Raw genomic sequence first — 72,089 nt, 5'->3', positions numbered from 1 at the left:
ATTAATCCACTCAGCTTCCTGCTTTTTCCATTAGAATCGATCAAGAAATCATCTCTTTAATTAGCTTTGTCTCCTAATTTTTCTAAAGTTCAGTTTTAGTATTACCCTATTCATCACATTTTTTTTTGAAACTCAGTATTCTGGGCTAGATATATTCTATAATGAAGAAAAAAATTATTGTAAATTCCAGAGGCAGTCACCCTGGCAACCATAGATTCAATCTACCACCTTACTATTACAATTAAGAGGATGAGAGCAAGAATCATCTTACAAAAAATTTCTGTACTCTTTACCTGAAAACTACAGTATAACCTCAGGGTTTTGCAGTACTGTGTAATATAGATGAAGAAGTGCCTGGTAATTTGCAACAATTATAATTGGCTAAATGAACAGACTGCAGTTCAGGTAGGAAATGTATATGAATGCCTGGTGACTTGGAAGAAGTCCCTTGGCCACTTGGGTATTTATGCAAACGTGTTTCTTTCTAGAGTGTGTTCAACTGAGTTAAGCCTTGGAACAATCCTGGAAAAAGCTAGGAAAACACAGGTCCCTTGAAACTGCATTGATGATTCCAGTCTATTTTTAAGCACTAGTCTTCTTTCTTTCTATACTCAGACCCTTAACCCTAGAGTATTTACCTTATAAATAGTTACTCGAATCTTAATATATCCCAAGAACTGCTTCAAAAGCTTTAATATATGAATTCATTCAAGCTTAAAAACAATTAGGGGAAAACATACTAAAGAGCTTGCCTAAGGATAAATGCTGAAAAATAGGCATAAGAAGGGCTTGAAAAGCAAGGAACAGTACTTCTGAAATTTTCACCAGTCTACCTTGAACAATAAGGACAGACAGGTAAATGAATAACACCAAATTCTGTTGTAAAATCTTTGAAAAAAGACTTAGCTACCTTAGATATTTTTGAACAAACCAAATTTAAAAGCATTGTATTAATTTCTGGAATTGTGAAGTTTCATTATGCTGAAGAATATATTCACCACTCAGGATCTATGCCAACCTCTTGATAATGATGAGGATAGGCATTTCTGATCTGTCTTGGCCTCTTCCATGTTGCTCAGCCTCTAAATGGCAGTTGGGTGCCTTGCTGAACTGTATCCAGCTGGCAACCTAAAGTCTTAGTTATAATTCAGAATTTTGTCTCCCTAAATATAATTCAAATTCATTGCCAGACAGTCTCATAGAAAGCCAAACAATGAATAAAACAGGAAATACCTGCTTAGAAAGTCAGCAGAACCTATAAGCACGGGTCTTGAGTTTTTACTGGAACTACTGTTAATTGGATGTATAGCATTGAGTTAGTAATTTTCATTCCCAGGACTCAGTTACTTGATGTGTGGATAAAGAATTTGTACCCCTCAAAGTTATTGAATCTACAATACTCTGTGATCTACTAAATTTTTTCCTTTATTGATATATTTTTTTATTTACATTTCAAATGATTTCCCCTTTTCTGGGTCCCCACTCCCCATAAGTCCCATAAGCCCTAATGAGAATCATCACGTCTGTAATCGAATGGACATGACAGTACTTTAAAGATTTCATATTTAGATGAGTCAGAAAAGAAGGATAGTGTAGCCTTACTATCCTAGAATCATTGTAGGACTTGCACAACATTAAGTTCATCATTTACATTTTAGGCTTTTCTAGAAACATCAACAAACCCAAATAAACAACAGATGCTGCTGCCCCTAGAAAGCCTGGGTCAGAAAGGAGGTTCACTTTCTATATTACGATTGTAGAACCAGTTAACAGTGGTTTTGCATGCTGAAATTATTATCGTTTTGCAAGAAAATAAAAGCCTGTGTGCTTTTTCCATCTGCTTGTTTGTGGGTAAATTTTCAGAGTTGAAAAGTTAAAAGAAAACCTGAATTGTTTACTAGGGGTGTAAATATTTTCAGCCATAGTAAAAGATGTCACTGTGTGTAACTGGAGCATCTAGAGTAATTGATGCTTTGGGGGTAGTTTTCATAGTTAACCAAGCCCACAGGCACGCCACTCATGTAACGAAATAAGTCCATGTTTTGATGTCGAAGAAGCATATGAATACAAGATTATTGTTATCCCTCCAGTAGATGATTCATGTGACCACAGCCAGACAGAAGAATACTCATTCTCTCTTCCACTCTTACACACTTGGCAGAAAATGCACAGAAATGGTGACTTTGATTAAAAAACAAAGAATCTTCCTCTTATGATTAGATATGGTACTATATCCTGATAGTTCAATTTCTTCAACATCGAACAGATCAGACAACTTGAAATGCCAATTGTTTCATAGCCTGGACATGTCGCTATGTGCGGAGCACCACTGTTTCCATATTTGAACCAGAGTAATGATATGGATTGTTCTAATAATTAAAATTTATAACTTAGTGAGATTTTTTTTCAGTGTCTTACACAGTGAAATTCCATGTCAAACATCTGTATGTTTCCCTGTCCTCTTTATAAGTTCATTTTTGGCAACTGAAATTTTGATTATTAAATACATTCAGTAATTATTTATAGCCTATTGAAAATATAAAATGATTGTTCAAATATGTTTGCTAACAATTCTAGAAGTATCTCAAGACAAATAAAACTGGTTCAAGCTATCTAGATGTAAACTAACTGCTGAGGTTGTTAATGTTTTATTTCTGTTTTCTTTTTCCTTTTCTTTCCCTTCCATTTCGTATCCTTCTCCTTACTCTACTATTCTATTTTCTGTACCCTATCTTTACTTTCCCTTCCTTTCCATTTCTCCTCCCTTACAAACACATGTTTAAATTCTAGGGAAGGTAAAGAGACTGTATAGGCATAGACTGGAAAGGATTCCCATCTTGAAGGAGCTTATAGGTCAGCAATAAAGAAAGGAAACATATGAGCCAACCATGACACTGATATGTTTATAAAAAGATAAAGAGAGAGGAGGTACGTTCTATGGATGTGCGTGGTGAGGTGTGGGGAAAGGGGTGTCTTAGAGGGCCCATGACTAGGCTTCCCATCCCCAAGAGAGACCAGCCACAGGAAGGTATAATATAGAATAGAGTTTGTTCAGGGCATGGGGAGGGGAGTTAAGAGGGTAGAAGAGGCAGAGAAAGGCAGAGAGAGGGAGAAAGTAGAGAAATAAAGGCCGAGAAATACAAGTAGAGAAATAAAAGCACATGGAGAAAGAGGGAAGGGAATAGGAAAGGAGGAGAGAAGGGAAGTACACAAGAGGTTAAGAGAGAAGCAAGAGAACAAGTGATCAAGACGGGGAGGAGGGGACAAGCATCCCAGGTTATTGTGGGGAGGAACATACCTGGCTTTTGCCAGATAACTGTGGGGTGGAGTTTACACAGAATGCTAACAATCACTTTAAAGAAAATGGCAAGTATGTGAAAGTCTCTAAGAGGTTGTAAGAATAGTCTATCTTCATGTCCAGGTTAATTTAAGATCCCTGTGCCTTTCTCTTCTCAACTGAGCCTTTGCTTTAATTTCCTTTGGGTTTAGAATTTCATCACTGTGATCTAGTTTACCACTAGGATGACACAACCCATGTGTTTGTATGTGTGCCTGTGCATGTGTGAATTTTTGTGTGTGTCTATTGGATGGATACACTCTATTTTTAAAAAAGATTGAACATATAGGGTTGTATTAGATAAGAAAATGTGGGCATATATGATTTCAAAATCAATATCGAAATTGCAGCAATTTCTCAATAGAGAGATAAATTGAACATCTCATAGAGAGAAGAGATAACTGAATGAACAACGGAAGTAAACTTGTACATCTATTTTATAAGAAAATGCATTTTTAAACAAAGCCAACCACATTAGATTAAGATCATGAATAAAAGATAATAGCTTTAATTTTGAGCTATTATAATTAGGATATATTTAGAGCTTCTTTGTTTTTTATCAATTTTAATCTAATTTATTATTTGAACATAGTATTTTTTCTTTAATTGGACTTGAGACTTATGTTGGAGTCAATGATCAAACCTGATCACCACAGTTATTTCCCATAGAGTATCTAACGTGAAATTGAGAATGTGTCTGAAATCATTGACTATCAAAGGGATGGAATACAGTTAGTAAAAATAAGAACACAAAATCAGTGAGATTCCAGCATCTGGTATGTCAGAGGACAAAAGGATCCTCTAATTGCATGGTTATATGTGACAAAGTAAAAAGCAAGAAAGCTTGGATCCAGGCCAGCTTTCACATCAACTCATTGAGACGATTTTCACACTAGAGACTTGTCAATGTCCTTTGAGTAGTCTTTAATTGAAATCAACAGACATTGTCATGAGACAGAGGAAGGTAGAAAGTGAATAAGGCAAAACACTTTAGTAATAATGCCCCTTTTCCTTGCTGCTTTCTAAAGATCCAGGATTAAAATTGTCCCCAGAGTAGCTTTAAGTTCTCAATTCTCTCTCCATCTTGGGAGCACCTATTCCCCTGCAAGGCTCCCACATCTTCAGTAGTATCTTCAGTAACAAGATGACATCATCCTGTATTTACATGTATGTCTTAGAAAGAACAGGCAGATGCTTGATTTTACAGCTAAGTGGGGAAGACTAGAAAGAAGACAGCTTGTATTTTGATCTTTTCAAAATTGGCCCCAGAGCATATTTTCTTATAAAACTATTATAAATGGCTATAGTTTTATAGATTGTTTAAAATCTCATTACAGATGACTATAAAAGTCCTTTGTGATAGAAACATCTTTGGATATAATTTATTTCCTTTCTTATGAGAAAATGAATTCAATAATAATCTACCTCTTCAGACTACCTTACATCTTCCTTATTAATACTTTTAATGTTCTTCTTAATTTTTCTTTTTATACATATAATATTTTTTGAGAAAAAAAATCTTACATGATGTAGCCCTGGTTGCCAGAACTCACTTTTTAGAGCACTCTAGTCTTGAATTTACAAGGACACACCAGTCTTTTCCTTCTGAGTGAAGATTAAAGTTATGTACCACCATGTCTAATGCCAATTTTATATTACACGTCTTATAATAATTATTGTCTTCCTCATCTTTATGTAAGCCCCTGAAGGTGAGTATATATCTCATTTAATCATTTTGTCAACATCTTTCTGAGATCCTGCTACATAGGAATTATATAAAGGATCAAGTGATAAAAGAGGGTATATGAGTTTACTGTGAGTAAGAAGCTGGGCGAAGTCATGATGGTATATATTATATCAAAGACGACAGGACACGTAACCTGGTTTCATAAAGCTGCAGTCTACCTTAAATGTAATAACAGAAGGGAACATACATAAATAGCTATGTGATGAATGATATGCACCCAATCAGGAGAAGAACATGGATATAGAAGGGGGCAACTTCAATTATTTATAATAAAAATTTAGTGTGAGGGCACCCATATCAGGTATTGATGAGCTAATATTCATATTGAATTTTGTAACATAAGTTTACTATTTAGGTAGTATGTTTCAGTCATATTCATATATTTCAAAATTAGCATACAAAACATACAGTTTAACCGAGTTCTAGCCTCTCTTTATAAAGGTCAAAACTAAGTATTTAAATATACTCCTGCAATGAAATGATTGTAACAAGCCTGGCACTGAGGCACTGGTCTGTCTCTCACTATCTTTTTGCTTTAAGCAAGAGGAGCAAATTCTACTTAAAAGAGACTTGTATCAAAAAGATAAGTTTAGACTTGAATCCAGCCAGGGTGGTATTGTCAAAGTCTCTATTTTTTTACTTTTTTAAACTTTCTGTAATATAAGGCATATATATATATATATATATATATATATATATATATATATATATAATATGTGTAATCTCACACACACACAAACACACACATATCTGATAGCATTTGGCACAAAGAAGTGCTTAGCACATATGACTTCTATGATATAAGCAGTTGTTTCAGAAGGCTTACTTATCCTCATAGGATACTAAGTTGATTGTGATACAGGTAGGAACTGAAACCTGTGTCTCACTTCATTTGCTTATGTTACTTCATAGAGTATCATCTGGTTCCCTGTCTTTTCTCAGTTTCCTTTAAACACATTTTCTAATATTTTTTGACTGTATTAAATATATTCCATGTATAAAGAAAAATAAGTTTATTATTTATTTGGTAAGAGTAATTTGCAAAGATAGCAATGACAGTAGCAGTGATGGCGTGCACATGGAAACAAGGTAAGATGATATAAACTGTGTGGCTGGGGTGTAGTGGTGATGGTCAAATTTTGTTTCATTGGGAAAGGTACTTAAGCAGAGCTATTCAACACAAGCTAGATCTTCAGTGGGAGAATGTTATGAACCATTGTCAGGAGAAGGACCCAAGTTTTAAGAGAAGAAACTATGCTTGTGACTTAGAAAGGCAATAAACAGTAGCTTTTGAAGTTGTGTGGAAAGTTTACTGATCTCACATATGTACTAGGAATCCTGTCCTGTCATTGTGTCTAATGTGAATCTTACATAGCTTCCATATTTTCCATATCTCACTGCCTCCTTCAGTAATCACCATCTTCTTTAAGGCTCTGACTGTATCTATGCATGTCTTGAAGAATGGTTTTCTTTTAAATTTTCTCTTTGCCTATATATTTTTTGCTTAATTTTGTGTTAAACACGGTGTGCATCCTATGATTATTACTATTTGCGAAGCCACTTATTCTAGAAGTCATACTATCCATCACTAAGAATGTTGAAGAGCTGCTGCCTGCATCCAGAAATGCTGCCTAATGTGGTTATATATTCATGGCAACTCACCATTGAAGCAAATTCTGGAGATTTCACATAGGAGAGAGAAAACACCTACCTTTGTGTTTACTATCAATGATCTCCAAAGGTCAACTCGAATTAATCATTCTTTCTATTTCCCACTGTGAATGTCTCTCTTCTTTCCAATTTGCTCAATGAGTTGGAAGACATTGACATGTTTCTTAAGAGCAACAGTTTTAACACACATTTTAAGAGGAAACCCCCTGATGTCTGGCCCTCGCATTTCAGAAGGAATTGGGGACTAAACAACCTTTCCCTCCTAGATGCTATACATCTAGAAAATAATCCCACTAGGTTGAGTGAAGCAAACTACATGTAATCCATTATGTCAGGGCTGAGAAAGACTGGGTATCTGCCCTCCAAGAAGCCAGATATTTTCTATACTGGCTAAGTAGGTTCAGACCCGTGGGGAGGACCACCCCTGCCATTTCCCTACTAGCAAGAGAAAAGATGGACTACATTTACACCATTCTCATAGAGCAGAAGCCAATAAACTTCATATCTCCAGTGTATTATCTGACTCAAAACCATAGTGGAGAAACTGCTAGTAAACTTTTAAAATGAAAGAAAGCAAATTTTTAAAAAAATGTGTTTTACTCTAAGCTCTGTGTTGGTTTTATTAGTTGCTCATTCAGATATATTTTCTAGAATTCTTTTTCCCTCCTTCCTTCCTTCCCTCCTTCTCTCCCTCTGTCTCTTCTTCCTTCCTTTTTGTTTTTGCAGAAAATAGAGTCATCTTACATACAGCATGTCGCCACTACTGTTTCCCTTCCCTCCATCTCTCTCAGCTCTCCCACACCTCTCTTCTCCTCTCCTCTCCTCCCCTCCAAATCTTTCCCTTCCTGCCCTCTTCAGAAAAAAATAAACCCCCAAGAGATGAATGTCAAACAGAACAAACCAAGCTACAGTAAGAAAAGGGAAAAGCGCTAATATGGAGGCTGGACAAGAAAAGTCAATAGTAAGAATAGTGCCAAGAGCAGGAAATGAGTCATGGATACACCCACCCCACTGTAAGGTTCCCCAAATACATCAAGGAGACAAGCCGGTAAGTTCATTTTTCATAACACAGACAACCCTTACAGTGCAATTCTTTAATAATGACATATTAGAGACAAGTAACTAACATAGCTGTCATGTAAAATGTATTATTTGCAATTCTTTCATCATATTGTTCTGTTCAGTTTTGCATTATACATTATCAACTCTTTAAAAACAGAATTACCTATTAATCTGTTTAAAATAACACAGAATGACTTTGCCTCAATAAACTAAAAGTAAACAAAGTAATAACTTTGAATTGTAAAAACATTATAGCAGTGTTCCAGCATTCGACATGGTCCAGGGAGATCTGCACTTTATTAACTAATGGTTTTAACTAGTAAATATTGTTAAGCCTCAAGAAGACTAGAGACAAACAAAAGTGCTCCAGAGAGGTGTGAGCAGGAGGCTGGGAAAAACCTCTTTCAAGGTTGGAGGAGAAGGTGGAGCATCCCTTTGAGGGGTAGAATGTGAAGTCAGCATTTTTTCCTGCTGTTATTTCCAAGGGAAGCAAGAATAACACCATTCCTTTTTTGTTACTGCTCTAGTGGGGGATTCTCAGATCCAACCATTTGCAACTATATTACCCTAAAGGGGGTTTTCAAAGTAACAGTCAACCTGTTCCATTTCTACAGAGTCAGGAGGTGCTATCTCACCACTGACCACTTCACTGAACACAACTCAAGAGATTATGTAATGAACAAAATGATTTTTATTTTCCCCTGTGAAAATAATTTGTTTTATAGAATAAGGGGTCATTCCTTGGAGCTAATAAAGCCATGGTTATGTTATTTAACCATACCTTGACATAATTTATAATTCAAATCCAGCATCATTTTATGGGGCTGTGAGGCTTTCTTCACTTACACACTGAGAAATAGCTTTGTTATATGTAACTCCACATTACAGATAAATTTAAATCTTAACACCGAGTCAGAAAAATCAAAATCAAAAACAAAACAAAACAAAACAACAAGGAAACCAAAAACTACACAGAAACTATCAGTTAAATGTCACACAGAAATATATAGAAATGGAATTAATAATTTTAAATTTTATTTTATTTTATTTTATTTTATTTTAGTGAGGAGCTGTAGTGATGGATCAGTGTTTAAAAGTCCATACTCCTCTTCCAGAGGATCTGCATGTGGTTCACAGCACCCATATAGAATGCTTACAAACCACTAATAACTGCAGATCCTGGGAATCTGATGTCCGCTTCTGGTCGATATAAACACCCCACAGGATGTGCATAAGCTGCACACAAAAGTGCTCCAGAGAGGTATGAGCATGAGGCTGTGAAAAAATTGCTTCAAGGTTGCAGGTGAAGGTGTGAGCATCCCTTTGAGGGGTAGAATGTGAAGTCAGCATTTTCTGTTATTTCCAACACACACACACACACACACACACACACACACACACACACACACGAATAAATAACAAATTAGCCTTAAAATACAATTAACAAGTTAATTGCAAATTATTTTAGTAGACATGGTTCTTAATATTTGTTGCAGTTCTCAATAAAAATCCTTTAGAAATCCAGTGTATCTGCTGGCTCATTCAGATTAAAATAAACAACACCCCTGGATAAGCAATAGAAATGGAAGCATACTAATTTGGGCTGAACAATTGATAGACTAAAATGTATTCTGGAAAGACCCACATCTAGTGTTCTATTCATCCTACTGGGAGAGAAGCTCAGCATAAAGATGTGATAATGGTGATAGGTAGTTGACATCACCTTAAGTTGCTATGTTCAACACAGGACTATATGCTTAACTAAGTATTACGTGAGGGGAAGGTTATGGTCTTTGTTCATAAGTAGTGTGCTATCTTCTAAAGTTATGAAAGATTGACAGGCTACCAAACTTCAAAGTCACCCTTCAGTTAAATGCTTTACTTTTAACAAAGAATGATCTTGTTTAAAACATGAATATAGAAAGTGTCAGTGTGAATAAGAACTTGTCATAGATAGGAAGTCAACCCTTACCAAACTTATTATGGCTTTATGAAACTGTTGTTCAGGCACTGCCCAGCCATGGCTTATAGACTTAAAACCATATCACCAAAACTGATAAGTAGAAAATAATATTGGCTTCAGCCTATATTTAATCTATAAGAAATTATGACATTGAGGTTCCTTGTTGTCATAATACCTGAGAATAAATAACTTGATTGTAATCAATTAAATGAAATTATCACTTTTAAAATCTATTTGTGTGTTTTTGTTGTTTTTGTACATCTTTCTTCCCCTATTTTTTTCAAAAAAAGGTATGCATTGCATCCTTAGATGACTAATACATGTTAAATAACGGTTTGGGGTGAGTGAGTGAGGGACATCTGTCAAGGGAACAGATCACCTGGCCAATTGAAATGTCATTTCTCCACTTGGTATAGAATGCCGCCTTGTCTCTTGGCTGTCTCCCTCACTCTTTCCATTTTATTCTTTGGTATTTTGATTTAGACATAACAACTCAGACCTAATTTGAACCGACAGCAGAATCAAACACTGTGACCTTGCCAGGATTGTTCCAGGCCTTCAGCACAATCCACTGGGGGTGAGGTGTGAGCAAGCCTGGGTGAGAGCAAATGGGAACGGAGTGAGCTCTGACCAGATGGTCCTGCTGCTCAGGGCCAGTGCTCCCGGAGGACTAGTCATGGGTCCGAATGCATCATAGCCTGGCTCTCAGGGGAATATAGGCTGCGATGTAAAGAAGGAGAGAAGAAAAAATGCAACATTTGAGAATGACAAGATTTGTAGGAATTTTGAAGGGAATTGTGAAGACCATGCCAGGTCCCTACACAGCAGCTGTGGAAACTGAGTGACTGGAATTTGCTCAGGTATGGGGAAGTATCCAGTTCTACGTTTGTTTTATTTTTTTATTTTAATTTATTTTTTTATTTACATTGCAAATGATTTTCCCTTTTCTGGGTCCCCACTCCCCGCAAGTCCCATAAGCCCTCTTCCATCCCCCATTCTTCCATCCACCCCTTCCCACTTCCCTGTTCTGGAATTCCCCTATACTCTTGCACTGAGTCTTTCCAGAACCAGGGGCCACTCCTCCATTCTTTTTGGACATCATTTAATTTGTGGATTATGTCCTGGGTATTCAAAGTTTCTAGGCTGATATCCACTTATCAGTGAGTGCATACTACGTTTGTTAACAAGGTAACTATTGCATAAAGAAGGCTGGGGTAGGACTGTGCCTCAGTGCCCTCAGGAGTGTTTCGAGCTATACCTGCACTGTTAATGTGTATCCATTATGCAGCATATGATCTCTGCAGATGGTAGGTACAGTAGTGCTTCTGCATTATTTTGTTATTCAGAATCTTAATATTAACTGACTTTCTGGTGAGCATTTTCATGACCACACACACACTATCTGCCTTTAGATACACCTCCAGATATCAGAAGGACTGGGAGGCCAAACCAGCAGCTTCTTGATGTTAGATCATAGATACTCTAGCTTCCAGTCTCTCTCTTCAAAGTCAGATGCCTTAAACAGAATTGATAAGCAACATCTGCCTTTGCCTTGCATCTTTCCTCCCTTTTTAAGGGAAGACTACCACCACCCACCATGCTAAGGCACAAGACAGGCTTAAATTCTATTTACCTCTTCCTGATTATAGCCCTCCATGAGGCTAAGTCACCTATCTGATATGCAACCATTTCCAAATCCCAGAAACATCTAAGAGCCAGATACTATCTTTGTGAATTGGAACAGACTGATCCATCCTCTTTTCTTCCAGAACTCTTATCACAGAAAACATTTCTGGACCAAGTCTTTCTTTGCTGTGAATAAAGATGGGGCATTCTGAATAGGTGGTCGGGTCTTATTTCTAGAATAGAAAGTCAGGGAGACAGTGGGAGAATGTAGTGACTATGAGAACATGATTCTAGGAAGCATCAGAGGAAAGCTGGGGTGGGTGGTGGGATCAAGGTAATGTCCAGGATGGAAGAGGTCTACAGTGCACTCATAGTCTGGGCAGGTTCATTAGACATGAAGCAACAATAAATAAATTCGTAAATAACAACAGGGATAGTCTAAAGTGGCTACTGTTTAGTGACCACTTGCTTTGTGCCAATGTCTGTTATCTATCTGTCTGTCTCTCTATCTATCTATCTATCTATCTATCTATCTATCTGTCTGTCTGTCTGTCTGTCTGTCTGTCTGTCTGTCTATCTATCTATCTGTCTGTCTGTCTACTTACTTATGTATTTACCTATAGGTTAATTTACATTTTTTAAGTCAGATTGTCACTTCAAATTGTAGTTCAAGCTAGCCTCAAAGTCCTTATCTTTTTGCCTCAGGAGGTAAATAGCTGGGATTTCGTGAAGATACCAAGACAGGAAACACGAGTACTATATTTGAAGTGCTTATTGTGATACATCTTGTAACCTTTTTCAATCCACATAGAAGCACAGATACTTATAAAGTATAAAAGTTGGTTTTGTTTTTTTCTGCTTGATTCAAGAACATTGTCACCTTGCTGCAAGGAGATGCCACGGCGCTCCTCCTTGTTGACATTCTTTTGAGCTGTGTCTATAATCCCTGGGCTCTGAGGTCCTAAAACACATAAATATACATGGTGTTCTCCATGAAATATAAAGTGTAGTCACAACACAGAGACCTAGAAACAAAATTCCTGGAAGATATAACAAAATAATCATATTCTTTCTATCATAATTGAAACATAGCTTAATCAATAAAGCACATGTAAGTATGACGATATTGAGTTTGATTCTGAAAGTAAAATTAAAAAAATATATACCAAGTGTGGTGTTGTATACTTGTAATTCTACTGAGCGGCAGATCTCTGGACTTATAGGAAAGCTGGCTTATCCTAAGTTGTTAATATCGAAGAGCTTGTTTCAAAACTACAAACAAGATGGGTAGAAACTGAAACAGTAGCTGACATGGTCCATTGGCCTGTACATGTTCACATAGGCACATTTTTAGATTTACACTTGTGCTCAATATGCAAACACATTGCTGTATTATCTTTACTTACAGAGACATAAATACACATATATTCACTCCAAATAGAGTACCAATGCAAGACCAAAATGAGATTCTACCAAAAACAAACTATGGAAACCAATGTATTTATTAGGTTTAATTATAGGACATTAGTGAGAACTTGAGTGTAAGAGTATGGGTGACTGAAGAAAAGCTCCCATTGCAGCAAAGTGTCATTTTTTTTCATGAATGATGACATCATGGAAGCTACATCATGGAGTATTCTCTTTTTGTCATCCTTCCCACTTCAACACACTCAAGCTTCTGCCAAGATCATGTCCAGATAAGACTTGGAGCAGGGAAGAATAATGGCTGACATTCAAAGCAAAAACCTTGTGATCATCCTTCCTCTACCACTGTATGGTCCTGTTCTTCTGTCATCATCATCATTATCATTTGTCATCATAATCATTTGTCATGACTGCTTGGCTAAAAGAATTGCTGCTTTAGGATGACAGCATGTTATTCCTGGGGGAGGGGACATGCTACAGCACTCATCTACCTACAGAACATAGGTACATCCACACACACATCACCACCATCACCACAACTACCCCATTATACCCAATCCAACAAAGTGGTGCACGCTTATAACTCAGTATTAGGAACACAGAAACCAGTAGATTCTTGGAGCCAGCCAGTCTAGCTTGTTTGAGGTCAAAAAAAAAAAAAAAGATTGCACCTGAGAAATAACATACCATGCAACCCTCTTGTCTGTAACCATACCTGACACAGAGAGGCAAGTATACTTCTATCATACTTTCACACACACAAACACACACACACACACACACACACAAATAAAAAAGAAGCAATGATAAGCTAAATAATTCTTGACAGAAATCATGGCATGAAATGATAATCTATGAGAGTCAAAGCAGTCTGAGGCTGAAGAAGCATGGAGTGTGTGGACAGAGATACTGGGGATAGCTGGTGGTCCAAGCAGATGGAATATTGTGAATACTGATGTAGGATTGAATGTGCCATGCTTTAGGGATACTGAACTGACTGCACAAAAATTAGAATGGAAGACCTGGTGGGTCAGAAGGGGCCACAGCACCAAGACAGTCTGAGGGCATAAGAAAGAAATTGTTGCTGATTTTTGAGCCAATGAGTTACATGTGGCTTTGTGGAGAATCAAGAGAGACTGTTGCCATGGCCAAGCTGAGGGTGTGAATACATTGGCATAATCTTTCTTTGTGGGAAAGGTCATCTCCGAGCAGGTATTTTAACTTCTGTGAGGTACAGCCTTAGCACCTGTAAACTCATCTTTGGCAGGGAACCACAGATGCCGATAGAGCTGTACTCTACACAAGAGAAATAAATCATCTCTGCCTTTTCTGCAGTCAGCTCACATGTCTGAGGTATAATATACGGGCTTCTCCTACTCATAGCTCGGGAGTAGGAGTGGGAGGAGGCCCCCGGCTGAAAGGGGCTAGTCTCAGGCTTGTAAATACACCTTTGAGTTAGAAAGAGCTATCATGTGTACAGTTCATTCCACCCTCCCGTTCTGCAAGCACAGTCTCATCCTTCAGCTAACAGGCTATTGCCACATCATTTCACTCCACCGAGTTCCCTTGACTTGGCAGTTTTTCTGATTGCCTGGCGGCCACAGACCATACTCTGTCTTTTGCTGATACAGAGACCTGGGAAATGAGGGAATGGGAAATTTACACAGCTCTTCTGGGAACCACAGCCCATTGCTGTCCTTGAACTGAGACCTGTTCTTGCTAAATTAGTCAGTCTCTTTCCATTCCTGATCTGATTTGCTTTTATTCCCAACCAGTTCTCAGGTTAACTTCCTTTTCGTCTCCAACCCTTCTCTCAGGACATGTTTTTATATTTGTGAGCACAAAGTGTCCACTTTGCAAATAGCCTGGAGACTGTACTTCGTTTGTAGCTGAGCTCCATCATCCCTGATTGAGGAAAACATAATAATATCTTATGAGTTGACCAGAGTAACCTGTGTCCAGAGAGCAGAATACTCAAAAGAAGCACATTTCTTCAACCTCAGCTTCCTGGAAACCTTTCTTAACCTCAATGAGTCACCATAGTTTGCCTGGCTAAAGGTCAAAGAGATTCTTCTTTTGACTGAGGTTCACACTCACAATTTTTTGGGGGATCTGAGAAATTATGAGGAAGTAGAAGTGAATAGTGAAGTCCAGTTTAGAATACAGAATGACTCTACTGTAATGCGGAGACCCTGCTGAACGGCTCCATCATTAACAATCACCCAGCCCGGGTCATGAAATCATAAAACACATCTGCCTTGTAAAAACTCATCTTTAAGCTTTAAAGTCCTGATTTTAGAACACATTTAAAGGTACATAAATACTGCAGAGATCACCCTGGCTTTAGTTCCATTCCCTGAATAACTTACTGTATTCTTACAAAAACTGAAATAGTATTGATACGTTATTATTAACTAAAGATTTTAAAACTAATACCGTTCTTTCCCACCTTATATCATAAACTGACACTTTCATACATTTATATAATGATTTTCAGTCACTTTTACCTCCTATTCCTTTGCCCCATGGTCCCCCCTCACACACACACACACACACACACACACACACACACACACACACACACACACCAGAAACTCTCAATGCAGTCCCCTCCTACTTTTATCTCTTCTTGATGCGTGACAGATTCAGCTTGATTAGAATTACTTGCCCTTTTATGGATGCAAAAGTTAATTTAATAAAGCAAGGGTAAATTTCTGTGGTCTTACCTATGAAGAAAGTGGCACACACCCTGTGACAAGCAGGAGCTATTTTAGTTCTTGAATCTCATCCTAGGCCGCATCACCCTGGCTAATCAAGACTACAATAATTTCTCGGGCTCCCTCTGCTTCTGATGTCTTTGGCAGTTTTCAGTAGTGATCAGATATTTTGTAGAATGTCCATCAGTTGCAGTGGGTCATTATTTTTCTAAAAGAGTGAGGTTATGAATTTTTAGGAAAGATCACCATGGAGACAAAATATTATTGTGACAAAATATCATCATGGGTACATACATCAAATATGACTCACTTCTGTCAATATTAACAGTGAGCATAGAAGAAGAGTTTCTCACTGCTCTTTTACCCACAGTGTGGATTTGAGGGGAAAGCCTTAAGTATGTAATCCATATTTAAAGGAGTGGCAAGTTATCTATTTTCTTGAAATGGAATTATTTCCATAAGTGATTAGTAATTTTTCTCAACATTAAGTTTATTTATGTCATTAACTTAATAATTTATGTTGACAAGTTTGGATTCATGGATGTTGGTCTTGTGGTTAATATGGTCATTAAATAGAGATTTATTTGGATGCTCAAGGTGTGCATCCATGGCTATGGGTACTCTATCACTCGTCTCCTGTGTCCCTCTTACACGCCCCACCAGTGTGCTCATTTGTGAGTATTCTTTCTGGAACTGTTAACTCATTCCAAGTTCAGTTTTAATAAGACCTCCTCTATTCCTAGTGAGTCCTTTCTTTAATGAAACATGGCTTATGACTCTAAAGAATAATGCTAGGCACCAATAGGCACAGGTTATGGACAAAATATTTGAGTGCTAAACCTGGAAATTCTGTGTCAAGATCTATTAGATGATGAAAGCCAATTGTACAAACCACCAAAGAGAAGCATTTGGCTTAGAAGATGAGGAGGTGGAGGTCAAGGTACACAATAAAATCAGCAAGAAGTATAGGGCAAAACCAGAACGGGGAAGTGGGAAGGGGTGGGAGGGAGGACAGGGGAAGAGAAGGGGGCTTACGGGACTTTCGGGGAGTGGGGGGGCTAGAAAAGGGGAAATCATTTGAAATGTAAATAAATTATATCGAATAAAAAAATTAAAAATAAAAAAAAATTAAAAAAAAAATCAGCATGATGTTCTAACACAATGACTTCCTTAATGTTATGGAGATAATGCTGATAGTGTCTTTTACTAAAAACTTGTGCTGTATGAGTGTATTATAACAGTGTTTGCTATTGGGAAGTGAAGATAATGGACATGGTCACTTCTTGCACTGCAGTAAATTAAGTAGATGCAATGCAAAGTATTTTAATAATAGAAGAGAGATTAAAGATGTGTGTGGTGTATGTGTGTGTGTGTTTACATAAACAGTGAGAACCAAAGCTGGAAGTTAACCTCTGGTTATCAAATTCTAGAACTGTAAATCTTAGCCATTTATTATATGATAAAATTTTGCTGGATGCTTAATCTTCAATTTTAAGTTGACTAAATTTAAATCATTTAGGAACCACCTTTCTAGGGTGTCTATGCAGGCGTTTTCAAAGATGTTCAGAAGAAATATGAAACTTCACCCTGAGTGTGGTCAGCCCCAGCCTGTGGGCACAGATTTGGATCTGAATAAAAAGGAGGGTGCAAACTGTGCTTACCTTGCTCTCTCTCTCTCTCTCTCTCTCTCTCTCTCTCTCTCTCCCTGACTCCCTCCTTAGGCAAGGTGATGAAGTGTTTCACATTCTTGACATCATGCCATCTCCTCTAGGGTAGACTGTATCTCACATGTCTTAAAACCCCAGGGGGAAAAGCACTGTTTCCTTAAATTATTTCAACAATGATTTTTTTTCTGTCAAAGCAACAGTAAAAGTAACAGACAAAATTGGTGCCAGCAGTAATCAGATGAAAACAGAAGTGTGGATTTCAATATTTTCTGTGACTTATTGTATGAGTCCCCATGTACTGTGAAGTTGTCAGGCAAAGTGATGGATGGTAAAGGCAGAGTTTCATCACAAAGCCTGTAATGGTATAAAGTCTACTCTGTCCTTAGTCATCTCCATCTTCAGCCTTCACCCTCTTATCTGCTGCGGTACATTTATGCCCCTGTTTCCTACACTTGAAGAACTTGATAAGAATTTCCCTCAGTGTCCCTTATCATGGTCTTACACGAATGGGTAAATTAAGAAGGCAAATAATGCACCCATGGGAGCTGAATGCCTTCAAGCAGAACATTTGGTAAATGAATTCATTGGGTTTTACCGTGGAATTTTCTTCTCATTGTACAGTAGTGGAAGGAAAGTCAGATAAAATGTAAGAAAGCCACATTGAAGATGGGGAACCGGGGGAGCTAGATTTAACTTTAGCCAATGTGACCAGATAGCTTGAAATCCTTTGTGAACTGGCCCCAAACTCTCATGTCTCTAGCGTCTGCTCTTCTAATTCCCTTCATTTTGACCCTCTGTCCCTATCTGCAGGTGGGTGTTAATGTGCAAAGAATACCTGTGTTCCACTTTCTCTTCTCTGAAGCAAAGAAAAAAAATACAAAGCTGGGTGAGGAAAGCGTAGCGGGGACCATGGCAATCACAGTGACTGTCACCTACATAAACCCTCACACATTATCCTCATTCTTTTAAATATTAAATCTGTTATACACAGCCATAATTCATGAATAAAATAAAACAATTCTCATTTCTACATTAGTGTTGGAGCATCCTGAAAGACTTGCTCAGAGAGCATATATTTTTCGTAAGCACATGCAGATGCTGAATTAAAGGATTAGAAAGAGAGGAAAAAAACTATGATAATGAACTGGGAGTCCGGATTTCCCTCTTTCAAACACCCTGTTTATGGATTAAGCACCTTTGATCCAGAAAAAGAGATCAGAGGGTCATTGAGACAGGACATTCTGTGAGGTTACTAATCTCAATTTCAGTAAATTTAATGCAAATCATCCCATTCGTGCACATACAGGCAGAGCAGGCCTGGCTGACTACTGCATTTTTTCCCTAGTAGGGTAAAGACTTTTGGCTTGCTGTTTACCACTTGCCAAACTCCAGCCAGGTGAGAGCAAATTAATAATATAGGGTCCTAAGGATATGAGAATAACTGAGTTTATATTAAAAAGTGTGCCCTGATTTACTCTTCTCATTTCCTATGGCTCCATCCTCTAGCTACTGTCAATTTATGAGCATCACTTGAAACTTTTTTCTCTGTCATTCATTGATGAGGAGGAACTCAGCCCAATACCATTGGTTCCTAATGCAATGCCTTATGAGCCTCAATGACAGCCATTCCTGAATTGCATTCAGTAAACCGAGGAACAGATGAGCAAGAAGAAAGAGAAGTGGACCATTTCTGTAATTGAATTGTTGGTTTGTTGTTGCTTTGGGGGCTTGGGCTCAAATCCAGGGCTGCATCATGGATGCGCAATTAGTTTCCCATTGAATTACTTCATCGCTACCCTCAACAGTTGCTTTTGATGGCTTCCTCAGCTGAGGATGAAGAGGAGGAAACCAGACACACAAAATTGCCTCATCTTCCCTTATTTGTGCAAGCTGAAGTAGTTGATATTCTAGAAGTGAAAAGTAGTTAACAGAAACTAGGAAAGATAAGAGTGAGGAGAGATAGACAGAGGGTGATAAATGGGAAACAAATCAGTCAGGTAGAAAAACGTTCTATGTTCAAAAATAAAGTAGGGTGACTATGGTTGACAAAAATAAATACTGTGCATTTTGACATAGTTACAAAAATGACTTTTGAATGTTTCCAGCCCAAATAGGGAAGATTATGTAAATATGTCTGATTTCTTCATCACATACTGCTTACATAATCAAAATATCAGGCATACTCCTATAAATGCCATATTTTAGTTGAAAAATTATTGGAGCCATGGGATGTGGTCAATGATAGTTCTCTCTATACCTGGCATGCCTCTCATTGCTTCCTCTGCTTTAATAGTTTACTCCCCAAAATTATAAAATAGAAAAGCTGAGAAAAACTCAGATGATCCTCCAAATTAATCCTTTTTTTCTAATAGATAAAGTATTAATTCCTAAGAGATGGTAAACACGTATCAAATGAATGCAAAACCAACTATCAGCCATGTTTTCTGGTATCTGTACAGTTAGGAACTGTTCTTTGCATTGCATTCTCTTCTTATATTTTTTTTAAATCTTTTTTCCTTTCATCCTATTACCACCCCTAAGTGCATATAGAGTAAGTCCTATATTTATTCCTGTTTCTATTATATTAGCAACTTAAGAGCAGAAACATGGATACTCACTGATTTCTGAGCGAGCTTTGTCTTGATGCTGACAAGTATTCCCTGGTCCTGTCCAAGAGCAGGTGTCTTACTCTGCAAAAGGCTCTGTAGCTATTTCTCGAAGGAGGCAGATACAGGTCCAGCACTGCCCTTCTGCCGCTTCAGGGTTATGATCTATCACAGACACATCACTCACCAAGTGTAAGAAAGGCAACCAAGAGCTGCCAACACTAGCAACACTAGACCTGGGAGGTGGGCACAGAGAGCATCTGTAACAGCTTAGGGATTCTTAGCTTGATGGATGGGGAAGAGGATAAGAAGAGACACTTGAATTTGTTTACATAAGACTATTGTCCATGAATCTGAGACCTTTAGGTCATGATGAAATACCTGTCCATTTTCTCAAGTTGAGCATGAACTGAAAGGAGAGACACAGAGGGCCTGGATTTACATCCTTATAGGCTCCTGGGAGACAAAGATTATTTCTATTTAATAATCTGCACCTGTGTCATATGTTGCACATTAATTTATACATGCATAGAATATGTGCAATGGTTATAGATTCGTGAATGAAAGGTACTGAAAATAGAGCTTACAAGAAGCTCTGTTATAAGAAGCATAACTCTTTAATGTTAATAAAATATTGTAGGAGCATGAAAGGAAAGGCAAGGTATAGTATAGAGTGGATGGTTCAGGAGCATACCAAATGAAACTCATTGAGAATGGATAAAATGTTCAGTGGGGTGTAATATGAAAAGAGTTATATTCAGCAACTTACAGGCTTAAATCCTTCTGGGCTGTTTGTCTTCTTAGATTGGAAAGCCTACAAACATCTTATTTTGTAGTGTACGCACTTGATTTTAACTACTCAGAGATAAACACAGCATCCAACTCCTGAACTCAGATGTACTGTGTTGAATTAACAAGGTGTATCAATTACACAAATATGGTGAGTGAATGTTGTAGACTCTGCATTAGGGTAGTAGCAGGGAATGAGAGGTGAGGATAGATATATGAATGGTAAAGGTCTGGACAGGAACAAGCGAGCAAGTGATAATGAATGAACTAGAAAGAAGCCATGACACCATAAAGAAGCATTAAATAATGAGACAGATTAGCTGTGAAAGAATTCAGCTGACATGCATTTCCCAATTTTCTCAGGTGGAATTTTTGTTTTTTTGAATATTTAGTGGAGACCCTTGATAGACAACAGTAACGTAACTTCAAAGATGAACAAAAACCATGGAGCAAAAATAGTTACAGGCAAGGGACAATTTTTATAGGACAAGCCTTGGGTACCAGAAGTAAATGGATTAGAAAACTGTGAGGAAGACCACCCCAGGGCTCAGAAAAGGCAGCCAAGTTTAAGAATAAAGAATATATTGAGAGTTTAATCATTCAAGGAAACAAAAAGATAATGAACAAGTGACCTTATTTTATACACTTCTTAAAAACTAGGAGCAGGAAATGAAGAGGCTTTCAGAGTTGAAGGACTGAGAAGAAAAGGAGGTCTTGTGCTCTATTGCAGACAGAATCTCATTCAACATGGGTCCTATCAAGATTGTGGTATTATCATTTAATGTTGCAAATTTATGTATAACAAGAGAATTTACCCACAGTCTGGAGGCTGAGAAAGCCACAATCAGCAACCTAACATCTGGTAGGTTCCTATGTCATAGCTTCTACTTATGGTCAACATGACTGCATTTGGAGTCATCTGGGAGGCACATCATTGGTCTGCTTTCATGTTTAAAGCAGGGAAGCAGAAACAAGGTGTGCATCAGGACCTGTCTCTTTCTGTCGACTGAATGCAGACTCAATGTGACCCATCATGATACCCTAAAACCTCCATCTATGAGACAAAATATTCATTGTAAAAATGGATTCTCTCAGAGATTTTTGTCTCAGCAATGGAACAAAAAGAACATGCAAGGCAGCCCCTCTTTCTGTGCTTTTCCATAGTGGAAGTAGAAGGAAATGGAATCTACTTACCTGGTGCAGCAAATAGGGGCTTCTTCCACATTTTAGAAACATTTATGCACATGAGTGTGTGTGATAGTGGATTAGTATTTGTCCTTGAATTCAAGTGTTGTCCACAGAGGCCAGGAGAGATTATTAGATCTCCTGGAACTGGAGTTAAAGGCTGTTGTTATGTCCCTAATATGGGAGCTGGCAACTGAATTGGGATCCTCTGCAGGAGCAGTATGCACTCTTAACTGTGGAACAATCGTTCGGGCCCTTGAGCACATTCTCATAACAACTTCGCTGAGAGAGAGTGGGGTTGTTCCCATGATAAAGATGTAATCTATTTGGTGACCTGATGTCATTTTAGAGTTTCTTTTCTTTCTTTATATTTTATTATAAGGTAGTTTATTAAAATACAATGTGAAGAGAAATGCATACGTGTGAAATTGCTCTCTTTATTCTCAGTCTGTCCTCTCATTCCTTCCCCACTCTCTCCATATTCCCATCGCCCATCTCTCCATGTGCTCATGGCCAGCCTCTCCTTGTCCTCTTCCTCCTCCTCCTTCGCCTCTTCTTCCATCCTCTCTCTCTCTCTCTCTCTCTCTCTCTCTCTCTCTCTCACACACACACACACACACACATACACACACACACACACACACACACACACATATACACACAAATCTCATAGGCCTCTCTTTCACCACTGAGGCATGAGAAAATGATGTGACTTGCTTGTTTTTAAGCAAAATTACTAGTTACAGAGTCAAGGCTAAAAGCCTGTCAGTCTTCATAAACTTACAGTTCGTTGCTCATTTTGTCTCCACCACACCCTCTCCAAGGTTGATGGGAATACAAGTTTTGTCCTAAATTCCTTGAAGAATGTCTCTTCTTCTCTTCTTCCTTGTCCTCCTGCTCCTCCTCCTTCTACTGCTCCTCCTCCTGCTCCTCCTCTTGACTCTCCTCCTTCTCCTTCTCCTCCTCCTTCCCCTCCTGCTCTTCCTTCTGCTCCTGCTTCTCCTCCTGCCCCTCTTCCTCCCTCCCCCTCCTCCTCTTGAGGTAAATGTTGCAGCAAGGATGGGAGGAGGTTTTGCCCTGCCCATTCTGTTTCAGAATATTGGCATTCAACTGGACAAAGTAAGCAGTTCCAACTCTGCTAAGTGTCACTGCAAAGGCTGCCTAAACTCTTCTTCATCTCTATTGCAACATTTCCATAGCTTTGAGAATAGTGTATGCCCTCATAGAGTCTCTGTGATAATCAAATAAAGTTATTTATAGTGAATACATCAGCAATGCCAGACAGAAGTGGTTAATCTCAGGAAAACTATTTACTTCAGCTTTGTCTTGATATTTGCTCCTGAGTTACATCTCCCATGTGTTTCCTCAAAGTTCACATTGTGTGGTCTTGAATGTCCTTCGGTTTAGAAAATGGTGTGAATTTGATGGAAAATTACAGTACTTATCATATGCATATCTGTTGGAACTGAAACACATTTACATACATGAAGAATAATATTGTTTATTAAATAATAATTCACTAGAACTAGTTTGCTGTGGTCTTGAGGTTTTGTTTTGTTTTTTTTTAAATTGCTGTTTCCTTTTTTGCTTGCCCTTATTTGTCTTTTCATTTTTTTTTTTTAAGTCAGGGCACCTGTGGTGTAGTTCTGCCCCTTCTTGCATAGCAGAATAGCTCCAGATCCCAAATTCAAGTCAATAATAAAGAGGGAAACACAGAAATATAATACTATCATCAATTACTGGCACTAATAGTGGAAGATGAAATGGAAAATCACAGGCAAAGTGAGTAGTTTTTGGTTTTGAATGTTCTGCAGATTCCCAGCTGACTGAAGCTTGCAGTCCGTTTTCTTCTGGGGTCAAGCTGACTGGGGATAGGAGAGTCTATGACAATTAGTGCATCTTTAAATGCCACATTCACAGTATTCTGGTTACAGGGCAAAACTCGAGTCTTCACCTACATCTCATGTGTGCTCTGTCCTCTGCATCCCAGATAGAACCTAGTAGTAGGCAAATTACCAATTTAGGTCACATTTGACCTGACCTGTAGCACCTGGGAAGTTCTATAACAGGTATTTTAAGAAATAAAGTGTTTATTCTCATCCAGTTGGAGAAAAATCAGAAAGACCATCATTTGTGTGAGATGCTAGCTTTTACAAGGATTAATTAGTAGCACACATACTTCAGATATTTTGAGTTTTCTGTTGCCTTCTTAGAGAAACAACAGCTTTGATGGTACAGTGCTTGTATCTGATAGAGAGTTGTGCCAGCAATCAGGAGAGTCAGGAGTCTCTCCGACTATAGCAACTACATTACTGTCTTCCTCTTCTATTCATTAGCTATGCAGCTTATGAGAATTTGCTGTTCTGGGGTACAGGCTTTTCCCCTATGAAGTTCAGTGGTCTCATAAGCACCTGAGAAGTCTCAACTTTCTTTGAAACAAGGACAGAAGAGCAACACTAAGGTGTTGTGTACTTAGACACTGGCTCTTTGTTGAAAAGGTTGAGAATGGTAATCTTCCTTTCTGTAAGAAACCCATGTTTCAGTCCTGGAGCTGATGGGGGTAGGATATGAAATATACTGAGATGACAGCATCATAAAGGATTTGAATCTCACTCTTGCCCATTCATGTTGCAGAGCAAGGAACCTTGGGCCCTGCTGGGGAATGAAAGGCCAATGTGAGAGCTACTTTAAGGAATCCAAGCAGTTTTGTTTTAGAATCAAAGAACAATACAGCCAAAGGCACCCACCATGAAAAGTGCTTATATCTCCCTGTTTTCAGATTAGACAAACAAGTCACAGGGTATTCGTGTCATTTGTACATTTTAAAATAAATTTGCTACTTGCTAAACTAAGGATGGAGGTCCTAAAACCCTTTCAACTCTTCACTCCTGGCTTTTTCTCTTAAATGAGCTCCATTTGTTAGGACTCCACAGAGAGACACGCACCAAAAGACTTCTGGTGGTGTGCTGCAGTTTCTTGCCTCTTCATTGGGCAGAGTGATGTCAGCAGAGAAAGACACAAGGGATGAGGCAGGGCACACGCTGAAGCAAGACTGTGGAGGAGCATAAATAGAACTCGATGGAAAGTGGCATGCTGAGCTAATCACGCAAACACAGATAGCTGGGCAGTGCTCCTGGGTCTCGAGTCTTAGTTTATTTTTGCTTTGCTGAGAGAGGCACAGTGAGAACTTCTCCCTGTGCTCCTCCTGATCCCTCCTGCTGACTTGTGCCAACTAGTGCCTAGGCTACGGGGTCTGGATGTCTTTGCTAGATAGTGTCATGACTGCTGATTCCCGGTTGCTTTCCCCACTCTTCCTAACTGGATGGTTGGTGTATCTGTGAAGTGTTTGCCAGTAGATCGAGCAGCCTCTGCCTGCTAACCTGTGAATGAACTTCAAATTTCCAGAAAAGGCAGTTGGGAGTTGCTCCCAACACCATTTTCCTCCATATCCTTTCTTTCCCATTACCTCTGGTAGCTGGTGGGCTTAAAGGGAGGTTAAGGCTTTTGAGGCCTATCGTTAAAAGAAAGATTTGGAAAAAAAATAAAGTTACATTCTTATTTTCTGGAAACTACGGATATGTGTGGCATGATAATACACAAATGCTACTACTCAGTGACTTGATAGTAATTCTGAAACTTCCAGCTCTATAGTTCTGAAATCAGAGAAACATAAGCTCTTCTTTTTCATGACCTAGCCCTTAGGTTATTTGTTTATGATGGGCTTAGTAAAATGATGATAATCATGAAACAAATACACTTATAATTCTCTTTATTAGTAATAAATTTATTAAGGCAGTTAAATCTAGAGAAGTGCGTAGAAATGTACAATTAATTGTTTCTAACATATTTCATAATATCAGGAAATGTGGTTATTTTTGATGCCTGAAGTAGGCAGAGTAAGACATCAGAGTTTATATTCCTTGTCCAATACAAATTTTAAAAATAACAAAATAACATACTCTTGCATTGTGGAGGCAGCATAGGCATCATATATTATGTAAAGAGCGATAGTCTTTGCATTCCTGTTTGGCAAAATGCTGAGAAATTTAATTGCCAAGTCCATGTTCCTTTGTACTATCTGGATACCCATGCCAGCTATTAGCATATTTTGAATTGTGAGAATGCTATAATTTTCCATAATAAACACATTTATAATTAAGTGGTTTAGCCACAATTCAACTAAAAGAGAAAAACAATAAAAATGGATAAAATCTTAGGTAAAGTTTATAGAGAATGATAAAAAAATCACAAATTCTAAACAATTTAACTGAGAAGGAGAACATGGTTTCAAACATTATACTGAAAAAAATAAATGCTCTGACGGAAGCTACTACATGTTATTGTGTTGAGGAAAACATCTGAGTAGCCTCACATGTTGGCCAGCGCCCTTACATGCTGTAATTAAAGCTGTGATAGCACCTACAATTTGTACAATGTGAGAATAATCAATGGTCCTTGTTCCCTTCATCTGCCCCACATCTTGTTTCCTTGGCAACAGGTACAACCTGATTTTATGAATTTCCAGAATTAAACTCACAGTTCATTTCATAGGTATGTTTTTTTAGGTGAGTCAATATTTGAAAAGATGAAAAGGAAACCTAAAAGCAACTCCAATACCCCCTGATGAGAACACCATAGGCTGGCATTTCTCACACAGAGGGCCTATGCAGAGGTACAAAGTACCCACTGGTGTCCTGGCTATGGATATCTTCTCATTGGCCACCACTCTTCCTGCTTCAGGATTTCAGCATTTGAAATGGGATTTGGGGATCATATGGGTGACTCAGAAGATTGGAGGGGTCTCAGCAGAAACTAACAGGGTTAGATAATGGAGGAGAACATTCCGTAGGAACTGATAGAGACTTCACAAATATACAAAATTCCAGAAAAGACTAGAAGAGAGAGAGGGCAATGTGGCAGAAACAAAGGGGAAGTAAATTCATGCCAACTTAGCACAAACTGATAAAAAGGGTTGACTGGCTTATTACCATATCCATAATCATGCAAATTCTGTTCTTTAAGTACACCAATAAATGCAAAAAGGAACTGTAAAAATCTCAATTATCCTATGCACTACTAGATGCCCAAGCATATACTAATATTTTACATGAGAAAGGTATCTTGAGCTTGGAATATGATCCCCTTTATCAGGGAAATGGCAAGTACTATAAATTAATTTAAAGAACATGCATCCAAATCTCTGGAACATCTAAGAATTATTTATGTCAGTTTGATAACAAATAACCCAACATGTTTCATAATCTAATATATCATTATTCTTTATACTCCCAATTATCAGTTTTTAAGAGGAAATACAATTATCTAAGCAAGAGTAGGTATGCAAGACATTTCACACAGAAAGGAGTTTCAGATTATAACAACCTGAGGGAGAACAATCATTAATATGGTTTGTAAGTCCTTTCTGAATGGACAATCATGTTTATACTGCTGGTGTTGGAAAATAATAAATTATATCCCAGATATGTTTTAAATATCTTCTGCTCCTTTTATAGGAATGTGTTTTGCTGTTAGATAAGGCTAATCCTGAAAACAGGTGTCCATGTAATCTAAAGCATAATACTGTAATGGTGAATCATGCTAAGCGAGTTTCTCAGTCCATATTAATACAAAGGGATTAAATCTGGAAACAGATTTGATTCCATATGCATATACTTGTGACCAGGTAGAGCTCTGTAGGATTTGCATGACATTCCTGGGTGGAGTGCTGTGCAAACTTCTAGATCTTCAAGATCTGGTTTCAGAGCAGATTCTGAAATATTGGGGAAAAAAATGAGACAGTTTGGAAAAAAGATTCAAAGAAATCAGGACTCCCCATTCTAGTCACTGATGGTCCAACACCGTTCTCTGTAAACTTGATGATAGCATTGCCAATATCCAGATTTGGTTCCCTGATCATTCTATGACACATTCCTGTAAGGATCTATATTTTGCACAGACAGAAGATGAATTCAATAACTGATGTCACTGTAGCCGATTGTCCTTAAGATTAGAGGACAATCTACCATTTCTAAGAGGCAGGTTGTAATAGCCACATTTTGACTGCTTTGCTAGATGCCTGCCAGATTTTCTCCACCACTCTGTGAATTTCCTCATCACTCTTCTTAGTGTAATCAAGCTTATGGCAGCTTAGCAAATTCTCTGAACCTTCAAGGTGCTTCCACTCAAAAATTATGTCCTCAGTATTATCTGCTAAGTCATAGATAATGTTTTCAAATTATTTTGTGCATCAACGGCCATTTTATCCAGCTCTTAGTTTATCTTTTATGCCTTACAAAGTTTGCATTGCTTTCCAGTCATGAGATTTTTTTTTCAATCTAACAACACTTAGCACTTAGGAGCTCTGCTGTGATAGCCAGCTGGGTCCCATTCTGTTTGCTATTTTAGTACAATGTCAATTGGTGGGTCACACCAATGGTTAAAAAGAAAAAGTCAAGCTGCAATGTGCAATGAAGAGTATTTCCTTTTATTCTTTAAAAATAAAATACAACTTTCTCTTATCTTGAATGTATAGAGGACATAGGAACTCACTTTGAAAAAGTAGAGTATGGAAAAAATAGTAAGTTGTAATGGAGAAATCCCGTAAACTCTGCCTTTTCTAGGTTATCAAGATGAATAGTATTAATTTGTGACGATATCATATATTCCTGATAAAATGTGATAAGGGAGACATAATATATGTCCATCCTTTGGATTCTCAGCCTCTATTCTCAGAATAATTATGGGAAATTTATTACAAGAACACTCAATTTGAGACTATTCCACAAAACTCTTAACTAGTAGTCATTGCAACTGTCAAGATCATGAAGAACTTAAAGGAAACCTGACAAATTATTACAGAGACTAATGGCATGGAAGAAGAAAACACAATTCTGCTAGACTTTTGAAGGGGTTTTCAAAAAGTACAAAGTGGCAAAGCTAATGAGATCTGACTGAAGACTTCCTTCTAGCCAGGAGAAGTATGCTGGTCAGTGGCTGTTTATTAGGTTGTGGCTTTCTTGACTCAGCTATGTGTGTAGAAGAACTCTGATTATGACACATAAATTTGTGTCCATTGTGAAACAACTTATTCACATTACACACATCTGTATTCTTACCCATGATTTTCCATGTGTCTCACAGTAAATAGATGGAAGAGACATTTATTTTTCCAAGGATTTATCATGGAAACCTGGACTAACGGTGTCAATAAGTTTTTCCTTTTGTGGCCCATAAGGGCAGAGTCTGATTTAGTTTCTATGCTTGGATCTTGCATGACTAGCTTCTCTCCATATACATTCATGTGACCTGGGCTCTATGCCAGTGTATTGTTGTATCCAGAAAGTCCCCCTTAATTGGGTCTTAGGTTAATGATCTCTATTAGACTCAGCTTCAAGGACACTGCATCCATACAAAATCATCTTTGAGTACTCAAGTTATTATTACAACACATCTTTTTATAGAAATCATTACATTTAGTGTCTGTGTGTATATATGCATATACATATATGCCTGAAGACTCTCCGTGCACACACATGCATGTACGTCTGAACATACACAGACACAGGCATGTACTGCACGTGAACATGCACAGGTATGGGAACAGGTGATTGAAGACCCTATGTGGTTACTTGATATCCACCATAGGTTATTAGGCAAGCGTTTTTTTATTTGATTCTAATGAGTTCTAGGCATAAGAGAGCTTTGGCCACCAAGCCAAGCATCAATGTAGGATGATCAAATAACTGCCAACTGCTCTGCCCAAGACTGATAAATGGAACAGTGCCACCAACAAGGTGACTCTTTGTCCATTGTCAGGACTTTGGTGTAGTATTCTTTTCTTTTTTTAAATATTTTCTTTATTTACATTTCAAATGTTATCCCTTTTTTTGTTTCCCCTCTAAAACCCCCTATCCCATCCCCCATCTCCCTCACTAAATCTTTTCAAAGATCTGGAACATATCTTCTTTGGCTACTTTTGCAAGCATGCCACATCAAATAGAAGGCCAAATTCCTCATGTTTTATCTACTAAAGGTTGCTCAAATCACACACTTCTCTTCTTTTGTACCATCACCATCACCATCACCACACATCCAGACTGTGATCCTTGCTCATCTAGGCTGTCTTAAGCTCAGCCCTACCACAATGCATCCCACACTTAATTCTTAATACACATATGGATTTAATTTCTATTATACAGTTTGATGTGTTTTCCTCATCTATTATAATGTTAGTTGCTATATTTACTAGTACTACATATCTTACTTTGGAGTTAAAGACTTAAATCCATGCATGTCCTGTCAGTCACATACAACTTAGTGATTTCCCAACCTGGTGACAAGAAAAGTCAAAACTGATTATGTTAGTCTAAATAATAAATTAAAATGTGTATTCCCATACTGAATTAAGCATCTAATAAATTCATTATATAATCACTTCCAAGTATATATGAATAGATAGATCTATTCATATCTATCTATAGATGTATATATGCATATATACATCTCTATATATGTCTATAGATATATATCTATAATATATATTATAGATATAATATATAGATATATTATATATCTATAGATGTATAATATATAATATATCTATCTATATACACACACACATATATATATATAAGTATATATATATATATACATATATATATATATATATATATAAAAGTATATATATGTATATCTATGTTGGAAATGTATTAAGCTTTTGTTACTGAGTATTGAGTAACTTTCCATTGATGCATCAGAAGTGGCTATGTGAATTGAAATGTTTCTTGAGCCTTTCTTTCATATCATGAATAGGGCTCTCCACATGTTGAGAACATGCTTTAATATCATATCATTATGCCTTCTCAGGCTTAGTGGTATGACATTAAACCTTCACATTCTGATTGGCTAGCCACGCACAGATACTTACTCTATGCTCAGTTCTTTATCACTTACGTCTCTCCAAAACAATTGTAACTCACTTCCAGACAACACAGAATACAAAAATGCCCTGGAAATTTTCATTTGTTTAGTGTGTATGCTGGGGTTTGATTACAGCAATTATATACAGTGGTGTTATTTTTTATATGTACAAAATAGAGAGAGGGAGAAAGAGGGTTTTCCATGGAAGAAAAATTTCCTCAGATTAAAATTTAATGTACCATAATGGGATTTTCAGCACAAATAAATGCCCTTAACACTTAATGTATAAATTTTAAAACTGTGTAATGAGCACTTACAGAGTTTGTGCTAATTCTGAGATGTACAATGGTGTGGGTGGACACAGTCTTTGCTTTCATGAGGCTAATGTTCTTATTCCTAATGCAACAGGATCACTAGGAGTTATTTTTGAAAAAATGTTAGTTTCATAGTCATTAATGTGGTCCCCTAAAATTTTATGTCTCTAGGCCAGTGGAAGACATTTGCACCTCTACCTAGAAACCCAATTTCCCAGAAGGACATGAGCCTTACAGACAGAAGCATGGAAATTCAAGTGTGGTTAAACCAGTATGATCTCAGACCTGAGTACCTGTGATAGAACAAAACAGGAGAAATTTCAATTGCTTCCCCTCATGACTCTAATAAAATCTGAACAACACTGTACCCACTTTGGACATGTAAATGTCTGAGTTTATAATTGTTCTGGGAGACACCGAATCATGAGGCTGCCATATTATCAAAATCTAAATATGGATTTGTCCTAATAGTTACATTACCAACCTATGGAAGGTCCAGATGGGAAATTAGGATCAAAGAAAACATATCTAATGAACACCCATAGCATCAAGGCTGTATTCTTATATATGGTAAAATCTATTTTCAAATCCACTTACCTACATGTCTCTCCAATGAGTACTGCACCCCCCATCACAATTTTCTATACAATTCTACTACTGTCCAGTGTTAAACAGGATGCAGTTCTGCTCCAGATAAGTAATACCCACTTTGTAGCAGAGACAGAAGTAAGTCAGAGTCTAGCCTTCCTCTCTGAGAATGCTTATTCTATGGTTTAGATTCACATGCATTATATAACTGACATGACAATCTTCCAAAAAGACTAGCAATGTTAAGGGTCATGCTGTATGCCAAGAGTCAAAAACAAGAGCACAATGGCACCTGCCACTTTCAAGTTAACAAGAGTGACATAACCCTGCCTGCTCAGTGCTCAATTCTTAGTACTCAGCACTCAGCTCAGCACTTGGAACTCAACACTCAGCACTCAGGGCTCAGTACTCAGCACTTGCCTTTCTTCCACTGTTCCCTGATATTCTGCCACATCTGCCCTCTGCCTTACTAAGGACATCTCCTGGATTAAGACCAATCAAATGAATACTTATTTGCAAATGTTAAAGATGCAAATATTTGGTAATCTTTTCTACCCTGTCAAAATATTTTCTTGTATGTTGTACTTGATTTTTTTAAGAGACTATTTTTGTAGCAGTTGTATGTTCCCAACAAATTGCAATCGACCTCCCGCTTGCACACACACACGTGCATCAGCTCTTCTGATTGACAGCACAGTTCCCTTCAAAGGTGTCTGTGTTATGCTTTGCTATCCTAAATGGACACATTATTGCCACCCAAAACTCATCATATACACAAGAGTATTTTCTTGGTGCGGGATAGTATGAGTTTACACAAATTAAGAAGAAATGCAGAGTAACCACAACTACAGTAGATCATATAGCCCATTTTCAGTGCTCTAAATGCATTTATATTCTGTCTATCCATCTTTTCCTGCTCTTCAAGAGGTGTTGGAATCAAGTGCTACTTTTACCATCTCTACTTTTGACTATCTGTCTGAATATCATATGGTGGATTTATGCCCTTGTGTCTTCAGTTCTAATTTCAGAACAGCTTTATTCTAGGTGTTTGTACATATTTAAGTGAATCTATGCTTTGTTCTGACTGTGTTTTTTATAGTGCTGAAAAATATTCCAGTATCTCTATTTATCTACCCTCTTACTCCTTTACCTACAGGAAAGGAGGGTAGGAGGGTTGGCATTGCTTCCAAGCCTGGGAAATTAATAAACAAATCTTCTGTGAATGTTTGCATGCAGAATTTCAATCAGACCTAATCTTTCAACTTCTTTGGGCAAATGATTAGGACTAGTTATTGGGAGGTTGTGAAATGGGAAGATCGAGTTTAGTTCAGTACTATATTGACAACTGCCCTTCATGAGACATTGCAGTTTTGCCTTCCTATGAACAGTGAAAGAGAATTCCCATTGTTCCACCGTCCTCAAAAAAAAATTGTCTTTGCTTTTGATAGTCACAATATAGAGTGCTGTGTAAATATTTTAATTTAATTTTCCAAGATGTAACACATAGCATTGGCTATCCATGGAGGAGTGACAGGATTTGACTTTTCTTTTTCCTAAGGTCTATGCTTTCTCACCTAATATTGTGTGTGCTTTTCAATTTGGGGAAGTTGGGAAACATTCTATGGCATTGTCTTTTGCAAATCTTCTCTTCTAGTCTCTGGTTGCTCTTTTCACCCTCTTGATTGTGCTTTATATTTTTGTTTGTTTGTTTTCACTTGAAACTGGCAGGAGTCATTGTGCTCTTGTTTTTGTCTCTTTGCACACAGCATGACCCTTAAACATCCATTGCTAGTCTTCTTGGAAGACTTCCAGGGAATAAGTCTGTAACTTTTTTTATGGTTCAAATCTATTTTACCTTTTACCTTAACCTAATGTCATATGAACTGTAGAGAAAACACTTTTGAACATATATATAAGTAAGTGTACACTCCCCCACACAGACACATACACTGCCACATTCTGTTTTTGCAATACTGTGGTGTGCACTTGCCAGAGGAACTTGAAGAACTCTTCAGTGATTAGTTATAAAACTATTCATTTGGCATAAAATGGCACTTCTTGGGGTGATCCTAAATGGCACAGTATTTATTTATTAAGAAATAAGACACAGAGCCAAGTTATCTAATTTTTATTAGAGTCTATGATGCTTTCAGAAGCCATGAATAGTTTGCTTTAACCCTAATTCTTCTCTTACGTATGACACGATCATGAGTAACAGCTGCAGAATATAGGCCATCCTCTTGTATTTCAATGACACTTTAGCAGACTTCTGACTTGCAGAACACTCGTCGTCCCTACTTCTTTCTATTGACAGGAGTGAATGCCAGCCAAAAGCTGAAAGCCAAAATAGCAAAATAAAAAAAAAAATTAAGTGGAAGGATTTTAAAACTGGGCACATGGATGAGAAAGAAAAATGAGTGTCATTCAAATATGCTCTGACCTAAACCTTTTAAATACCTTGCAGCTTTTTCAGTAGGAAGGACTTGCATTTCCCTTAACTTTGTTTAGAATCTACATTGAGATGCAACCTCTTGACCCTGAAGGCCTTTCTACATTAGTCCTGGCCTGAGCAGAGTCCCTGTATGAGCAGGAATTGGAAAGAGCACAGGCAGTGGCCCACATTGTGGCAGGGCCACCAGTGAGCTGCCAACATGTTGGTGAACTGTAACAGAGGAGCCAGTTTCCACAAATGACAATCATTCAAGCCCTGGCAGTTAAGGGAGCCTGTGAGAAAGGGAAGCACTGAAGAATCTCCTGCTTTGTAATCTCCAAGATGCAGGTTGTTTGCCTAAGGATTAGTGCAGCTGAACACTAATCTCTGAATGCTCTCTCAGGAGCTTCAGTGCCACCAACCTCCCTGGAACTCAATTCTCCTGTAAATTGAGAGTGTATGAATTGATGATCGACAGGCATGCTACAGCTGTGTTCCATCCATTCCCACTAAATTTCTTGGGTTGAGTGTTCAGTTGAAAACACAGTGATTTGTATTTAATGTTGCATGGTGCACTTAGTTGCTCATTACATTCCTTTTGTATGATTGCAGAGCACTGAGTCTAATGACAGCTGTCCCACTGACTGCTCAGCCTCCTTCTACTTTGACACAGTCAACCTGCTCAGCTATCTTTCATTGATGCTAGTCTCGGGACGAAGTTATTTGCCTTACCGTGGAGAACTTAGGTTTTAATATCTCATCGATTACCAATATCACTTCTAGCAATAATATCTACTGTACTCTCACTCGGAGATATTCTTTTTCCAACCTAGCTATTGATAATCCCCTTAATGATAATCATTTGACACAAGGCTATTTGCTTTGCATGGGTCTGAGTTCCAAGATAGCATAAGCTTCATTGACTCTGCATAGCATGATGGCAACATCTTGGAAGCTCTATGTGTTTATTTTGTCCATTTTCCCCCTTACAGCATCATCTACATCAGCTTTATAGCTGATAAACCACATCCCTGCACTTTCCATTGCTCCCACCTCTCCTGGGATCTGAATCCTAGCCTGGTGACAAGTTCTCATAAACCATAATGCATGCTTTTCCTAAACGTCTGTATGTAGCAGGACTTAACTAGAATTTAAATGGACTGACTGATTTTCTCTTAGTTCTACAACCTGATGCATTTTAATCTATAGTCATATCCACATGGGCTAATTTGCAGGGCCAATACACAGGTGCATAGCTATGCATATTTATTTTAAGTAATTTAGGATGTTAATTTTATAGATATGATAATGCAATTTTAAGTTTAGAAAAAATCATAGTACTGATGTCTGGCAGGGTTGGGAGTCTGTAAAATTCAGCAGTGCGCCTATATCATATTTCAACAGCTCAAAGTAACTTCTCACTTATGCCAAATGCACAATTAATATTAAACATGTTATTTCAAGCATACACTTTGTACATGGGACTTCAAAATATATTTTTCTTCTTAATAGAACTTTTCTTAATTTGTCCTTTCTGAAAGGACAAAGAGTAGAAATTGTGAACATATCCATAACTTCCTTTTTTAGTATCAGACTACATTGTGCAGAGCAATAGACGAAACTGAAGCTTCTTCAACGCTGGCAAGGGAGCTTGGGAACTTAAGGCAGTTGCAGCTCTTCCAGAGGACATAAGTTCTGTTCCCAGCACCAACATGACAATCCACAAATACCTCTTAACTTCTGTTTCTAGCTATGCAGTGAGAACACTCAAAAATTATAATAGTTACTATGATTTTTTTAAAGTGGAGTTTCTACAGGTGAAACAAAATGAAGTGTTCAAAGTCATGTTATTTATTGTCTGTTCATCCCTCTTTTGTTTGTGTCCCAATAGCACCCAAGGGACCTCAGTGTAATCTCATGGTTCTTTGAAACTCTGTGTGAAACAAAGAATTGTGTATCATTTGTTACTAGAACATTTGGCAAGTCCAAATGTCATCTGGATTTCATTTGTGAAGTTCCTTAATTTTAGTTTATTAACTCTATACTAATTGCAATTTCATCAAGTAAGTAATAAGTTACTCTGATATACTGTTAAAGTAGGCTTTAGAGTGATATTTGGGGTACAGTAAAGCACACAAATATAATGCACTAACTTGTATTATGTGCACATTCTACAGCGTAAAGATGAGGCTTGGTGAAGACCAGCTTTCCAAATTTCATCTGAAGGATATTATGTCTCACTTATGATTCCCACTGTTGCTTTTACACAATCATAAAGACTTAATGATGTCTCATGAAGACACATTAGCATTTCCCTTGAGCTAGGGTGATACTAAACCTACCTGAATCTTTTAGCTTCTTATAGGATCTTAATAACTAGTCATATTTTAAAGCAACTAGAAAGCTTATGATAAGGGAGCAAATGAGCAAGTCAAAGTCTTATCTTGACTACACAATGCAGTATGAAGAGATGAAGATAAATAGTTCTGAGGGGGCTTCCTATCTCAAGAACATTTGAACTAAAAATAACACTATCCTATGTTGTTTTCAGAACTACTGAGAACACAAGGCATCTTTGTTTTGTGGGAAGCATGAGTGTCCATATCAGGGTGTTACACAGTGTAGATAGCATAAAAATCATTGGAGCATGTTATATATGAACAAGAGCATCAACACTGAAAAACATTCCAGCCCAAGCTTGTTTTCCTCTTTAAAACTGGGCATATTAATAATTTATTTTCACCAGGCTATGGGGAAGGCATGCATTATTGATAAGATCATGCTTTATAGAGTTTCAGAATTTCTGGCGCTTCTAGGTCTATCATCTTCCCTGCAACATAGTAAAAAGAAAGCTCAGTAGAGCATCTTACAAGGTTTCTGGCTACAATAGTGTGAGAAAGGCCAATAGTCTTCATTTATTTATTGTCAATTGTCCTTCTATTTTGCTTTGATCACATTCCATATCCACAGAAGTCATGGGAAAGAAAGTATGCTGTCTAGAAACAATATTTCCTGAGACTTTTAATGAAATGAGGGATTGTGAGAAAAAATCTTAGAGCAGACACAAGTTCTTCAGTGAGCCAGTTGCCTGAGCTGCATGACAAGGTGGTAAATGGGAGGTGGTTTTCTGTCTGAGGGCCACAGAGTGCCTATTGCAAACTCCATGGCTTATGACCTCTGATGTGTTTTGCAGACTGTATTAAAAAATTGCACAGGTAGTTTTACCCAGTTTTAGAGATTACTGAATATGAACTAAAATGTCACGATATTGGACCTTAAGTGAACTACTCATGTCATTATCAAACAACCTGAATACCTTCTATCAATCACACAGAAAAAGAAAATCTGACCTTACTCTATTTTTATGATTGAGTAATACAGGCCAGCAGTATTATTTTGCATATAACTATTTTACAAAATCATCTTTTGAGGTCATATTTTTTTTTACCAGTCATTTTTGTCCTCATGTATTCTTGTCTAGCCATCTGAAGCTAGAATAATAGGGAAGAGTGTAAACTATCCTTTGCAGTTCTCTAGTTTTTCCTCTCTGACTCAGAGGCATGGGAGAACATATGGAGGCACCAGTGCAGGGGGATTCTTTAATTTTAATTGTATTATTTTCTGCATATACATTTATTTCCATGTCCATCTGTGTGTGACAATCCCAAGATGCCAGCTGAGTCTGTGGAGGCTGTGAAATTCTGTCCTCACTTTGTTTAGGATCCAAATACCCTTGGTCTCTTCTGGGACCCAGAAATGCTAAAATAATATATAATATACCCCCTATGGAATATATGTTGGTAGTGTTTTGCCATATATCTAAATTACTCTTATATTGCTATGATAAGGTACCATGAAAGGGACAGGGAAATTTCTAGAAGAATTTACGGTTTGCGGATTAAAGTCTATTTGAGGTTTAAAGTCATGACAAGAAGCAGAACAGCATGTAGGCCAACATGGAGAGGGAGCAGTAGCTAAGAGCTCACATCTTGAGATACAACCACAAGGCAAAGGAAGCTCACTGGTAAGTGCTTTTGGAACATTAAAGTTTACTCCACAAGGACATATGTCTTCATACATCCTAATCACCCTCTCATTACATTTCAAATCCAACTACAAAGATTACAGACATAAGTCCAGTACTAGGTTTCTGTTTCCCTGGTGTTCAAGGCAAATAACAGTTAATACCTTACTTTTATATAATTTTGCTAACTGTAAGCAGCAATAATTCTCAAGGATAGTCAGGTCAAGATTAATTATACACCTAGCAGTTTTCTATTTTTAATATTTATTTTCTTAATTAGGCACATTATCTCAACCCTAAATAAATAGTACTTTTTTTTTCTGAAAAATATCATATGTAGCTGATGAATGGGAAGGCATCGTGGGTTGGTTGTTAGTATCCAATTGTCCTGAAGTAGCTATTCTTTCTGAGCTTACTGGAATGTACCAGTGTCCTTTTCCTGACTCTGTCCTTGGGGATAATTTAATTTACAAGGAATCTACGATCAGCTTTTCGGTGAATAAACAAATTAATTACTTAATATAATTTTTCAATCATAAATCTTATGCCCACCACATGTTTAGAAAAAAAATCAATATTATTTTGACTTGAGTAACACCCTCATTTTTAAAATTTAAAGTGATACAACTTACACTGAGAGCCCCCTACGAGCTTCATAACACTAGAGAATAGGACCTGCTTGTTCCTAGCTGAAGAATCACCACCTATTCAAGCTGTCTCTTAATCTATCTATCTTTCTTTCTTTCTTTTCTTTCTTTCTTTTCTTTCTTTCTTTCTTTCTTTCTTTCTTTCTTTCTTTCTTTCTTTCTTTCTTTCTTTCTTTCTTCTTTCCTTCCTTCCTTCCTTCCTTCCTTCCTTTCTTTCTTTCTTTCTTTCTTTCTTTCTTTCTTTCTTTCTTTCTTTCTTTCTTTCTTTCTTTCTTTCTTTCTTTCTTTCTTTTTTCTTTCACCTTTTTATCTTTGTTTTCGGCTCAGTTCCACTAGTATAACAGTGACAACTAACACTAAATGTTGCTCCATAGCAAGTATTTTTAATATTTTTAAGACCTTAATAAGTTTCCATATCATAACAGATATATGGAGAAATTACCGGATTGTGGAACAGTTATCTGGCCTTTCTTTTCTTCTTCAATTGAAATGCATTTCCAGAGGCAAAGAGCAACTCTGCCAATTCTCAAGTGGATTGTGAATTTTAAGAGACATTAATATTTATGCTCCTTTACCAAGAGATGTTTCTAAAGGAATAAATTAATTTCATGTTATCCCAATATCTACTAAATGATCACTTGAATAATAATTTTGAAAGTTATTTTTTCAATTAAATTATTTTAGCAAATTTTCCCATAAGTGCCAAAATTACCTCTACATGGGATTTCTGATCTGATTTGGGGATTAAGTCGGACTCATCAGTAGATTTCCTAAAAGGTCATGGGAGCTGGGCTTTTGGTGTCAGCTATAGGCAGGTACAATGGAAGAGATGAAGACAAAACCTCTGATCTGGTTAGTCTGCAGCAGGAACAATATGAGCCTGTCTATGGACTGCTGAGTCTAAGAAACTTCCTGGGGAGAATCACCTTAACTGCAGTATGTCTTAGCACCCTATAGCAGCTTGATTCAGGGAAGGTACTTATTTATAGACCAATAGTTAATGAATAAACTCTGAGCACTGGTGAGATGGAATAAAATCATTTGCCTTCTTCTTGCAACTTCATGCAATAAAATACATAGGTATTATATGACATGGTATGATATGATATGATATGATAAGATATGATTTGATATGATTTGATATAAAACTAGAATTTTGATTGTCTAAGTTACTGAAACTAAGAGAATGATGTGATAGTAAATTTTGGTGATCAATATTGTAGTTGAAGAAATTAGAAACCTAAAACTTCAAAAGGTACTGACAAAAATGAAAAATAAGACAATTTACTCCATTATAAAAGGCCAATGAACTAGGAAACGACCTCCTTAATGACAAAAGGTCTTTTAACCAATAACATAGGAAAAAATATGACCCACTGCAGTTTTACCGGCAAAGGCTGAGTTGGGAATCTAACTTCTATGCTCACCACAATGAATGTTTACATACAGAATTATAATATGACCTATTCTTACAACTTATTTGAAGTGTCAGTGAAGAAAGGATGGAGCTTCAAAATGTCTACACCTGCAATAGCAATAAAATCCCCCTTTTTCATTCTAAGCTAGAGTCAGAAGAACGCTATTAAGAGAGGTTTGTATAGGACTCATCATTTCAAAACAAAATACTCAAAATTCACATTTCAGTCACTTCTCATTTTACTTCAATTAAATAGGAATAAATAGACACGAACAATGAGATGACACAGACCATATATTTTCTCAGAAAAGTTCTAATGAAATCATCATTAAAATGTTTCAATGAAAAATTAAAAATACTCTGAAAACAGAGTCTCTGCCAAGAAAATGAGGCTCTTAAAAGGAGAGGCCCTTGGTCCTGGAAAGACTTGATGCCGTAGTGTAGAGGAATACCAGGATAAGAAAGTGGGAGAGAGTTGATTGGGGAAGAGGAAATGGATTATGGGATGTTTAGGGGGGAGGGAACCAGGAAAGGGGACAACATTTGAAATGTAAATAAAGAATATATCTAATAAAAATGCAATTTGTAAAAAAAAGAAAAAGAAAAGAAATAAATGGTCATAAAGATGACAATATGGTAGAAGTCAATTAAAGCAAAACAAATCACAAACAGAATGTATCATCAATTGAAAAATACATAAACTACAGTGGATATGTTCACTATCAGTAGGACCAATGGAATGGCTTCTTATACAGTACAAAAGAAAGTATCCATTTTCAACCAGAAAAAAAATTGAACAACAACAGACAAGGTGAGTATAGCATCAGACCCATGATACTAGATAACACCTGAGGCACAGATGAAAAACAATACTCAAAGACATTAAGGCAAATTTAGAAAAGTGAATCAAGCTAAAAAATAAAAAGTTGATTTGATCCCTGATTAACTACATCCAAAGTATGTAATTGTTAGGCACAGAATAGCCAAAGTTTAAAAAACTGAAAACAAAGCAAAATATATTGAAAGCAAAACAAATCCAAAATTGCAACCTTTACATTGGTGAAAAAATTTTAATAATAATAGAGTTTTCAAGAGAGTCCATGAAGTTAAATAAGAACCGGCATATAAAAATAAAAGTTAAAAAAATTAAATCAGGCCAGAAACCAATATCCATTGAAGGTGTTCTTTAGTAATGACAAAGGGTCTCTCATGGAATGGTGACTTTAACATCAGGACTCCGAAGGTGGGGGCTAGATAACTTCTGTGAGTTCAAGGATAACCCAGTCTATGTAGAATTCTGTTTCTACAAAGAAAAAACCATGACATGAGGCTGAGATTTTGTAACAGGAAGACCCAATTCTAAAATAATGGCAAATTTACTAAAATATTCATGAATGCATATTTTCTCTACACATTATTTTTCAAACTTACACTTGACAGTTGAAATAAATATAACATTCTAACACTGTTCTAAGTTTGTTTAAATATATTCAAATGTCTATGTTACAAAAGACAGAAAAAACATAAAGAAAGGTAGACTTTCTATGCTTTAACTGATGCTGCCAATAAGGTTAGAAGTGATGAGTTCAGTATATACCATATATTCCTAGAATTACAAACATAAACAAGAAAGGTAACTTTATGATACTCAAGACAATTTAAATTCTAGAAAAATCACTAGAGTAATGCAGAGAACAGTAATTACAAATAAAGATAAATAAGCAAAAAAAAAAAAAACCAGAGAAAACAAAAAAGCCAATAAAATTACCATAGGTTATCCCTAATTTATTAATGAATACTTTAAGCATAAATGCAAAAATATGTCAACTAAAAGAAATCAACCAGAAAATTAATGTAATAAACTCTGTCTAAAGTCATAACATATCTAAAAAAATAAGTAAATACTTTTCATGTATAATGATATAAGTGAGTTGGAAGTCAAAGGATGGAAAATAATGTAATGTGCAAACATAAAGTGAGAGGATAAAGTGTTTATATGAGCACTGAATAAAAGATATTTCAGAGTCAATAAGTTCACAAGCGACAAAGACAAAAAGTTTAATATACAATTAAAAATAGTAATCCTCGGTAGGTTATGTATGTACCATACAACACACCTGCATAAATAAGACAGAAGTGAAATGAGGGAAAGACAGTCCTACAAATGTGGGTGGTTACTGAAATGCCTTCCTCACCCAAAAATAAAACTCATGGTGGCCAAGTATCAGTGACATCAGCCAACATTTCATGTAATACCATCAAAATGCACAGGGGTAATTGTCCATGGAAAACATACCAAGGCAGACCATATCCTGGGTCATAAAACAAATTTATATGACTAAAATCATACAAAATATATTCTTTAGCCAAGTGGAATAGAATTAGATGGAGTAACTAAAGATACCATAAAAAGTCAGAACTCTTGAAAGCTAAGGAACACACTTCTTAAATGATCTATAAATCAAAGTGGATACCCTAACAGAAAATTAAAAATTATACTAAGCCGAATGAAAATGAAGATGTAAGAGTATAGTACAGATGAGGGAACTGGTTAATGCAGTGCTTTGTCGGAAGTGTGTTGTTCCAAATGCCCTTGCTGTAAGAGGTGGGAAAAGACCTCAATTTAACAACCTAACCTCTTATCTGAAAAAATCTAAACTATGCAGAACAATGGAAAACTGAAAGAGAAAGAAAGAGTAAAAAATGCAACAGTAACAACTACTAAAATGGGTCAGGGAGAGAGCTCTTCCAGTTAAAATACTTTCCATTCAGCCCTAATGATCTTTGTTCAAGTCAGAAATCTTATATAAAGATAAAAGGACAGAATGAAGAACTCAGCAACGTTGATAGAAGATCATAAATGATAGGTAGATAGGTAGATAAATATTGGATAGATAGATAGATATTAGAGAAAAGAAGAGACTTGCTTACACTTGAAAAGAAGCAAAAAGTATCACTGAAAATGTTGTAGATAGACAAAGGTTGCTAAGCAAATATTAGAATCAACTACCCCAGCAAATTTCTCATCTTAAATGATAGTGCCAATTCCTTGAAATGACCAACAGCAACTTGCACATCAACAAACTAAAATGTTGGTTCTCATAGACGTAGTAAATAAATTTGTAATTTTAAAAATCCACCAAAGCAATTTCAAAATCAGAATGTTTATTTACACAATTCTTCAAAATGTATATAGAAATCAAACTCTGCAAAATGTCTTCCAGAAAACAAAGAAAGCAGACAGCATGTTGATTTGCAAAAATTGCTTGGAATGTATTAGTTATAAAAGTTATATATATATATATATATATATATATATATATATATATATATATATATATATATATATTAATTTACATAAAATATATTTAGACATATATTTAAACACATATGTACATTAAACATATATATTTAAGCAACATGACCAAATGCTGTTTATTCCACTTGATATTATGCTAGTTTTGTATTTGATAATGAACATATGTAATCTGCTTTTAATAACAAGCTATTTTAGAAAACTTTACCAGATTATATTTATTAATATAGAGAAATCATTTGACAAAGCTCAACACCTGATTGTGACAACATCTTTTGGATAATCAGAGACAGCAGTGAACTTCCTCACCTTTAAGAAAAACATATACACATGCTAAAAAACAGTCATAATATTGATAAACAAAACTACTTCTCCTAATTTTGGAATTCAGACAGATTCTAAGAGATATATCTACATTACAGTTTCAGCATTTATGTCTAAAGGACCATTGTGGGCTTTTGGGGGGGGGGTGTAAGACACAACATACCAGTACATCTGCCAAAAGATAGTATTTCCTAGAAATGGTTGCATACACCAGGCAGGAACAATATCAACTGATAAACCTGTTAATATCAAAGAAAGTAAATCTTATTGTGTCTTACCCTTAGACAAAGAACTATAAGAAAGTAATGATTGTTAGGAGAGTAGAGTTATCCTCTGCTAAGGATGAGCCTCTTTATATGTTGCCCAAAGCAGAGAAGTAAGTGTCAATCTTGAAGTTATATACACACAAACAACAAACGCAAATTCAGTCATTTGTAGTTTTTACTGTGTGTGTGTGTGTGAATAATAAGAATGGGATGTGATCAATGTTGTGGGACAATGGACAAGGTCTGAAAACTTAGTATGTTAGAGCGCGTCTGAGACCCCAGTAATCAGGTACACACCTGAGAAGATCGTCACCTCCCTGCTCCCTACTAGATTCCTGGTCTGGAAAGCCTGCCACACTTCCCACATAAGGAATTGTGACCTGTGTTCAATTGGTTCGAGGACAGAGTTCTCCATGCAAATTCAAATACAATTTGAATGGAATTAACTGAAGATAACATAGTCAGAACTCTTGAAAGCTAAGGGCCCTGAGGTTTAGCCAATAAGCTTCCCTTCCCGAACTCCTTCCCTGCAAAAGGTATTTTAATCTCTGCTCTATCCTGAGAAATTGGTATGCATCCATTTTCAATGATGAACAGCCGATAATTGGTATGGATAAACATGGACTGCCTCTTCCATTGAACTGTCATAGGGAAAATGGAGAAGGCCTTTGCCTACAGTGCTACAGCCTAAGTCTTCCTTAGAACGTCTATCTGAGTTTCCAGACAACCACTGCTACCATCTTAGATGAGCTAAGCCAGAGGTCTCTATTTCCCTGGCTCTGGGTTTCATTGATGTCCTTGGCCCGGGAGCCTCCAATGGTCCCAGGCTAGTCACAGGCCTATGGAACCAATTCTATTTACCAAACTCCTCTGTGCAACACCCAGGTGATGACTGGATGCCCGGGCTCAGAGCATCCCCAACGCCTCCCTCCCCTATCTTAGAGTGTGTATTCCTACCCACTGAGCAATGTTTTGGTACTTTCTTAAAGCTCAACACCCAACTTCAGAACTACAAGGGGGCATTGTCAGACACTCCCCACTTTTCACTTCCCCAGAAGCATGTCACAGACCCTAGTGGCTGCTCAGAGCATAGCTCCACACAATGTGAGAGCAAGGGAGGAGGGGAGGGTAGCTGAAAATGGACTGCAGGGAGAAAAGGGAAGGGAGGAGTGGTAGGATTCTGTTTCGATCAAAACATATTAGAAATGATTACTTTTTAAAAATTGAAACATCAAGTTATTTATCAGGGCAGATAATTGGGTCACTGTAACTAAAAATAAATATTCAAGAAAGTTAATTCAGCTATGTGCCTCAAAGTATTAAAATAGATACAAAACTAAAAGATCCTAACACTGGTGATACTGAAGTGCTTACAGGGAATAAATTCTCTGGAAATCTGAGTTATCACTAGGAGAGTATCCTTTTACTAGGAAAAACTGTGCTTTCTAGGAAAGGCAAACATCTTATTTCCAAAGATCTTTCCTTAAGGAAGTCTTAGCCAAATCAGATCCCACATAAAACCAGTAATGACATTCTAACCAAAAGAAGTGAATTCAATCTAATAAAGTATTTTCCCAATCAGGAAAAAGTAAACTAAAGAAATATAGTCCACAAAGGGCCCAAATCAGACACTCCACCATCTTCATCATGTTCCTAGCCAAATGCCTCTCTCTAAGGTGGCAGTACATCTTAACCCACTTCAGATACCAAACATATCTACCTTGATCATGTTCTGAGTGCACCTGTTTACAACAATGTCATGATTTAGGAAATGGCACAAGGAATAGCAAAGTTTGGAGAGATGCACCGATTGAGTAAGAGTACATATTAAAAAGAAAAAAAAAAGCATTGCATTTGACTCTTAAAAGTGCATTCAGTGACCATAGGAGCTATAGCAAGGGTTGCACCAGGCAAGGTTTAACAAGAAGTTGTTGGGCAAATGTCTTTGTAGACATATTTTAATGAGATTTTGGTGACCCGTGTGTGAAGCTGTGCTTTTCCCAATATTTTGTGATGGTTACAGTGAGACTATAAAGCTGGAGACCTCTTTCTTCATAACTTTCTGCCTCTATTTATTTTTTTTTGATGGCTGCCACAACTGTGTCGTAACTCCATTTGATCCTGTCAACACTTCAAAGAGTAATTGGAAATAATAATAATAAACCAATTATTTCCCAGTGTAATTACCAAAATATAAAACTTATGATATATATCTGACATTTACTGATACAGTAGGCAACAAAAGCTGGAAGTGAGTTTCAATTGTGCTGTACCTTCCCAATAGGTAGGAGTGTAAATTGCATATTATATTAAAAACCTGTAGGATTCTAAGAACTGTAATATGAAACTGTGAAAGTGTCTGTGAGTCTATAAATGACTTCAAATATAATTTTAATACCTCTACAGTTTTTTTTAATGAATCCATAATTGAAGTTAATGATAAATTCAGTTAGAAATGAGTGACAACAGTTTTTCTTTTTCTTTTTTTTCCCCACTAAACTCACAGATCTAGTCAAAATCCCTTGTGCAGAAATGTTCAGTCAGTTTTGAAACTGCCTGAAGGAACTCTTGCTCCATCTAAAGGGTTACCCTCAGAGACAAATTCAGCAGTCACCATTCCTCTTTAAATTGTGGCTGATAAAGGGTTTATTTTGTCAGATTTTATTGTCATCCAGCTAGAAACTTATTCTTACTGTAATGCTTGTCTGTCCCAAGACCATTGCTTCAATCTTTCACGTTACATTTAAAATTAGGGCATGTTTTCTAGATTTATACTCAGTACTCTATATATAATGTTATTATTCCCAAGAAATGAAAGAGACCTATTACAATTGGGAACCGACTGGCTATCTAGTTATATGAAGGCATTAAGGTAAATGATGAAAAGTTGATTGTATTGTTACTATTGGGAGAACTTGGAGATTTATTATAGATTTTGTTCTTGTTGATGCTGTTCATTGTGCTGCTATTATTGATAAGAGATATTTGATACATTTAAAGCTGGTAGGAAAATATATATGCCTGGAGATTTTGAATATATTGTCATAATACAACATAAATGTCTGGAGAACAGAGGTTCAAATCCCATCTCCTCCTACATTAACATATGGTGAGACTTTTGTTTCAGACATGTAAGGTAACTGAATGAGGAATTCTCTTACTTCAGTAACTTTATCTTTCTGTAAGCACCTATAGTCTTTCAGTTTAGAATTATAGAATTTTGAAAATGTCTATGGTTTTTAATTTAGCGCTACAAATAATGGACTAACAGTTTTAATATTTCACATCTGTAGATAACCTTTTACCCCTTTGAGCACATAAACATTGTAGATTGAACATATGTTCTTTCAGTATTAGGAACTAGGTAATTCCTCTTTCAATCTGTCAAGCTTTTACATGATTATCTTTCAAAATAATGTAACTCTACTTATCACAAATTCCTTGAAAGTTTTGAAAAATTGTGTTTTTGGTTTAATTTTATTTACTTTTATTTGTGTGTATGAGTGTTTTGCTAAAACACACACACATACACACACACACACACACACACACACACATATACATATGTACTACCTTTGTGCCTGATGCTCACAGAGTTCAGACGAGAATTTAAGGGTGTTAGATATCCAGGAACTGGAGTTCATATTTTTGGAAAACAAAAAAGGGTGTTAGAAATTCAACTTTGGTCCTATGACAAGAGCAGTAATTATTCTTAAACACTATGCAATCTTTCCATCTCCTGTTATAAAAAGCAAAAAACTATGATTATTCTGTATTTACTTGTTTTATTGTTTTGTTTCTAGTCTTAGCATTTTGGTGCCTTCCCTGATATCACTCCCTATTTGATTTTCGGCTGTGTTCTTTGATTATCACTCCCTCTTTGGGTCTTTGGCTATGACTTGGTGTGAAAAGCAGAAGTATAAAGATCTCATTGTGATGTTGTGGGTGTTCTCCTTTTAAGTTCTCCTGTTGATCTATATGATAAGATGTAGTGATGTTTGTGCCTGGAGATTCTCTAGCCTAGTTAAGGAGGGTAGTGCTCTGCAGCCTATTCTAGATGTGTGTCTTAGACTTCCTACAGAGCATTTTCCAATTGTGTAAATAAGAGCTCAAATTGGAACTGCCTCATTTAAGAAAGAATGACTGATGGGCAAAGCCAGTTCCAGGAATCCAACACCTTGAGGTGTCATTGCAGCTACACACAGCTGCAGGTGAATTAGCTCTTTTGTTTCATTGACGAGCCTGTGTGTTTCACACTGTCTGAGGGACTTGCTACTTTGTGGAAACTCAAAGCCCTGGGAAAACCTCACCGAGCCAGAGTTGTGGCTGACCTGGGCTCCTTGTTTGCTCTCCTCCTATCTCATTAATGCAGCTGTGAGTACATTTCCAGAACTCTTCACCTGACACTGTGCTGAGGGATCAGGTGCCAGGTAGAGTAATCAATCTGGAGGGCTTTTAGCCTCGCATCCTGCCACTGTTTGACAGCATGTCTCCGTCAAGGAGACTGTCTTCCTTAGATCGATAAATCAATCAGTTCTTTTTACATCTTATGAAGCACTCCTCACGCCCCATGTCACTCACACTGCACCACACACAAGTGGAGAAATCAGAGCTGAGATTGGCCCAAACCATCCCATTCACATTCTATCCTATAATCGCAGATCTTTCCCCCAAATCAATTCCCAGTGCAGTGGTAATGGATCACAGTCCAGTTCTTCAGGCCTGTAAACTGAAGAGTAAATCTGCGGAAGGTGTTGGAGGTTCTAGCATGTTTAAAACAAAATAGACCGCATATATAATTCAGAGGACACAAATTGCAAGGTTTATGATCAGAACTGATCAAAGGAGACAGTGCAGGCTTTATTTAAATGGAATAGATTTACTGATGCTGCACAAAGGAACTCCAGAACGCTTCAAAGCTGTCAAGATTGTAAAGGTGCTGGTCAAGTGTCTGTGCCCATGTACCAAGCAGTGGCTAGCTGTCTTGTCAGCAGGAATGTAGGGTAAAAGAAGTGACTGACCAAAGGAAAGTCACAGCATTTGTTTCTCGTGTTGTGCTTGCTCCTAAGATATTTAAACACTAAACTGCACAACATTGGGCATAGGATACAAACTAAGCACTTAAATAATATTTGGTGTCTTCTAGTTATAAAAGTAGAATCTAAGACCCAACTCCCTTATACAGAGACATGTTGCCGAGAAGTTCCAGGCTCAAGATCTCTCCCAATAACCAACATGCTAACTTCCATTTTAATGTTTATCATTTCTTTAAGTAGACATGACTTTCCTTCCAGAGCACGTGAAGGAATAGTTCTGGACATAAGGCAGCTCAGCAGTTCTCTGTGTAGAAGGGAACTTTTAAAGAGACGACTAGATGCATCTATTCTTTTTCCACATCTAATCACCTCACTTCTTCATTCATGCAAAGAAATGTACCCTAGTGAGTAAGATATGGACTGATGAGTTTTTGAAAACAGATGTGTTGAAATGAAGGCCACTCCTTCATGAAAGTACATACAGGAATATAGGATGGGGGTTTCGTTGGTTAAAACAATCTGCTATTCAGTCACAAAGCAAATCTCAACTCATGTGTGACCTTGAATAAATGTCATAAATGATATGGATGCTGGCTTCTTCATCTGCCTCTGAGGCCTAGAATAACAGTGCACATGAACTTAGCATAGAGCCATCCCAATGGTGGGCCCAAAGTATTGTATACAACCTACCCTTACACTCCTGTGGCTGGAGATTATAATGGTTTCTTCTTAATTGCTCCAAATTGGTAGTTGATGCAGATTTACAGTAAGGCTTCAATACTTCTGTTTTTAAGCATCCAAGTCCTAATTTTAAGAGAAAATAAAACATCATTTCCCCCATAATCTACAAATCATGCCAGTCATCGTTTCTAACAAAGCTGATTCTATAAGCTGTTTCAGGATTTCACTGAGAATGGAGAGGGTCAAGGCTGGTAAGGACAACAGGTATGGAGTAACTAAATAGGTTATAAACACACAGACTAGGCCTGGTAGCTATTCTTTATTAATAGCAATACACAGTAGAAAAAGCTGTAGGCATTATATTTTTTCAAGGTCTCAGAACTCCCATCTACCTATTTTCTTTTGAATAAATAAAAGGTATCACAGGGGGAAAGTTTCTGAATAGAACACCAATAGCTTACTCTCTAAGATCAAGAATTGACAAATGGGACCTCATAAAACTACAACGTTTCTGTAAGGCAAAAGACACTGTCAAAAGGACAAAACGTCAACCAACAAATTGTGAAAGGATCTTCACCAACCCTAAATCTGACAGAGGGCTAATATATAATATATACAAAGAACTCAAGAAGGTAGAACCCAGAGAACCAAATAACACCATTAAAAAGTGGGGTACGGAGCTAAACAAAGAATTTTCACATGATGAACTTCGGAGGGCTGAGAAACACCTTAAGAAATGTTCAACATCATTAATCATTAGGGAAATGCAAATCAAAACAACCCTGAGATTTCACCTCACACCAGTCAGAATGGCTAAGGTCAAAAACTCAGGAGACAGCAGGTGTTGGCGAGGATGGGCAGAAAGTGGAACACTCCTCCACTGCTGCTGGGATTGCAAGATGGTGCAACCACTTTGGAAATCAGTCTGGTGGTTCCTCAGAAAACTGGGCATGACACTTCCTGAGAACCCTGCTATACCACTCCTGGGCATATACCCAGAGGATTCTTCAGCGTGCAATAAGGACACATGCTCCATTATGTTCATAGCAGCCTTATTTATAATAGCCAGAAGCTAGAAAGAACCCAGATGTCCCTCAACGGAGGAATGGATACAAAAAAATGTGGTTTATTTACACAATGGAGTACTATTCAGCCATTAGAAACAATGAATTCATGAAATTCTTAGACAAATGGATGGAGCTGGAGAACATCATACTAAGTGAGGTAACACAGTCTCAAAAGATCAATCATGGTATGCACTCACTGGTAAGTGGATATTAGCCTAGAAACTCTAAATACTCAAGACATAATCCACATATTAAATGAGGTCCAAAAAGAATGGAGGAGTGGCCCTTGGTTCTGGAAAGACTCAGTGCAACAGTATAGGGGAATACCGGAACAGGGAAGTGGGAAGGTGTAGATGGGGGAACAGGGGGAGGGAAGAAGGCTTATGGGACTTGTGGGGAGTGGGGACACAGAAAGGGGGAAATGATTTGAAATGTAAATAAAAATATATCAATAAAGAAAAAAATTAAAAAAATAAATATATTTTCCCCCAAAATAGTGTCATATTGAAAACTATAGTTTATTGGTTTAGAAATGCACTGAAATTAATTTTCTTTAGGGAGTTTCCTGGAATACTGTGTGATGGGTGGTTGTATAAGATGAAAGTTAAGTGGGAAGATGAGAATGGAGGGAAGGGGAGGAGACAAAGGACCAGAGAGAAAAGGAGAGAGCAGAGCCCAGGAAGGGAAGGAGAGGGGAGAGAAGGGCAGTAGAGGGGAAAGGAGAGGGAAGGGAAGCAAAAAAGGAAGGAGGGGAGGACACTGGAAGGCAGGTGGATGGAGAGAAGGAAGAGGGTAAGGAAAAGGAGACATCTTTGAATCAAGGAGTCTACACACCTAAACTTAAGAATCTCTTCTAGATTGAAAGATAATGTGTAAGTTGCTCCTCTGAACAGGGAACTGAAAAGCTGGTGTCCTGTTTCATTTACCCTGGAAATGAACCTGGACTAAAATCAGAAAGCAAAGCCAGTGGCTATTTGGCAGGTAGGTCAGTGCAGAATAAAGAGAAAGCTTTAATTCAAAATGGCCAGAGTGCACTTTCCTTTACATTAAACAATCTGATATCAGGTAGAAGGTATTTTGGAGATCCTCTGAGCTCTTGTCCTTCTCATCCTAACCATAGCCCCACCATAGAAAGGTGACAGGCAAGTTACTTATTCTGAGATTCACAACTTGAACTAGACCTGAAATCCCCTGGGTTGTAGCCAAGGATTCTTTTCAATAAACTCTATTATCTCTTCAAACTGACAGTAGTCCACATGGGCGTTGAGTTTTCCAAACCCACATTGTGGTGACAGCCTGCTAAAATAAGCCTCTAAACTGATAATGATAGTTCATTTCATATGGGCCATAAAGTAGCAATAACTGTCTTTAGCTTCTTGGTTGAAGCCAGCCTTATAATCTCAAGATAAATAGCTTTGTGTGCCTTTACCAGTCTCCTGAGCAAACCAGTCTCTCTTGTTCCTCCAGTCAGTAGCAGCATATGCTTAATTTTCAGACTAATGAAATGATTTCAAGTAGATAAATACATATGATGTCATTAGTCGATTGTTATTAAGTGGATACTTGCAGTCCTAATGTGGTTATATAACTGCTAGCTTATGTTCTCATTTCCTAATTGTATATCTTTTCTGAACCATAGATGGCCGACATATTTGTATTGGATCCCATTTTTATCCCCAGAGAAAGCAAACTGTTCCATCAATTTCCCAAACTTCTTTCTTAAAAGGAAATGACTATGCTGGATGGTGGTGGTGCATGCTTTTAACCTCCAGCACTTGGTAGAGAGAATCAGACTGTTCTCAGAGTTTGAGGCCAGCCAAGTCTACAGAGCAAGTTCCAGGATAGTCAGGACTACACAGAGAAAACTTTTGTCAAAACAAAACAAAACAAAACAAATAATCAAAACAACCCTGAGATTTCACCTTACACCAGTCAGAGTGGCTAAGATTAAAAATTCAGGAGACAGTAGGTGTTGGCGAGGATGTGGAGAAAGAGGAACACTCCTCCACTGCTGGTGGGGTTGCAAATTGGTACAATCACTCTGGAAATCAGTCTGGTGGTTCCTCAGAGAACTGGGAAAGTCACTTCTGGAAGATCCTGCTATACCACTCCTGGGCATATACCCAGAGGATTCCCCACCATGTAATAAGGATACATGCTCCACTATGTTTATAGCAGCCCTATTTATAATAGCCAGAAGCTGGAAAGAGCCCAGGTATCCCTCAACAGAAGAATGGATGCAAAAAATGTGGTATATATACACAATGGAGTACTATTCAGCCATTAGAAACAATGAGTTCATGAAATTCTTAGGCAAATGGATGGAGCTGGAGAACATCATACTAAGTGAGGTAACCTAGACTCAAAAGATCAATCATGGTATGCACTCACTAATAAGTGGATATTAGCCTGGAAAACTGGAATACCCAAAACATAATCCACACATCAAATGATAAAGGCAAATCAATATAGCCCAGTTTCTATATAGTTTCAATGAGGGCATTACATTAGATAGAGAATTTTAGCTAATTTAAAACTGGATCCATTAAAAGAGTCATGTGATGCCACACCAGGTGCAGGGTCTGTCATTCTAGTTCCTCATGAGGCTGAGGCAGGAGGGTCACTATTTTTAAGCAAATCTGGGCAATTTAGTAAAGAAAAACAATGGAAGTGGAAGAGAAGGTATGTTGCTCAGTAGTTAAGTACCAAGACAGGAATGACTCATGTTCAGCTGGCAGTGATGCAAACATAATGATAAAATAAAATAAGGAAAGAAAGGAAAAAAAGACAGTGTGTAAGTAGCCAAGCATGAATAAGTGCCCAGAACAACCTTTCTGTATTCATAGTGTGCAGTGAGGATAATCAACAAGGTGATTCTGGCCAAATTTCACTACAGTTCATTAATTGTAATGCTTTATATTGGTGTGTGTGTGTGTGTGTGTGTGTGTGTGTGTGTGTATGCCTTAATGTCTTTGAAGTAGCTAAAAGTTATTTATTAAAATAAAGAAAACTTCCTATCAATTGTATTCCTATTAAATACATTTTATTTGTTCTGTGGGAATATCACATCTAACTTGACTTCCTCATATGGTGATTACAGGATTCAGTTTGCACTTTCTTTGATCAAGAACCAAATAGGCCTAGGACTGGTTACTCTTTAAGTCTATCAAAAAAAAAATGTTTCTTTCTTTGGCGACTTACCTCACAAGAGAACTGCCATGAAAATCAAAATCACTTTAAAAGGTCACAGGACATGATCTTCTGTATAAATGATCCTATGGAAAGGATGGGAGACCTACTGAACAACATGAAAGGTCTTTGTAAGGAGTGACAGGAGGAAATAAAATGGAAGGCTGGAGGTGGAGAACTGACAGGTGGAGAAACCTGGCATAGCAGAATTGAGTGTACCATCTATTTATAGTGTATTTTCTGCCATTCTCTACAATGTGATAATAATTCAGCAGCCAATTGGTAGGAGGGATGGCTATGTCAGTTTTCTGCTGGCTAACCAAATATGTGTCATGTCCAGAAGGAAACCCTGGGAATGAGTGTCTGCTTTTTATCATCAGTTTCTTTCTGTCACTCAATGGGCAGTGCTCCTGATATAGGATGTGTTGTGACAAAGAATAAATACCCTTTTTCTTTCAGGGCATTCAAATCTTGAGGTCATATGTTAGTGGAATCCAGCTTTACACTGCTCTTTACAGGTACGAGCAGGTGCGCAAGGTGATAGAAATTAAGCTGTCAGCACAATGCTTTAACAGTGTACCTGGCAGACCTCTCTAACTTCAGGGAAGTGTGTGTTCAAACATCAGAGGAGGTTAACCTTAATAGTGTGAGACTATGTATAATAATGTTGACTTGGTTCTTGGAATGGGTTATATTTAGAGTTGAAGAAAGCTCAGTATTGTGTGTATGTGTGTTTGTTTTTTTATATTTCTGTACTTTGAAAAATGGTAAATATTCACTAATCCATTGGACACATAGAACACATTAACTTAATACTGTTGTATATAGTGAAATTTTAGACTGTAAAAGACCATGGAAGTGAAGGTAAAATGAACTCATGCTTCTCAATCATGATCTATGTATAAAGAAAGAGCAGTCAGTACACATGAAAATAGTTTAAGGTTGAATATGCACAAATAATGGCGAGATGTACAAATAGTATGCTGCTTTCACTACAGATGGTTAAATGTCTCTAAGCGATATATGCTTCACTCTACCTGTGCTGAGTGGTTTATGATTTCCTGGAGGGGGGTGGAGGGATGGCAAATGCACTCCGTACCACAAAGATTTATCTTTTTATAGAATTTAAAGAGTTATAAGGGGTTTAAAGGATAATCCTATTCAAAATATAATATACACTTGAATGACGTTTGCCATCTGGACAGTCTGTCAGTTTGCAATGCCAAGTTTATAGGCTCTCGGCAGCCAGCTCTGCTCCTTGTGGTTTGATGTCACTATCCCTAAGCCTGTTAGAGTCACCCACACCTCCTTTGTTAGTTTCTTGGCCCTAGAGCGCATTGAATGTGCAGGTGCAGAAAGTTGGAGTAATATGTGCACAAACCTAACTAGATTTCTCCTCAGTCCACATCTTAACGTAATAGACTCAGGGCCGCATTCTGAGCACATACAAAAACAATTTCCTTTATGTCCAAAGCAAAACAATACTCTTTATTAAGAAGATATTAGGTCTGGGGACTCATAATGCTACACTTAACTCAGCATCTCCAGCTGTGCCATGATGGCCATGTCAAAAATAAATCCGTTCAATTCAGAATTCAGTTCAGTAGCCAACAGCTATGTTACATGGAAGTCCATAAGGAGCTACAAGAAATGCCCCTCCAGGTTCCATGCTGCTGCTCCTCCACAGAGCACTGACTTGAAAGAGCAGAACAGGTTGGGGTTGTGTGTGCTGTGTGCCATTTCTGCTGTTGAATCTATCATCTATGCATACCTCTCATTATGGAAACAAGTGAGAGAAGATGCACTGAGCCTCTCAGAGGATGCCCTTTCGTTCCTATTGCATGCTATCCAGGTACAAGCTTCTGCGTCTACATAAGGAGTGGGAGGTAGGGGTGGGGTTCAACTATATACATGGTACAAGCTAGCCTTTAGCAGCAAACCACCAGCTCCGATTTCCCATCTGCACCTGGAGCATCTGCAGGATGAGTCCTGTGTGTCTTAGAAAGAAGGTCACATGTCTGAGAGTGAAAACCTTGAGGCTGATTGGCTAGATGTTTGTGAGAGATGCAGAATCTTGGCTTTGAATTTTCCCTTTAGAGTTGAGATATTGTGTCAGTGTGGGCTCTCTCCGATTTCTGGCAGCCTGCCATTTAATAGCAGCAATTTAGATTTTTTTGCTTTCCTTTGTGTTGACCCATTCAGAGAATAAAATAGGCACTCATGATATTCATGGGATTGCATCTGGGACTACAAACAGTTCTCCAGAGTCTGCAGCAGCACCCGTCTTCTGCTGTCAGAGCACATGCACAGCTTTGAGAGATGACACCTTCCTTTTGACCTGAACCCTCATCTGTCTCCTGCCTCTGTTCCAGCACATGAAGTTCTGTCACAGTTAAAGAATGAGAGACCTTAATGAGAAAGGCGAGAAATGCAGTTCAGATATGCAATTTGCAAACCTATTGTTTGCTCTTTCTGTGTCGTGTATCAATGCATTTATTTTTCGATGTAAAGCACACCATGGCATCTCCTATATAAAAGGGAAACAACCTAGTGTCCTCTACAGGACTCCATGCAGACTCACTAGCCAAATCCAGTGTATACCAGCTTCTTTGCTCAATAGCAATAGTACTTCAGGCAAATTGCCCATTCTGTTGTCACTTAGTTGTTCTGATTTTTCTCTACCACACAAATAAGGGTTATGATAGAGGTCACTGGACAGTTAGCATGGTTCATAAGTCTGTGTTATGTATACAGGTGGAGAGGGTGGAATATCCAGTGTGATCCATTCTCCTACACTAAGGAAAATGTAGCATTTGTGCAGTGGGCATTGCTGACTAATTAGATATTCATGTGAAACCCTGTGGACGCTGCTTCAGTGCCAAGCACAGTAGAGGTTGGAAAACACTGATTTCTCTCTCTCTCTCTCTCTCTCTCTCTCTCTCTCTCTCTCTCTCTCTCTCTCTCTCTCTCTCTCTCTCTCTCCCCTCTCTCTCCCTCTCTCTTAATCCTCCACCACAGCCTTTTATTTCCCCAAAGCCACTTTGTTTAATCAACATTTCTCTTTCATTCACCCCAAGGAAAGCATAAGACAGTTTACGCTTTGATATTTTCAAGTCAATATTGCTCCTGTATATTAAAAAGATTCTCCCTTTAAAGAGAGAGATGATTTTTAGTTTAATTTCATGTTACCATTGAACATGATGCTGACCCCCCCCCCCAAAATGGAGCTATTGACATGTTAGGAAGTACGTAAAAGATAGAATTGTCCTGACATCATGACAAGTGAGTGGGCTGGGTTAAGGAGAGATGTTGATGATGAAACTTTGTGCATAATCCAGGATGTGAAGATTTTTCCTCTTTTAGAAATAGAATTGAGATGTGTAATTTGAATAATTTCAAAAATTACCTAGTGAGAATTTTATAAGCTTTCTGCCTGGTTGAGAAACATAGTGATAAAAAGGACAGTCTTTATAAAGTGTGATGTCCCCAGGCCCTTGTCATGTGCAATCTTGTGAATGCTAAGCCTCAGCCCACACTTACCAAGTCAGAAACTGCCTAGAAGTCTGCGTTTTCAGAAGCCCTTCCTGTATTTCTGATGTAAATCTAAGTCCTCCAGGTTAGGACATTTCTTCAACTCTGTAGTTCAGTACCACCCAAATCTACTGAATTTGAAATAAAAGCTATGACATAGGTTGAATACTGAAGTAAAGCAAGTGCAAACCTTCCTTCAACCATACATTTCTAGCCCCACAAGATGTTGACCCACACCTTACTCCCATTCCTGAATTTCACCCAGTTCAATTACTGAGTGTTGAATAAACTATGGAGATTTTGGTTTTAGTTGAAGACTTACATGCATACTTTCAGCTAACAGAAGGATCAAGGAAAATAATCAGACAGAGATATGATCCATCTAGTTAATAGACAACTAACATTGTCCCTAAAAAAATAGAAAACTATTAATTTGTTTGCTTGTTTGTTTTTTCTTCCCACCTTTGGTAAAGTTCTCAGTGACATTTGGAGGACTGATAAAAACTTAGAAGTTGTAAATCTCCAAATTTGGTGAGGTGAGGAAATTTTAGGTAGTTGTCAGTGTTCAGATTGAGTGTATCCATCTTGTTGTCAAGAGAAGGAGTACTTTTGTAGGCCCTGTGGTAGATGTTAGGGAAGGAAAGAAGGGTAAATGATGCCCTGGGTCTGTATCATCATCACATGTAGGACTGAGGGCAAGTACTAAAAAGGGAAGGGTGGAGGAATCACCGGAAAACAGGATGGGTGAGGAGGACTACATGATGGGGGAGAGGTTCTGGGATCTACAACCTAAAACTAACTCTTGATTAAGAGGAATTAGCTGGACATAATTTTTACCACACCTGAGCTCCCACACTAGCCATCACAGGCCACTCAACATACTTTAGCTTTTGCAGAGCCTACCATGCAACTGTAATGAAACACTGGCTGTTTCCCCCTGCCTCTCTCTGAAAGACATTTGGCTTAACTCCAGAATCACCCTGTGGAAATTCTGTTTCCTCTGAGCTAGAGCCATATTCACAAACTTTGAAGCAGAATACAGATGCCTGATGTTTCCTTCATCCCTTTAGTCAGTTAAAATGGCGTGGATGATTACAGCGTGGTTCCTGTTACATTCCTAACAACAGCACCTGGCTTGGGGTGGCAAGTATGTGTCAGGTTTGTGCCAACAACTATGTTAAGGGAATAATCCCTTCTTCAATTCATAGATAAAAAGGCGGAGAAGCCATGAAATGAAGCCATCATCAGGCCTTGTCCTGCAATCCCAATGCTTAGACCCAACATGCTACAGCCACATTCCAAACACTAGTGTAACTCTGCAGACCATAAGATTTGCAGATCCAGCAGGCTGCCTCATTGGAAGAAAAGGTAGTTTCTGAATTAAAATTCAGTGGTTTAAATTCACTTTTATTGTTACAGTTCTAAAATAGAACAGGAGTATAAAAGCAGACATAACAAGCACATGGGTTTCAGCTGAATGAACCGGGTAAAAGTACAGTGGTGCCATTAAGTAACGTTTTTAGAGACTTTAGTTCAATGAACGAGCTCTTTAATTGAGGTAAATTCAAATCAGCATAGTCATTGCCATGCAGTGGGTGGATGACATTGTGCTCGTACATGTAAACTGTGTTTTAGAGTCGTTGCTTGTCTACTGCGCAAAAGGCATTATTCAAGACATCCGATCCTACATCAAGGATGCTTATAGACGCTGGAAGCCTGACTTCTACCATATAGTTTATGACGTCCCCCATGGCTCTGAAGTCATCACTGAGTATGCTGTGCAGCCAACTTCTCTTTTGCAAGCGGTGATGTTTATACCTTATGATGACCTTATGGATTGTGTGGAGAAGGTATGCCTTTTTCCAGCACAATACATAAACACACATCATCACTTTGTAGACACCCACACTCACTCACAATTGAGTGTGCACAATAATTTGTTACTTTAAGCCTCCCTCTCTCTCTTTCTCTTTTCTTTTCCCTTCTTTTTTCCTCTTTCCCTATCCCTCTCCCTCCAAACTTTGCCCTTTCCCTCCCCTCTCTCTTTTCTTTCCCAGAGGCAAATATGTCTAAAACAATAATAAAAATTATTAAATTATTTTATTTATTCATATTTATATGAGTTTCTTGTTTGCATATATATCTGTGCATCACATTCATACCAGGTGCAAACAGAGGCCAGAATAGGCCATTGGATCTAGGATTAGAGTTATAGACACTTTTGAGCTATCATGTGAGTGCTGGGAGTTGACTTTGTGTCCTTGGAAGAATAGTCAATTATCTTAAAAGCAGCCATCTCTCCATACCTATGAAATATTCTAAATACATTGCAGCTTTGATTTCAAATAAGTAACTTGTCTGGATCAATGTTTGCAATGGCTTTCATATTCTGCACGTCCCCAACACCATCCATACTTTCAGCTAATAAGACATTCTGTATGCATGTTTGAGAAACAAATAACCCTGTCTTCCCATCCCTGAAGATCACTGATACAGCATGTTGAGGCATAATTTATCTTTTAATTTTCAATAATTTCTTAGATACCTTTCTGGCTGTCATTCTTCTATGATTCCTGGAGTCATAACCTTCTTAACGTTCATATTGTATCAGGATAGCAACAACTGTCATAATCGCTTCATCATTTCAACATCGGCACTCTTTCCCAAATAGATAGTGGTCTGTCTATCTTATAACATTACTTACAAAACTTGGATTTATAAATGAATTACCTTCAAAATCTAGAATCTCTTTAATGGTGATATATATCATATATATCACCATTATATCATATATGATATAATATATCACCAAATAAATTTTATGTGTGTATATTATGTATTATATATAATGTAAAAATAACAAAAAATAAAAAGAGGTCACAAATTTCAAAGAGAGTAAGGAGGAAGTACTTGGTAGATGTTTGAGGAAATGAAAAGAAATGGGAAATTATTATATTTAAATCTTTAAAAGCAAAAATCAATGTTTTAAAAGTTCCTGAAGCTCCTTATGCAGTTTGTGGTAGGGTATAACCAGGTCAAGCTTGGTCACAACCACACATAATGTCTAAGGATATTACACTATATTCATTTACAGCATTTGTATGTATCTGAGTGTGTTTTCTATGAAGCACATGTGTAGATCAGAGACCAAGTGAATGGAATTGATTTTCTCATTCCACTGTGTAAGTTTCAGGGATCGAACTCAGGCTGTCAGGTTTGGTGACAAGTTGCTTTTCCTATTGAGCCACTTGCCAGCTAGATTACTACATTATATTCTTGATTCAAAGCCCCATGTTGTAGGCATGATTAATAAGCTCTGGTGAAGGATTTTCTCTAACACAAATTAATTGGTAAGTATAAACTAGTATTTTGAAGTCAAAGTTACATTAGATTAGTTAATGAAAAAGAATTTTCAAATATTTCCTAACTTAACTATATTTGATCTCATTCAAAAACAAGTAAAAGACACTGATTTAGAAAACTGGAAAAAGTCTCATGTTTCCTTCCTTCTTCTAAAGGTAGTAATAAGATGTTAAACTTGAATTTGGAAAAGCTTGTGACAAATTCTCAGCAATTTCTCCTAGGAAGCCAAATCCAAACTGATGAGGTATTCTTACATAGTCTGTGGTCTATCCACTTACACATCTGTCATGATATTTTCCTTCACAAATAATTATTTTATCAAGCAATTAAAAATCTTCTTCCTCATTGTGCCACTTATAGATTCTGTGAATATTATTTCCTAGGATAGCATCATACACAGTCCATAAGGTCAGCATGTACCCAGTAAGTACATAGGAGGTTGGTTACCACTGAACATTTGCACATATGTCCTTTTCTTCCTTCCTTTCTTTTTTTAATCTCTCTAGCAAACATGATGCTTCAAATGGGTGTGCTTATGAAATGTACTGTATTCATTTACTTTGCTATAATGCAAATATTTTCTTTAAAGACTATATTTGCTTAAATATATTCTACAAGAAACATTTTGTTACACTCATGAATAGACAATAAGCTAGTATTGTGTGTCACAAATAGAAGAAAATATTATAAATAATGAATCCAATTGGAATAAAATGATTTGCTAGTTTTAGCTAGATACTGTCCCTCTCAGAAGATGGTCAGCTTAGGAGTGATGTTATTAAATGAGACACTGATGACCAGAAATAGGATTAAATGTATAAGATACCACACAACTTACTATGGCCTTGATAATGGGGAAAAAAAGAAATTAAAAAGACAACATAGTGCATACTCTATGACTGTGAGTCTAAATAATCTGTGGTCATTGTCTGTCATATGTTTTATGCTATAGAAAACACATTCCTGCCTCACATGGACTGAGTAATCTGTAGGAAATTATTATTTCACAGGAAAATAATCAGTGTGACTAAGTAGGTAAGCATGGGAATCCTGTCTCCTTCCACTACCACCCCTTCTTACACATACACTTAGTTGTGCCAAAATCAAGATGAAATTTCAGTACAGAGGAGATGAACAGCAGATATGGCACTAAGAACATCCATCATGGGTATGCATTTTTTTTGTAGAACTTAAAGTTCTAATAGGCTGGTAGTTCATGTGGTCCAAGAGAAGAAAGACTTCAATGCAGACAGAATTAGTGTCTCAACAAGTCAGCAGGACAACACACCTTGATTAATGTGAGAGTTATGCTTCTGTCAATATGACTAAAGAAGGAAGAACACAAGACGGATGGCTTCTGCTTTAAGGTTTTTTTCCCCCTTTGACATCAGACTAATAAACAGATTTTCCAAAAGGAAGACAATAGTAATGAAGGAGGTGGATGGGGCAGCTAAATTCCATTTCTCATGTTCCCCAGCAAGAAGCCTCTGTTATGACTGTTCAGTCAGTAGGATTCAGGTCCTACTTTTCTGGCCTTTGCTCTCCGTTGTGACCATGACTGGGTTAGTAATGAAAATGCTCAGACACAGCTTCTGTTTCAGGTCTTGCCCAACTACTGAAGGATGACAGATTTAATGAGTCAGGCTCTTTCCTTTTTCCTTTCCCTCTCTATTTTCTCCCCCCTTTGAAGTCATTGCCAGACAGGTTTTGAAGTCCTAATGATGATTAGTTCATTTAAGCCACTGAAGACCAACAATGGGTTTGAAATGTTAATCAGATGGAGCGCTTATTGCTAAACAGCCCACGGAATAACAAATGAACCAGGAAAGGAAAGGAAGGAGGAAAAGTCGGCTGTGTGGTGATATGACACAAGCATTTTCAGCTGCAGGGCCTCTCGGGTGTGTGAGGAGGACAGATGCCTGCTCTTCTCCTGAGAGAACCCTCTCTGTACACAATAGTGTGCTGATTAATATCACTCCAGTCTTCCCTGGAGAGGAGCATGACTGCCTCTTAGTCATTTTCTCTTAGGGCATCTTTGGACCCCCTTCTCCTTCCTGCTGAGAGAGAGCTGATGCGCAGTTTCTTTCCTCTTTCTCTAAAAGCTTTGGTTCACAGAAAGCTCATCATCCCCCTTGTCACCATGACTCAAGGAGTGAACCCTGTGGTAAGGCCATTTATAGCATCCTCATGTGTAAAGGATGCTGTAGATTAAGCCTTTAATGGTAAGATTTAGAGGGACATGGCTTTAGCACCCACAGATGTGAGAAGCCAATTGAATGAAGGCACCTTTTAAAAATTATTTCTTATTATGTTCTTGCTGTGCTCAAATAAAGCTTTCCTAAGAATTTTCTGTCTTGGTAGAAATACACTATAGTGATGCTATCCAATATGGCTCCAGTAACCAGATGTGCTGATAACCTTGAAATAGGAGGCGTGTCACACAAAAAAGCAACTTTAATGCTATTTAGCTTTAATTAAAACAACTACAAATAGTCAGCTGTAGAATACCATATCACAGCATTCTTCTACAAATTTGCCACTCAAAACACAGCCTAAAGAGCAACATTATTGGATGTTATTTTTCACTATATTTTAAAACATGTTTTTACATGTATTTATTTGATGGGTACATATTTGCCACAGTGCACATACAAATGTCAGGCAACAAGTGTGGAAGTCAATTTTCTCATTCCACCATGGGGCCTGTTATTTTTATACCTTTATTTGGCTTTGTGGCAAGCAATTTTCTCCAGTGGCTTGGCATGGTACCTTATTGTACAGTAAAGTACCTTATTGTATATTCTACCTTAGTGTAGAATCTCTGACACAGAAGCACCCTGCAGGACCCATAGTTCGTTTTTCCTTAGGAATAACCCTTCAATGTCTTGTGAACACACTAAATATTTGGAAGCACTGTTTGGACATAGGTATTGTGAGCTAAATGTCTGTGATTCGACAAGTTCTTACCAAGTAGTGCAGTTCTGATTGTAAACAATCAGGTTTCTGCAAACTTAAATTCAGTCTTGCTTGCAAGTATAATGAAGCTATCTTGGTTTCTGGGTTTATAAGACTCTCATGTGGCTTCTGGAGTATATAAGGAAAGGATGATATTTGCTTATTATCTCAACAGAAATTTTCATATTGTTAAGGAAAATATTAAGAATTGGAAAAATAGCTCAAAAATACAATAAATATGTCATTACCTTTAATGAGCTTAAGAAGTCTCTTCAGTACCATGTTGATGCATTGTATTTTCAATTATCAGTTGTTATGGGTAGAAGGAATGGTCTCTAAGTGTTTAGGAATATCTTATTGCTGAATATCAATCCAGAGTAACCAACTGCATTTAACCAATATGCCAGAAAACATGTACATGCCTTCTGTCTTAAAAACAGAGAATGCTACATTATGATTATTTGAAACAACATTAGAAATTCTTTCATAAGTTGGTCAGTCCTCAGGCATTTCAAGTATTTTCCACCAGGGCAAAATGTCAAAGGTTGTAGCTATACTTCAGCAAGATATTTAAGATGAAAATGGATGGATTAAAGTTTGCAAAAATGAGACCTTAGAAAGCTTAACTCTTAAAGAAGTTTAAAAGTCCATACTTGAAGGGAGTGCTCATACCCAAAATAGCAAGCCTCCAGATGCTCTTTCCTCAAGGGTCTGTATATGCTGGCATAATAATAACTGTTAAACATGTCTTTGTAAACTAATGGGTGGCATATTTAGAATGGGAATGAAATAAGCCTGGAATGTGTAGGTCCATACATTCGAAGGCAGATGTGCAGGGGGAAGAATTCTGTCTACAAATCATCTCATTTTGCATTGCTTCTGTAAAATTTCAATGATTGGATAAAAATACTATGGCTATAAATTTGTGATATTACTTACCATTTCAGTAACTGTTCTAATATCAACTAAATATTGTATTATTTTCACATATGGCGAGAACTTATACCCATTATATGAAATGTAGTTTGTGATATTGACCCCTACCAGTAAAATTCAGAGCAGAGAACACAGACTGACTCCTGCATATGTTTCCACATCCTTTAACTTATACAGCAAATCAGCGTGTTGAAATTGATCAAAATCATTTAGTGATTACTTCCGGTCCCTCCTTAATATCTTACCACCCTTACTTACCTCCATATAACTCTTTGATTAACTTATCACTGCACCTTTTGCACGCCTTCCTTCACTCCAGTAGACAGAGGGTATTACCTTCCAACACAGCAGGTTTTCAACAAAGCTGAATGGGGTCTTAATTACAGATTTAATGAAGAGAAAGGCTGGTCTACATTCCTTGCTGATTTCCCAGCTGTAGGGTGACGTCTGATCATTTCTAGTAGCCCAGACCTCCCCTTTCCATCTGCTGCCATCACCACCAACACTTCTGTTGGGCATCTCTCTGCTGGGGGTCCTCTTCTTTGGCATACTAAGTAAGAAAATGAAAATGTCAACTTTAAGTATCCACCCTGCTTTTCATGAATAAATCTCTAGAGAGACAAGGCACTAATTTTACTAAATAATTAGGATTAAATATGCTGTCTTCTGATTTCCTAATGGAATAATTTATATATAATATATATATATAATATTATATAATATGTTATATATTATATTATAATATAATATGTTATTATATGCTAGAGATACCATATATATAATATATAATATTATATAATATGTTATATATTATATTATAATATAATATGTTATTATATGCTAGAGATACCATATATATATATATATATATATATATATAACTCAGTTCTCTCAGATAGTCAAAGGGGACTGCATTTCACTTTTCATTACATTACTTCCTTTTCATCTAGTTGTAAATTTTGAAAGAAATGTCCAGGAGATAGAAATTAGCATTTCTTTTCACTTTCTAGGATATAGAAATCACAGTAAAGCATTTCTTTATTTTCACGTCTTGAAAGTGGGTAAAGGGATACACCGTATCTGCATGGCCTGTTTATCTATTTCAGTTTTCTCATCTGTGATGTGGCAAATAACATATCTCTACTAATACTGGTGGCAGAAACAAATGAGATTAATGAACAGACAACACTTAGCACAATTCTCCTCAGGGAGGAAGTTTCTGTTAAATTTTATTTATCATATTTAAGTGTTTTAAAACTCTAGTAATAGAGAATTTATTCAATTTTATAGAATAAAAATTTATGCTCTATAAAATTTTCTGGTCACTTGCTTTAAAATGTCCATAAAAATAAAAATCAAAGTTCAGCAAACTTTTTGAGTACAATAAGACCTTGACTAATCCAACATCCCACTTCTAAAACAAAGGATGCATTCAGAAATGCCAGCCTCCAGGCTAACCAATAGCATGCCTCTGAGATGTTCATAGTTTTCTATGCAATTTTACTAAATACCCATAGAGATTAGAGTGACATAAAATCTAATATTGATTAGAGTTATAATTTCAAAGCATAAAATTTTCAATGCATGCTTTGGGAAGTCAATATATTGTGTTGTTCTTGAGCTTAATAAGGTAATAAATATCAAATTGCTTTGAGTTATTTTATATTTAATATACTTGATTTTAAAATGCTACACATCATCAGTCTTTCTCTTGCTAGTCTACTTAAGTTCAAAGACAAAGTCTTATTATTGTGGTATTCAAGCTCTATTGAATATAAATATGTGCATGCACACACACACATGTATGTACACAATTACACACACACACACACTACAAGACTACATACTGTATTTGGCAGGGTTCAATAAATATTTAGTGAACATTAGAAAAATATATTGTACTCAAGAATATGTTCATTAATTTTACTTAATCTCCCTTTTGTTTTCTTTATCTCTGTTATTCAGTAAATATCAGTACCTCTCATACATAGTATCACTCATACATAAGATACTTTTATTTGGGCCTTGTTTTTATTGTTAAATTCTTAATAGCTTCTACCTTTAGTCTTGATGCATTTTGAAGTTTGTACTTTCCAGTTCCCTGGCTACAGTGCTGGTGTGTGGCCATACAGCCTATAAGACTAATGAAAAAGAATACGCACCCATTTTGACTTTTGTATCCACTTTGTCTCTGCATTCCCAGAAGGTTCCTCTGTCCATTCTCTGTAGAATGGTCTCCCACTGACCATTCTGTCTTCCTGTGTTAGGCTCATATCTTCAGTGAGGTCTTTCTTAGATCAATGATGTGTCTCTTGTGGGTCAAGGCACTTTGTACTTCTGTTCTTTTACAGGACCTGGTGCATTGTAGGCATCTAACTATTGTTAACCGCAATGGGAACAAACAGAGCTGCCAAGGAAATGAACGTGGGTCCTCTTTCATGTTCTTGTAGTTCCATCGTTTCTACTCAATTTAACCAAGTAAACTTGATCCAGATAAAGTGAAACTATTCAGTGGTACTATCTTTTCAAAGAAAGTTCTTTGTGTGCCTGTGTGTGTGTGTGTGTGTGTGTGTGTGTGTATGTGTGTGCGTGTGTGTGTATCAGGTTCTGAGATAATGTAGTATTGTCTGGATTCACAAAGTGGAGAAAAGTAAAGCATTGCTACCAAGTTAAAGAAGAAATGTCCTTCTTATTGCTCATTCCTTTAAATGCTGAGTTGTCTGTTAATTTCCATTCCTATTGCTGAGATGAAATGCTTGACAAAAGCATCTTAGGCAATAAGGAGTTTGGCCCCCAACTCCAAGTTCATCCTTGAGGGGAAGTGAAGGTAGCAGGAACTTGGAACAGCTAGTCCAGCCACACTTCAAAGAAAAGAGAGATTGGATGTATGCCTATAAGTTTAACACTCAGCTAATTTGCTCCTTTTGATTTAGTTCAGTATCACAAGTCCAGGAAATGGTGCCTATCAAAGTGGTTGGGTGTTTCCACCTCAATGAATATAGTAAATAACAATAAAAAAATAATATCCTTCACAGATATGCCGACAAGACAACCTGGTCTAGGCCACACCTCACAGAAACTCACTGAAATGGGTGGCAGGCAAATTGACAGTTGAATTCAATCACCACAACCTGTTTTGTAGTTCATATGCTGGATTTTCCCACATTGGAGCTAGTTCCAATATGATTTCCGCCTAAGTACCTTATGAATTAGACATATTACATTCAGTACATGATGTGATTTAATCCTAGCAGCAACTCTGTCAAATCAAATACATATTGTTAATCCTGTTTTTAAAGAATGAATAGGAGAGTCAATGTTAAGCTAATGTTTTCTTCTAGTTCTTCTGGCTTCAAAATTCACTCTAGTGTTTCCAGATAGAAATATGTTTTCTTGATTTCTGTTTCTCTGTCTCTGTGTCTCTGTCTCTTTATCTCTCCTGTCTTTGTGTGTGTGTGTGTGTGTGTGTGTGTGTGTGCGCATGTCTGTGTGTGTGTATCTGTATGTGTGTATTTGTGTGTCCCATGTGTACAGGTGTTCCTAGGGTCCATAAGATCACATTGGCTCCCCTTTATCTAGGATTACAGGCCACTGTGAACCATCTTATATGGGGATGGAACTCGGATCCTTTGGAAGAACAGGAAGCACTTTTATAAAGCAATCTTTCCAAACAATCCTTCTTGACATTTTAAAACTACTTGAATTCTTAGGCCCTTTATTCAGGAAAATTTTAAATTGGTATTATTTTATTGTGAGAAACCATATACCTTCTTTGATTTTGACTTTGAAAATAAAACAATAAGAATTTTTACTAGGAGAGAATTTGCGGGTGCTGTGCCTTTTAACCAGAGATTTTTATTAGTGTTTTGGGCTTAACTGTGGTTTTAAAGCATCATGAAAGAAAATTTGTTTTTACCATTTGCACAGAATGCCAAAGAGTATCATTTTGAATTAGTCCAACCCAGTTTTAAGATTCATTGGAGAAACATGTTCTCCTTATCTCTGTTCCTGACACACTGCAATATACACTAATAAGCAAAGGCATAGAATGACCCAGTGGTATCACTTGGTAATATCAGCTGAGGACTTGGATAAGTCAGAAGTGCCCGATATAATAACAGTTATTGCTGGAGAGAAGGAGAGAACAGAAACAGAGTGGGTGGTTGTGAGACCAGCCTACAAAAGGCATTTTGCCTGAAGAGGAGGGATTCGCAAAAGTAATTACATGGGAGGCTAATGATGAATGAATGGACTCGAGGACAAGGGAGACAGAAAAGAATGCAATATTAATCTGTGCCTCCAATCTCCAAGCTTGGCACTGGGCTCATATTAAAGGCTTGGTTGGTATTTGCTACTTGAATTAACAAATGAATCGGAGGAAAATTGTTGAGAAGGCAGCAAGTCTTGGCAACTAAAAGGCATAGTGGAATTCAAGGATAGGGAAAAAAGAATTGGTGGCCATGGAGAAATAAATATATGTTGCTGAGTGGAAGGGAAGTTAAAAATTCACACAAAGTTGTAGGAACCATTTCCTTTGGCTTGCTGTGGACAGAAGGCATTTCTATCATATAGCAGCATTTCATAACAGTGTTTTGCATATGAAAATCTAGTTAAGCTAACGAGGTCCTTAATTAGGGCTTTTATTATCCTTTAATTCCTTGCTTAAAGGAAAGTGATTACAAAGCTCATCGTTATAATTTAGGAAACTAATCTTTCATTTCTGAACTGTTTCTTTCGTTCCCTCAACACAGATATTAAGGAAAAGAAATGCAGCCGACAGAATGATATGAAACTTGGCAGTAACAGTAAAGAGAAGCATATGAACATTAAAGAGTTGATGAACTGTCTCCTCTATGGAGTGGTCTACATGTCTGCGTGCTTATTTAATAGACACCTATTGTGACTTTGTAGAAACCATAACAAAACTTTGCTTTGTAAACCTAAAGTTCCTTGTGTGCATTCTTAGGACTTTTTTCACTGTAATGTCTGTGGGATTGCTTCCAGTCCTCATTGGAGATGCTCTTATGCTTCTGGGTTCACACTAGCTTACCGACATGGGTTCACACTAGCCTAAAAACGTGGGTTCACACTAGCTTACCGACGTTACCTAGTAGATGCCTAATGTTTATCCGTACTGTGGAGCTATGTATCAGAGCATTCTTACAGGGTACATCTTACATATAGTATTTTATAGATAAAATAAAATTTTAAAAAATGATGAAGATATATTGTATGAAGGGTAAATGGTTTCAAAACAGTGTCTACTTAATTAGTTTGAGCAATCTAGAAATTGAGACTTAATTACCTGTTAATAGGATAATGAGTGGATGTAATCTTTACTTTTAGGTCAATAAATCATGGCAGCTGTCTACTAGATGTTGGTTATTTGACAATGACAGTAATGATAAATAAAATTTAGGAGTTGATTTATTAATAACAATAACATTATTATCAACGATGTATAGATTGTACAATGGGGACCAACCAGCATATATGCCAGGAAATAGGCAGTGGAGGACAGTATAGCTGTTAAAGTTAGGTTTTCTGTTTTATAATAAAGCAGCAGGATGTACACATGACAAAGTTTAGAGGAATAAAACTTGAGAGCAAGACAACCAGAAAAGAGAGTTTCAATGATATCCCAAAAGGAGATTACATTTTTCAAAGCAGAGTGACAAGAAAACTTGTCAAAATAATATAACTCGGAATATCCACCGATATGGTTTGGCATTGTTGATCTGAAATGTGTGGGGATAGTGCCACACTCAGCTGCTGTCTTCTACCTTAGCTGACATTAACTTTAGAAAGCACACAGAATACTTAATGTGTATTCATCTTGGTGCTGGCCACATGGACCTGTCGCCTCTGAAAAAAACAAGTTGCATATTTATGATCAGCTGAGGTATCACTTTTTAGAATCAGCCTGGGTGTGCATCAAGAACTAAATGGATAATAAAAATGTGGTACATTCTATCTTTAGTTATTTTTGCCTTTATATAAGTTTTTGGATTGTGTTTCCTATGTCTATAAAGAATGGCATTGGGAGTTTGACTGTGATTGAAGGGAATCTGTACAGTGATTTTTTGGTAAACAGATCATTTTTACAATATTAATTCTTCCAATACATGGGCAATTTTCCATCCCTCAGAATTATCTAGTAATACTAGCCCACTAAACCAGATGTTGCTACTGGCGAAGTAGTGGCATAATTCTTATGGGATAACTGACTGTTCTCTAATTGGATTTGAGATCTTCTTGGCAAGAGCAAATTTCATTCCTGTTTTTATGATTGTGTTCAAAAACCTGTGGCTGAGGGGTCATAGACCCCAATGCAGAATCAGTGATTGTTATTTTGTTAAATGGCCATGCTATAATATTGCTTCTTAAGTATTTATATTTATACACACAGTCATGGACTCTGTATAACCTTGGTCAGAGAAGTATTTTTGTCAGTGGTTAGCAATGAAGAGAGCAATGCATAACTTGTGAAAGTACTCAGAAGAAAGTGAGGACATCTACATTGATCACACCCACTGAGTCTCAGGGAACAGAGTAGAAGGGTAAAAAAAGAAGGCTTATCATCTGGACAGGACATGGCTAGTGCAATCATGCTTTCACTGCAACTGAGGTTTTCTGCACAAGACCTACACAAAATCAAGACAAGCAAAATCTGTCATAAATGGGCCAAATGTCCTGTAAACCCCACTTCTTACTGAGGAGCTATTGGTGGTTGATAGTTTGCTGCTCAGGATGGAAAAATTATTGATTTTTGAGGATGTTATTGCTTGTCACATTCCCAAGTTCCATTGGTTAATTCCATACCATGTTACGAAAATGAGAACATTAACACAGTGAATTAACAAAAAACAAAACAAGGAATATAAAATGAAATGCAATTGGGGTTACATAAAAGAAACACAGAGAGGAGATGAAGGTAGATGTGATCAGATTTTATTGTATATATGTATGAAAATACCAATGAAGAGCATTCAAAAAGAATAAAAATGTGATACATAAACACAATGGGATTGTAGTCAGCTGTCAAGAAAAATAAAACATGTTAGAAAATAGATGAAAGTGAAAAACATTATTTTTAAATCTAATATGGAGACTCAAAGACAGATGCCTCATGCTGTCTCTTGTACTTGAATCTAGTCTCTAACTGTTAAATATGTATAACCCAGTGGAAGAAAATATGATGCATTCTAGCAAAGTAGAAGGGGGCCTATGAGATTAGCAAAACAGGACAAAAGTGGGGAAGATAGTAAAGCAAAGTAGCATGGGAATAGA

At 37.2% G+C, this 72,089-nt stretch overlaps 1 pseudogene; it reads right to left on the bottom strand.

Annotated features, from left to right (window-relative positions):
• Positions 1-14,609: 14,609 nt before the first annotated feature.
• Positions 14,610-65,318, bottom strand: LOC127665641 (uncharacterized; annotated as a pseudogene).
• Between the last annotated feature and the right edge of the window lie 6,771 nt (positions 65,319-72,089).

The sequence above is a fragment of the Apodemus sylvaticus genome, chromosome 15 (assembly GCF_947179515.1).
Source record: "Apodemus sylvaticus chromosome 15, mApoSyl1.1, whole genome shotgun sequence".
Lineage (NCBI taxonomy): Eukaryota > Metazoa > Chordata > Mammalia > Rodentia > Muridae > Apodemus > Apodemus sylvaticus.
This window is presented reverse-complemented; position numbering and strand designations above follow the sequence as displayed.